General features: G+C 37.2%; 1 protein-coding gene and 1 pseudogene across 1 annotated transcript; one reads left to right on the top strand and one right to left on the bottom strand.

Annotated features, from left to right (window-relative positions):
- The first annotated feature begins 15,509 nt into the window (after nucleotides 1–15,509).
- LOC149171563 (uncharacterized) lies at nucleotides 15,510–17,077 on the top strand. Its single transcript, XM_089424114.1, has one exon. It carries the CDS (start codon nucleotides 15,937–15,939, stop codon nucleotides 16,621–16,623), a length of 687 nt encoding a protein of 228 aa, XP_089280240.1. The 5' UTR covers nucleotides 15,510–15,936; the 3' UTR covers nucleotides 16,624–17,077.
- A 6,554-nt stretch (nucleotides 17,078–23,631) lies between these two features.
- On the bottom strand, nucleotides 23,632–24,911 carry LOC149171562 (photosystem I chlorophyll a/b-binding protein 3-1, chloroplastic pseudogene; annotated as a pseudogene).
- Between the last annotated feature and the right edge of the window lie 47,178 nt (nucleotides 24,912–72,089).

Genomic DNA, 72,089 nt, shown 5'->3' with positions numbered 1-72,089 from the left:
CAATGCGATGTCAAATGCTTGGAACCGATGTTCCTCTGGTATATCCCTTTCAAATTTATCCAGAAATAAATTGACATCTTCTAAACCATCATAATACGGTAAGTTGCGTACCTCAATGGATATACATCGGAGTGACTTTGTAATCCTGTTGCATCACAATGATGACACCTCATGCAACTTGTTTTTCTAGTGCTCGAGCTCCTCATCTGAATCTGAATTGCAGGAGCTGTCCTTCTCCCACATAATTCACCCATCCATTGTAGGGTTGATCCAATCCTCATCTCGCATAGTCATCTTATAGATCTACTCAATATTGTCCTCCTCATCATAATCGCAGACTGGTTCAGTATATCGTGCACCCTTGGTTGGATCCTATGGAACAATAACCCTTAGTTCCTTTTTTTCAAATGTCATATTGTGCTTCTTAAGGTTGATGACTACGTTCATATCAAATTCCCAATCAATTCCAAGCAGCATCGGGTATGGATTAGTGTCATCGATTATTTCAATCACTTCAAAATTAGCTATGGCGCACACCCCTTCAATATCCTCAGTCACCCCGTGTAGGTGCCCCATAGGAATAATATTTTTCTGATTCACCATTCTCAGTTGGATCAGGGACCATTGTAGCATTGGTCTTCCTATTCTTTCCCAGGTAGAACATTTTCATCATACCCCAAATCAAGAATTACTTGGTCCATTTCGAAATCTCCAATCTAGGCAGTCAATCTCATTTCGTGACCAGTCCTTTTCTTACTTCTCTCCACCTTATGTACCATGCGTTGTTTTGGCAGTGGCTCATTCTTGCTAGTGCAGTTATCTATTAAATCTTCCAATCCCTCTACTTATTTTTGGTCCCTCGGGAGCTTCATGCAGATTTGTAATAAACATGCCAACAATGATGGATCTGTTTCTTTCACAATACTGACTCCTTCAGGTTTCTTTGTGCGCGTACTCTGAGTTCTTAATGTAGAAGCTCCTGCATCTACGAAGCTCATTTTAGCCTCCATAAATGTTTCCTTTACCTTATTCACATCAAATCCAGTTTCCTTGTCAGTAGCCTTGCGAACCCATACATTCTCCTCTGATTATTTCCCTTTATCCTCCCCGGTAGCTATCCCGGTTCCCGTGACGATATTAACACTAGGACCCTCTTTGCATGATTCTGATCTCATCATCTGGATGTTCTGAGTAGGTTGCTGAGTCTGGGTCTTCTTTTCTTGCATCTTCACGATGAGCACGAGACAATCTTCTATGACATGATCAAACTATCAACAATATTGACATGAGGGGTGCATTGGATTCTGACAATCTCGCGCAAAGTGACCTGATTCTCCACAATTGTAACAAATGATCTGCCCACGACCTCTTCCAACTCCTCCTCCTCCTCCTCTTCCTCATCCTTGAAACCCTCTGCATGCTGCAGTTGTGCCTTGATCCTGAGGACGGGCCTCCATCTGTACTCTATATGTGGGTGTTCTGTCCATCATTAGTTCACAACTTCGGAAATTGCACTCGTCATGACCCACAGACTTACAGAAATTACAGAACAATTGTTGGGGAGTCTGCACAAACTTCTGCAGCAAATAAAAATTGTCCATCGTATGTTTTCCTATAATTTGAAAAATAACGCACCATGGTACCACTCTTATACTTGGCCCAATGATGTTTTTTGGCTTTAAGGGGACAAGACCTCCCTCATCAAGATAATTCTGATACACCTGGAAACGGTCCTTTTTGTGACCATGGCCCTTACATTTCAAACATCATACTTCCATGTGGACCTCATTCATAACTTCTTTTCCCCTTTTGAGGATCTGCAACTCCATATGCAGGCTATCCAACTACGACTGAATCTGCTGCACTCCCAGATTTGTATCCTTAATATGTGAGGCTTCTAGTTTGATAGCAATCTCTAGTGCCTCCACCTGCATTCCAATATTCTGCTGCGATAGTGGAAATCTCAAATGGGGCAATAGCGAAGCAATGTACTAGTCCTTGTGTTGGTTATTTGTGATCTGCATATTATCCTACTGGAGCAGACATTTCAACCTCTGATCAAAGTCCCACGCGAACTCATTCACCTTCTGTTGATTGGACTTGCGACTTAGGATTCTTGAATTCATTATTTAGTGCTTCCATTGTTTCTTTCAGCGTTGCATTTGGATGAGTCAAACAATACTTAATATACCAGCTTAGTGCTCTATCTTGCAATGTTGTGACCAATTGCACTTTCTTCAGGTCATCATCTATAATTTGCTGTGACTTCCACACAACATCTGCTACAAACAAAAACTGTTAAGGTTCTTCTATCCCTAGACCCTTGAATATGGCATCTTCATAGCATTCACCATGTTGAATAGTGGAGGTGTAAGTGGAGGCAGAGGTGTAGGTGTGTGAGTTGGAGGTGATGGCGGAGGTGGAGTGGATGGATGTGGTATTCCCGCGATGCCATGATTTACTGTTTGCAGTGCATCTTGAGGTGTTTTCAGAATACTATTTTCTTCGTCACTATCAGACGCTCGCAACAGAGGACTATACTCAACACCTAAATCTAGATTTTTTCTTAACGTCTTTCCATCTCGCATAGTTGTGGTCAATTCTCCTCTAAACATTAATTTAATGGCATAACCCTTTTCTTGCACAATAGAATTTTAATCCAAGTTTTCAAGGACTTCAGATACTTACCTCTTGGTCCTTTGAAAAATCCACATTCAACGTCACTATAACCGACAGATGTATCGATCGCAAACTCAGTAATGAAACCACCCAAAATGCTATCGATATAGTAATCAAAAACCCTCACGATCTTGTTTTCCGAAGCTTCCCGGCACCTTACCAACTCTAGATTCCACACACTAGGGTTGTCCAACTTCCACGTACCTTGACTGTCTGCCAATTTAGACAACCACTCGTGTAATTCGCATGAAAAATAGTAGAAGAAAATTTTGTGTTCGTCTATATATAGGTATCTATTCAACCACTCTTCCTTCGATAGGCACAGATTCCTATTTTCCTAGGCTACAAATTCATGCAACTTCTGATCTATCCACTTCTCGATCTCCTTCTTAGTTGGGAACCATTTATTTGACATCACACATTCCTCAGACAGATCTCGATCCCAACAATGGAACCATTTGTTGGCTTGAGGGGGTCTAGACCCAGGTTCAAAGTTAGTTGTGCCAACCAACAAAACCCTACACCGTCAGCCCTTTCGAAAACAACTCGTGTAGCGCAGGTTGTAGTCTCGCCCGAGGCAGTATTGGGGGATGACAGAACCAGGTTAGAGGTCTATATGATGGGTTTCTATTACTTATAGGGCTTTATTCAGACCTCTGCGAACCCTAATCCTTAAAACGCGGGAATTACAATAACTTACAGATAACAGATTCTAACTCTGCTTCGATTGCTTTAAACATTCATAACATTAAGTAAACTAACATATCTACCCCTTTCGTGCATCTATTAAGTGTTTCTTATGATAATTGCAATAAATAGATAGAATTCATAGTAAATGCAGAAGTAAACATAAACACACAAATACACAGATATTGCTCCAAAATAGTCTTTATTATGTTCAAATCTTCTATTACAAACTCTTTCTTCACTGCGCACACAGCTGCAAGGGCCTACGCACTCAGCTGCAGACTTACCAAGGTCTCCACGCACATAGTTGCAGGAGTCTTCCCCTTTGTCTAAGTACAGAAAACAAACTCTTAGATCACTTGCCCATACATAGATCTTTTATGGATAGATCTCCTATGACTATTTATGACTCCATTTTATAACATCTTCATTTTACAATACCATGGTCCGCGAACCAAGTGCGGGTCACAAAACTACTTAACTTCTAACAAACTAAGGGCATTTTAACTTCCTAAATCCCCTTTGACTCCTAATGGCCTTCACACTCGACTCCTCAAAATGTGAAGACTTTACAAAAATACAAAACTATTTGAAAAATTTACCCCAGGGAACCCTGTCCCAATAGGGTAGCTGAACGAGATGAGAACGTCAAATGTGGCAGGGAGGAGAATTGACACCTGCATCAAGCATGACCATGGGATCTCGAGGAAGAGTTCTCTATCTAACGTGAAGGATTATTTGGTTCCAGAACTGGAATACATGGGTTGGGAGCAAACATAATTTTTTCCTAAGTCTGGCTCTATCTTTAGTTCGAGGAAACTTCAATGGAGAGTCATTTTGCTAGGGAGAGTGACTTCAAGTTCCATCTCTAGGGTAGTTCTTGCTTTACGGACCTCGGGACCTGTGGCGTGCCTTCCTACTTCTTTGAAAAACGTGATTACGATGCTAGTGTCCGAGATTTTTGGCTCTTCTGCTCTAGTACAGTAAGTGGAATTTTATTTCAGTATTGTCAATTCAGAATTTCGTGATGTGTTTCTCAGGGTAGACAACACGCTTCCCGTGGTGGTCTAGCTAGTGGTGGTGGTGTTGGCTATATTCTTCGACAGTGAGAGCATGGTTGCAGGTGGGGTGCCAGCCCATGTATGGATGAATTCTAGTAGCATGGAGATCCTAACTCGAACTCTGAGTCGACTAAGAGACGCCACTCGGATGCGAACATGGTCATGTCCCCAGGCTATTCCCTAGGCCACATAGAAGCTCTGGTCACCTTAGAGTCCATCACGGCCTAGCTTAATAACATTCAGCTCAACATTGATACACTAAGGGAGCAGTGGTACGATGACAAGAATGAATTGGTTTCTTATATCAATGACCTCCAGCATACGTAGAATGAGACCATAGACTCTGTGGAAGGTCTCTCGCGTCAACTCTCACCCACAAACGACCATCTTCGTGCCTTGGAGACTCGGGTGGAACACATTGATTATCATATGCAAGAATGTGCTACTTTCTTTGTTGCACCTCCTACGTTTCCTCCCAACCCCCCTCCTTCATGTGTATTTTTGAGATATGTATTTTTTCTCTTTTGCGCTGGAAATAACCAAAGACACTGGCTGTCTTGGCTTCTCTTCAGAATTCTTACTATTTAGAGCAAGGCTTGTGCTAACTCTTAAGCCTGTGACACTGTATTCTGTTGCAGTGGTGATGTATTTTGTTGACACTTATTCTATGATAATATAATGCATGTTTTTTACCGACAAAAAAAAGGTTGACAAATGAGCCCTAGGAAAGGGATGATATGTCCATGCTAGGTGGGGATGGATCTCCATATTATGTCACTACAATTTGTAGAAGCATTAAAGGAACACTGCAATTATACCTAAACTAAACGTATCTATAATATTACTGAAAACGTTTACAAGGAGGGATAATTTTAATTCACCAAACCTAAGTGTGTGGTACACCAAGTGAATAAGTAGTTACCATTGGTGCATCAATGTTAGAAATTGGCATTGGTGTAGCAACTGCAAAAAAATATAATTGGATAACACATGATAAATAACACACACACACACACACACATGGTGAAGAACATAAAGATGGTCAAGATAATAACATCCCCCATAAAACTTTCTTATCTATGAGGCTCACATGAACCTCCATGTGGCCTCTCCTAGTTGAACCCTAATATAGAATTTGACATTCCAACCCCTCCCACAACATCACCTACTAATTTCTCCTAGTGCAATGATGTTACCAAGGTGTGATTCAAGGTTCCTATTTTGGTTTGGGTTTTAATAATGCTCTCTTCTAATAAAGGATGTTGGGAAAGGAATTCAAGCCTTTGTCTAGGTGGATGAGGACATAGTGTTGGGTTGTGCCTGGCTTTCTCTCTATTTTGGGAAAAGCCACAAACCACCCCAAGAATTCTCCCATGTCAAAGTAGTTGGCATGGAGCCTAGCTTGAACTCTACCCATAATTTCCTCAAGAAATATAGAGGAACCTCCCTATTATTACAAGGAGATTTATCAAAAACCATAAACCACCTATCCATCCAATGCTCTCAAAATGGAACAGTGTACTAATCCATACAAATGTGTTTCTTATTAACTAGTATCTTTTGGTTATTTCTTGGGTCAATAGACAATGATAAAAAATCATGATTGGTAATGTCCAAGTCTCTAATTTAGTCTTTATTTGGACCAATTTTTTAGTATTCATACATCCTAGTCCTATAATCAGAAATATTAGTTTTTAGGCCTTGCACATTATAAATAGATGATATGATTGACTTTAGAAAACTTGCTAGAGACAATCGTGAGGGTTCTATGATGTTTTGGACATCATGTATGAGTGCCCTCAAAGTACTAAAGGATGCATTGTTTTCAACATTGTGATTTCTTTTTTTCTGAGTTGGAGTTTGGTTGTTCTAAGTTGGGGTTTGGTGATGGTGGGTTTGGGTTCTCATTATGCTTCATGGTAACCAAGTCTCCTATAATTCAGCAAAGTGCTTGTGTTCAGGGAATCATTTAGGTTTTTTTCCAATTTTAAACCAAATTAGAAAAATTAAAATAAAAATTTGTATTGGAATGCTTACTTGGAACCCAAAGGAGATCAAATTCATTAGCTTGGCACTCAAGAAAATAAAGGAGGGAATATTTGGCCCAATGAGATCCCAAAAAGACATTTCATGGTCCAAAATGAGGAAAAGAATGGGCAATGTGTGTATAAAATTTGGACATGCTAGGAAGACATGCACATTCATAAGAATGTGTGTGTGTGTGTTCCTAAGAACATTTGAGCATTCCTATGTCATTCCTACCTGCCATTCTAATTGGTCTATTGGTTGGAATTTCAATGCTTATTGAGTTTGGATTCCCAAGAACATTTGCACATTCCTAATAATGTGCACGCATTCATGCTAGTGTGGATTATTAGGAAGATGCATGCATTCTTGTAAGTGTGCATTCCTAATTCCTCCATTACCACTTTTGGGGGCATGCACTCTTGCAAGTGTGCATTCCTAATTTCCTCATTACCACTTTTGGGCCATCAATAATATGTGAGCCCACTTTAATGTAATTTTATTTTTAATTTAAAAATAATTTTTTATTAGTTTGTTTGTGAATTGTGGGACTAATTTGTGGTTTAAGAGACTATAATCCAAGGGTATCTAAGCCATCAAAATTATCTAAGGATTGCATCTAGCCTAAGCCACACCAAGTCTTAACATTGATGGATTTTTCTAGCGTCTACTCTTCACAATGACAAATTTCGAACCTTGAACATCATATAGAATGACCCCTTCAAAATCTAATCACGCCAATAGAACTTACCAATTAATTTTTTATTAATAATTAATATAATTTGCTTTTATTTGATTTCACTAAAAATTAAAAAAAAAATGTTTTAATATTTTATTTTTATTATTAATCAATATAATTTAATAATTTGAAATTAAAAATAAATAATTAATATTGTTTAAATGGTTAATATTAAAAAATAAATATTGTATTTAAACATATATATAATTTTTATATTGTGCTACAAAAATCATATCCAATGCAAAAAAAAAATATAGGACAGAACAAAAATATGCTCTATAACATGTGCCACATATTCCTGAGCTTGATTTTGATATTCCCTGAGGCTTCTTCAATGAAGCAACTCAAGAACATTGGCCCTGCTATGGTGTTGGAGTGGTCCTTTATTTCAATCAAACTCATTTTACATTGTCCACCTAGAAAAGGATCAAATAATAAGATAGAATTCACTCGGATATGGTTTCTCCTTAAAATTACCAGGAATAAAACTATCTCTAGTCTCCAAGTACTTAGTGATTCCAAATTGGTCATTGATTGGGCCAAAAGAAGGGATTTGATACAGAACATTGATTTTGATAAGCTTTTATGGGACATTCAGCAGGTGGCTAGCTCCTCGATCTTCCCTCAAGTTCAATTGGTCTATACAAATTCAGCAACAGAGAAGCAATTGAATTCATGGAGACTCACACACTCACTTTCCATTTGTTTATCCTCTCCTTCTCTATTTACTGTTGTAAGATTTTGTAACTTATGTATTTCCCAATTTTGCCAAAGACATCATAGCCAAAGAGAAGAGAAAAAAGTATTTGAAAAAAAGATCATAGGATGTGAAAAAGTAATGATATCCACCAATACACACATTCCTCACAGTGCCAAAAACTAAACAATTTTCTATGACACATTCTCCTTCCCAAATTAGCCACCTCCTTACTCTTTGTGACCACAACACAACTCTCACATTACATAGGTGGGCCCATAGGAAAATTTAAGGAAGAGTTTGTTAGTGGTCTCCTTGTGGGACAATCGATGGTTAGTACATTGTGATTCTCATTCGGAAAATAAATATTTGCCTTCTTTCCTTCCTAATAACGAAGGTTCCTTTCTTTCAGAACTTATCATCAAAGGTGTATTTTAAGAACTTATTCGTCCTATGCCCTACTGTACAATGCACTTTATTTTAATGTGGGATAGCCAACCATTACATTTTAATATCTTTAAATTATTAATATGTATTTAATTATTTTTTTTACATTTAAAATATTGGCAGTGACCATACAACACTTGTTTAGACACCTCACTTGTTTAGGAAAAACTATCGAACTAATTGCGATAATAAGAAAATTTTACCAAACTCATGTGAATTTTATCCCTTTAATTATATTAAATTGTTCTTCTAACTTAAAAATTAAAACTGTTGGTCGTTAGTATTTAAAACGGTTGTTGGTTATGAGTATTTATAGAGTAAACCTTGAAGTAGATAAAAAAATTAAAAAATGTTAAGATTGAATTTGGGAGAGAGAAAGTTAAGTATATTTTTTTAAATATATTTGAAAAATAGATTATGAAATAAAAATAATAGAGAAAAGATTTATATATATATGGATAGATATGATATTTTTCAAAAAAAAAATAATATAAAAATTTTAATTGGATTTGAAAAATATAAAACTTTTGTTACGTAGAAAAGTTAATAATATTTTTTTTCATTTATACAAGAAATAAAAAATAATAATAATTTTCAATATAATGTATAATTATATATTATTTAAATATTATATTATAATTTATTATAAAAATCAAAATAATTTATTATTAAAATGAAATAGTGTGAAATACATTTTTTTAGTATTACTAATTATTAGAAAAAAACACAAATCCATATAATTAATATCATTTAGAACTAAATTTATGATAATGATTTATTATATAAATTATATATATCTTTTCAAAATAGAAAATTTATTTTTTTCCGTTTTCTATTTATTTTACTAAACACTATATTAGAGTACAAATGTATAGATATATAATACAAGTATTAATGATTTGTTTGCACATGCCTCGTTGTATCACTCGATCAAATATTATATGTATAGAAGCAAGTTCAAAACATAGAACTCTTTAGTATTAGAAAAAGGAAAGGAGTGTGTAATGATTGAGTTACAAATTTTAACTAAGTAACAAATAATATAGTCATGTCTCTTCTTCCTTTTTAACAATATATACTCAGTGTTTTTCATTTTACATAACATTCGTAGGAGAATGTTGGTGCAATTCACACTCCTTCTATAGTTCTGGTGTGTGACACTGTCATAAATTTCAAGACATTTAATGCCATCAATGTTAATATTAAATTATGTTAATGTCAATCCTTAGGATTTATGTATACTTAACATCCAGGCCATATTTATGGGGACTTGTTTCTTGTTATTTCATTTAATGGGGGGGGGAGGGTTAGTATATGATTTGGTTTGGTTTGGTCCCATGGAGGTCCAATATATTTACTAAATGCCACAACACCATATGTTGGTAACTTTGGTGGGGTAGATCCAATCACATATGCAATTTGCATGGCCATTCCAAGACTCCATTTCATTAACCCTGCCTAGGACAAATGAATTCTAGGATTCCATAGCCCATTGCCTTATACATACTAATTTATGTTTTTCCATTTGGTGGTCATCCACTTGGTGTGCTTCTACACCATTGAAGATTTCTAAGGCACTTCATGCATTTAACATATTCATTGATTATAACATGTATTTTTTATGATTGTTAGCAAGATTATTTGTTGCAAAGAGGTGTATTGAAGTGTCAAATTTTGCGTATACTTTAGTGGAAATGAATTTGTTAGTCCTTGAATGAAGGAGGTTCCAATCATCTTTTGTTGGTGTGACATTGCAAATATTTACCAACTCTTGATGAAAATGGGCCTAAGTTCCACTAGTGCCCTTTTGCTAGAGAGTTCTTTCCAAATTCATTACCATGGTAAAGGTCATCCATAAATACATTCCTAGAGTTGCCAATGCTTAAAGTGGTGTGTCTATTATTCATGGTAGTTAGATTAAGTCTTTGACAATAATTATGGATTACTGTTGAAGGAGTAGTGGACTTTACTAGTGTTGAAGGAATAGTGGATTTTAATACAAAACTTTGGCACATATGACTCTTAATCTCGAAAATAAGTTTAGGTCCCATAAAGCTGGAAAATTTTACCAAACTCATATAATTTTTATCCCTTTAACTATACTAAATTATTCTTCTAACTTAAAAAATAAAATGGTGGATGGTTATGGGTGTTTAAAGAGTAAACCTTGAAGTAGACAAAAAGAGTTAAAATCAAATTGGTTGAAAGAGAAAGTTAAGTATATGTTTTTAAATATCATATATTTGAAATAAATTAATACTTAAAAGATTATGTATCTTGAAGTGAAATTTGTGATTATAAAATTTTTAATTGGATTCGAAAAATTTATTTCAAAAAATAAAAAATTTAAAACTTTTGTTATATAGAAAAGTTAATAATAAAATAAGTTTTTTTGTCATACACAAAATAAATAAAATATAGTAAATTTTTATTTTTTATTTTAGATATGATGTAGAATTATTTATTATTTAAATATAATATTATAATTTATTATTAAAATGAAATAATGTGAAAGACAACCTTTTTTTTAGCATTAATAATTATTAAAAAACACAAATCCATGTAATTAATATAATTTAGAACTAATTTATGATAATGATTTGTCATATAAATTATACATATCTTCTCAAAATAGAATATTCTAGAAAAAAATCCTAGTTATTCGTTGCTTTGTCTTCCATTTACTTTACTAAACATTATATTAGTATACAAATGTATAGATATATAATACAATTATTAATTATTTATTTGCACATGCCTAGTTGTATCATTTGATCATATATTATATGTATAGAAGCAAGTTGGACCCCTTTGGTATTAGAGAAAGGAAAGGAGTGGGTAATGATTGAGTTGCAAATTTAACTCAGTTATAAATAATATCAGCATGTCTCTTCTTCTTTTCGAGCAATACATACTCATTATTTTACATTTTACATAACATTCATAGGAGAATGTTGGTGCAATTCACATTCCTTCTATAGTTGTGCGTTGTGACATTGTCCTAAAGGTCAATTCTTGACATTTAATGCTATCAATGTTAATAGTAAATTTTTTAATATCAATCCTTAGGATTTATGTATATTTAACATCCAAGTCATATTTATGGGGACTTGTTTCTTGCTATTTCATTTAATGGGAGGAATTATTATATGATTTTGTTTGGTTTGGTCTCATGGAGGTCCAACATATTTACTGAATGCCACAACACCATATGTTGGCAACTTTGGAGGGGCAAGTCCAAGCATATATGCAATTTGTATGACCATTCCAAGACTCCATTTCATTAACCCTGTGTAGACAAACGAATTCTAGGATTCTAGAGCCCATTTCCCCACACATGGTAATTTATATTTTTCCAGTTGGTGGTCTTCCACTTGGTGTGCTTCTACACCATTGAAGATTTCTATGGCACTTCATGCATTTAACATTTTCATGGATTAGAAAATGTATTTGTTGTGATTGTTGACAAGATTATTTGTACAAAAAGTTGTATTGAAGTGTCCAATTTTGTATATACTTTAGTGGAAATGAATTTGTTAGTCCTTGAATGAAGGAGATTCCAATCATTTTTTGTTGGTGTAACATTGCAAATGTTTACCAACTCTCGCTGAAAATAGGCCTAAGTTCCACTAACGCCTTTTTGCTAAAAAAATTCTTTCCAAATTGATTATCATGGTAAAAGTCATCCATAAATACATTCCTCAAATTGCTAATGCATAAAGTGGTATGTCTATTATTCATAGTAGTTAAATTAAGTCTTTGAAAAGAATTGCGGATTATTGTTGAAGGAGTAATGGATTTTACTACACACTTTGACACATATGATTCTTAATCTCGAAAATACTTTAAGTTCTATAAAAATTATCTAACCCATTCAAATGTATTGAATTCTTAAAACATTAATATGCGGCTTAACCCTGTAATAACTTCATATCCTCTATAAAAATTGTAATTTTTCCACGTATAATGGTTACATGTACATGTTAAATACTACAATTCCAATAAAAGCCAGTATTAGGTTATGGTTAGAGTGTGAGAAGGCAATATATGATTTATATATTTCCTAGTTTTGATTATTTTTAATGATTTTTTTTATACCTGTGACATATAAATGTTGTAGTATTATATCAAAAAGACACTATTAAATTTAAAATAAGATATATGGAATAATTTAAATTATTCCTTTATATATGATTTTTAATCTTTTCAATTATAATTAATAAAATTTGATTAAACATTTAGGTTATAATGCTTCTAACTAAATCAACCGAAATATCAATAAAATATCTATCATATAATTATGATTACAACTAAAAGATAACGATGCAGAGTGTGAATATATATAGCCCCTCTACCTATCCATACTATGGTTGAGAGTCGAAGATATGAATTGACATATTAAGATCTTGCTCATCTCGATCACTTACAAATCTTTATTATAATATAAAATTAATGAGAGCTTTTACTTCTAACCATTTTCGAAGAGATATCTACCATATTAGAAAATGATATACCTTTACGTTAAAGGATAGATAAGTGCAGATTAAATTAATATTTCCACGTATTTATCAAATAATAAAATGCTTTACCTTTACGTTTAAGAACTGATCACTTCGTATTAAATTAATATTGGATCAATCCGTTCGTATTATATTAATATTTCCAAATGATTATCTTTACACGATGGATCACATTATTTATTTGCACAAGGTTATTAAGTTTTTCTGTGGGTATTTAATGGTGCTATATATTTGGAATTTTAAGAAAAATTCATGAGTAACACTCAAGTGAGAATAAATTGTAGGTAGTTAAAGGAAATAAGGCGGAAAAAAAATAAAAAAATAAAATAAAAATATTTTTATAAATTAATTGAAATAATAATAGAGAGAATTTTTATATGTAAAATAATGAATATTTTTAAAGATAATTTTGATTTAAAACTTGACTATAATTATAGTAGAAGTTTAGGTTTCATTTTATAGGAAAGGAGTTTTGTTTTAAAAATTTGATTTTTGATATTTTGACTAATATTAAGACATATTTAGATCATAGATGTTATAAATAAGTTAGTTATAATATGTTTTTGGAAATTTGAATTCAATGGAAAAAACAAATTGTTCACCAAATTACTTGACCTAAAATTTGTTGATGAATATGAAAATTTATGGTCTTAACACATTATTATAATAAATTGTTACATAATAGTTGCTTTAGGATGATACATCATTATAAGTTTTATAAATAAGTCAGTTACAATATGTTCCCGAAACTTGAACCCAGTGGAAAAAATAAATTGTTCACCAAACTAAATGACCTAAGATCTTTTCACTCATATAAAAACTTGATAGTCTTTCACATTATTATAATAAATTGTTACATAATAATTGCTTTAGGATGATAGATCATTTTGAGTTCTATAAATCAATTTAAACCTATTTTAAATTGAATCTATCAGTAATTTAAAGAGATTAATTTTATAAAATCATTTAATTCCAAATTATATATTTATTCTTTTATATTTAAAATAATTACACATTAATAAATCAAATATATTCTAATATATTCTAGTTTTTTATTATTTTAATTTCAAATTATATATTTATTCTTTTATATTTTAAAATAATTACACATTAATAAATCAAATATATTCTAATTTTTTATTCATTTTAAATTAAAAATAAATTTTAGTTATTATAATTTTTTTTAAATATTAGTTTGTAATTTTTTTTAATTTAATCTTATTGTTTATTATCTAAAATAGAATTAATTTATATATTTTAATTTTTTTAATACAATTTTACATTAGTTTGTTTATTAGTTTGTTTATTATAATGAATAGGTGCGTTATTATAACACTATTAGTATATCCAATAGCTAGCAAGCCAAATATACCAAGAATTTGACTTAGAAAGAGCTCAAAGGTTCTGACTTTACTAGAGTGAGATCTATCCTAGGAGTTGCCTAGGGGTTGTCATATACCAAGAATTTATGACTTAGCAAGAGTTGAGATGTCATGTTCCCTCATGGACGACCGAGTGATTGGCACAATGGGATGTTATCCCCTCCAGCGAGTTTCAAATCCCATGGGGAGGACAACTTTGGCCCATGGTGATAAGGCTTGAGGAGTAGACTTCCCCACTTGGCTCTCATAAATTCATGTTATATCATCCTTACAGATTGTGATATACTCTTGTTGTTATAGTGGCAACCACTAAGTTTGATCTTAGGCCTCTCCCAAAGTACTCCAACATACTCTTGTTGTTATAGTGGTAACTGCTAGGTTTGATCTTGGGCCTCTCCCAAATTACTCCAACATATACTCTTGTTGTTATAATGACAATTGCTAGGTTTGATCTTGGGCCTCTCCCAAATTACGTCTCATAAATTCATGTTATATCAGGCTTACATATTGTGATATACTCTTGTTGTTATAGTGGCAACCACTAAGTTTGATCTTAGGCCTCTCCCAAATTACTCCAACATACTCTTGTTGTTATAGTGGCAACTGCTAGGTTTGATCTTGGGCCTCTCCCAAATTACTCCAACATATACTCTTGTTGTTATAATGGCAACTGCTAGGTTTGATCTTGGGCCTCTCCCAAATTACGTCAACGACAACCGCTAAAGTTACTCCAACATACTCTTGTTGTTATAGTGGCAAGTGCTAGGTTTGATCTTGGGCCTCTCCCAAATTACTCCAACATATACTCTTCTTGTTATAATGGCAACTACTAAGCTTGATCTTGGGCCTCTCCCAAATTATGTCAACGACAACCGCTAAAGTTAACCTTATCACATCATTGAAACATGTTCCTTGAAATTAAACTCTAATAAAAAAGAATGAATCTTATTCTACTCACTCTGCAACAAATGATGCTCGGAATCACTCTAACCACCGAGCCAAACTAATTTGTTGTTTGTTAGTTAATGAGACTTCTCATCCTCTAAACACCTTTCACAACCAAACAAAATATGCATCCATCCTACCAAAGTAGGGATAGGGTTTAGTGGCGACCTACCAATTTTGCTCTCTTCAGTGATTTGTTACAGAGAGGGAGACCGATAAGTAGCAACCACCTACTTTTGCTTTGGCTTGTCAAGCTCCCGCTTCGGTGGATAAATAGAGTTGGAATGATAACAACCAGAAGCCCGAATGAAGGAATGCCTCACCTTGCAATGAAACCCAACGCAAATTATGCAAAAAGTTATTAATGCCGTTTTTCCATAACCGACTTTAGGTGCCCTTCGTACTCTTTTCAATAAGTTAGCGTGGCGTGTGAAGAAAAGAGAGGGCAGCCCAGGTTTATTGGCAAAGATTTTAACGTTTGCATCTGTCTTCGTTTTCGTTAAATTCAACCATAGCCAGAGAAAACTGCTGCTGTAATTCCGGTCAGATCAGTCTAGGGGTTTGTAAATTAAAATCCCAAATCATCCACCATACTGCCTTTCGTGTCACGCCCCCTGTTTCTTCTAACTGTACTGTGTGGTGCCCCACAGCCACCGCCATCTCCTTTACACTTTCTCTGCCTTCAACCCAATCTGAAACAGATAGATCGCCTGTAGTCGACCTGGAATCAGTCTATAAGATTTGCCCGTCTTTTATGATCTTGCAGTACAGAAATATGGGAGGGGTCAACAAGAAGCGGCTCAGAGAAGAGCAAGAGTTGAATCTGCCTGAGGAATGTTACGGACAGAAACAGGGGCGTTTAATGGATTACGAGGTCGGGCTAGCCTCTGACAAACCTGAGAACGTCTGTAATCAGAATTTTCCAGAGCTTTGCTCGCTTTCAAATGAGTATTCGATGTTATTGAAGGATCCAGTGAGTTGGGAAGATAAAGTTGGCTTCGGAATCCGAAGCATAGCAATTATCAGAGAGCAGTCTTATATATTGGACTATCTCCACGAATCTGCTGTAGATAACAGTAGGGAAGAAGTTGCAGAGCACAAGAAGGTGCAGGTGGAGGAGGAGGATTGTTTGAGAGGGTCTCTCTTTGAAGCCACCGATGATCAGCTCTGGAAGCCTCAGAGTCCTTTGTCAGGTACAGAAGCTCTGTTTTCTCTGGATTTCATGGGCAGGTATGACTGCACAGGCCTGTTGCAGGATGAGAATATTGATCGGGGCACTGCTTCTTGCTTCGGTATTTGGGAACAAGATTATCATCACAAAGATGAGAAAAATCATGCAGATGGCATTGGGCTGGTCTCGGATTCGATCTGGGGGGCTCCCTCTGATCAATCTCAGTTTTCTGAAACGGTTGAATTTGAGACCTCTCTGCCATCACTGTAAATTGTGTATATAAGTTTTTTCGTAGCTATGGTTATATTGTGATCAGCCCGCCCAAAAAGCCCTCGTCCCCTGAATTCCCCAGGTCAGGTCGGCAGCCAAGAGGTGTGCCAGCGTGCCCAGAAGCACGACCGCAACAACCAGGTTGCGCCAGCGGACCCAGAAACGTGACCGCAGCAGCCGGACTTTCAGGGTTTTCCACATAATCGTATCAGTGTTCACATTTCACAGGCCCCGTCTGATAAAAATTGACAATTGCGTGGAGGTTCAAAAGGGTTTGCACAATTTAATAATGTTGTGTTTATTTTTCAGAAGAAATGACAAGCAGTGATTACTGAATAATCCATGAAGAGTATTGTTGTGTTTATTGAATTTCTGCTTTAAGAAATTCTGCCACAAAGCTCGATTGTATGTTTTACATTTCCATGAATAAATAAAGTTTGTGGGTAATGGTTTTCGTTTCGTGTTTAAATTTTTGGAGGCGGTATCTATATTCATCTTAGGAAGATACAAGTAATATAAAAATAAATATTTTTATCAAAGTTAAGCAATATGAAAATTAGTCTCATCACTAACTCTACTTGGTTATATAAACTTTGTTACTCTGGCAAACAAAACATCAATTTAGTCCAACACTATGGTAACAAAAGAAAAAGGTAAATGCAAATTTCATTGGAAGTATAAGAAACAACGATGAAATTCTCAAACAACTAGTGGTTCGAAGAAACTTGCCTCAAGATTGTGGTTTGAACATCATCAAACATCCATTAATTCAAATGAACATTGCAAAGCACAAAAGAGAATTGTGGTCATGGATAGGAATTAAATTAATGATACTAATCATGAGCCTCTAACAAGTCTTGCAATTAACACAAATGAACCAATCATGATGCCATCACAACAATCCTACAGTGTTGTGACTAAGCATGCATTAGCGTCACAACCCTCCATGCCAATAGAAGCCCAATAACTCCCCATCATGGCACCAAAGGAGGATGTCATGTTTTAGATGAAAGAACAACTAAGCATGCACTAGCGTCACAACCCTCCATGCCAATAGAAGCCCAGTAACTCCCTATCATGGCACCAAAGGAGGATGCCATGTTTTAGATGAAAGAACAAATGAACATCGCCTCTTTGTAAGCAATAAGGGTATTTACACAAAAATTTGTTGATTGTCTTTAATGATATCTTGTTCAATGGTTACATAAATGCAAGTAAGCATTACTTAAGAGACAATGCAACATATCACATACAATCCCACCATTGCAAAACAAAGTCTTTTGTGATATTATTCTACTGGAGGTGTCACATGTGTTAGTTTTTGTAGCATCGGATGTGTTCTAGTCATGAAATTTTATGGAGAGGCTAGAATACATGAGATCTTCAAAACCCAGAAATCACTTCTGGAAATTCCACCTAGAAATGACTTAACTAACAATTGCACCAGATGTTGCAAAGGAAACGTCGTAAGGCAAATGTATAGGAAAGAGTAATGCACGTTCAGCTCTGTACCTCATGCTGGAAATTGGTTGCCAAAATAACTCCATCAACTCCAAATGCTTTCAGAGCTTCAATCTAATTAGCTTTTGCTGATTTAATTAGGTTTAAACAAGAAATAGTGCTTAAATGCACATGCACGTGTTCACCCTGGATAGGAGCAAAAGAATGAAATGGATGAAATTTCAACATCTTTACATATTTTGGAAATAGAAATTCTAATTTTCACAAACTATGCAATGGACCAACTACATTTAACATAATGCAATTTGTGTAGACTTGGATGAAATAACAACATCAAAATATGTAGAAGCATTTTCAATTGTATTTCCTGAAACAACAATATTTGAATCTTGTTTGGAGCTAGTAGGCTTTCTTGAGGTTGATCTCTACTCTTTGTAATTTCCTATGTGGGTTTTGAAATGGACTGAACATGTGAGCTCAATGAAAATGGCTTACTCACCTATCATAATGCAGCAGTTGATTAAAAAAACATATCCGAAAGAGAAAAAAGGATCCATGTCGCTGCAACAAAGTAACTTATGATTAATTCACTTCAAAATATTCTACAAATCTAGACTTGCAGGTTGATATACTATATGCGAGTTGTATTTTTAACTAAAATTGTGTTATGTGCGGCACTTCCATAATTTACAAATGAATTAAAATTAATAATTTAATTTTGTGGAAATAGATATTTGAAATTAAATTTAATTATGTGGAAACTATTATTTAATTTTTCAAGTTTATAGTTAATTTTTTTAAGTGATAGATAAAATAGTTAGTTATTTATAATACTTGAATTTTTATATTTAAATTGAGAACACTTTTTCTAGTCAATTTTGTTCAAAATTTTGTAGAAATTTTAAAAATCAAAAAGTTTAAATTTATTACTCTAAATTTGAGTTTTTTAAGCTGCAAAATTCAAATGCTTCATAAGTTTTTAGAGTGATGATTCCTTTCATTTTTCCTTTAAATTGTTACATTCTTAATAAATTTTGTTTTCCCCTCCATTAAAGTTTCACTTTTTAATTTTTTTTTTCAAATAACCAATGAATAGTGTACCAAATCCCTTATAATAATCATCAAGAGTGTAAAATACAAAATAAGCTTAAAAAACCTTTTCGAATTTTTTAAAAACAACCCATGAATTCTGTATTGAATCCCCAAAGACAATTTATAATAATCACTTACCGTAAAGATGTGTAAGATACAAAATATTATAAAGCCAAAGAACGAATTTTCCACAGTTAAGGGGTCCAGGTCATTTATGTGTGGATCCCACAAATGGAAAAAGATGGCAAGCCAAGATAACTATACAAAAAGGTCATGGCTCGTGGGGCCCAGAGAATGGGACATGACTATATTATTTTTATTTTTATCGAATGGTTGCTTGCCACGATGGATGCTGTGCTGGAAGATAACGCGGGCAAATAGGAAGCACCGCTATAAGCTCTCTAGCCATAAGTTCTGTTATTTGGAGCAAACTATGCCCCTGTCTCTATAGCATTCAAATAAAATATAAAATATGAAATGCATTATAATTTCAATTTTGTAATAATTAGTATAAGACAAAACTACATTTTTATTTTAGCCTTCCAACCAAAGCATGGTGGAAGAGGTTAAGAAAGCTTTATAAGTGAAATATGTAACACATTGAATCCATGATAGAAAGAAAATCCCAACTCAAAACACTCATCGTGCCTCCACTAGGCTAGTCTTGCAGTTTATTTTTTTATTACTAAACTAATCTTTCAATATTGATGCAAGTGTACAATTTAAGAATAATAACACACACTTTTGAAGTTTGAAGTGGCATTAGTTGTAATTATAATTCAACATCATTGGATAAAAAAAAATTGCAGACCACAGACATCTCTATTCAGTTGAGCATAGAATGTATTATAAATAAATGATATTAAAACACCTGGATTTGATAATCAATTTATGTTATATGACAAAAAGTTTCAATATCACTCTTCATTTTGACCACCAATTTTTGGTTTAAGATAAAAATGAGGTTGTGTCTCTTGGGGAATCTGGTCTCTTCTTTTCCATATAGAATGTTGTTTAAGGGCTTTGAAATCTTTGCTTTCTTCTCCTATATCTAAGGTTGCATGCACTACAATTTATGCAGACTTGCAAGTTGCAACAAAGTTCTTCTTGTTTATTGCAATTTAGGTTCCTTTGTCATAGTGGCTACAATCAGTTGTTCAATAACCCCATAACCCCCTTGATATCTTTTAGAACAAATACCTTACTCATTGTTTCCTTTTCTTGAAGCTTCCAATCAACATGAGAACCCAACCACTGCTCTGATTTAGATTTAACAGTGGGACAAAAACATTCTGCCACGCTATGGAAGTCTCCATCAACTAAGAAGTCATGAAGAGTATATTATAACACCTATCTCTCCATAAGCTGTAAAGTAACTACTAGAATCTAACAACTAGTTTTAATGAGCTCTTCTATAGTGCCTGCTCCTCCTAGAAATGGAGAGACTCTAGCTTTCTGTCTCAATTGGTCGTGCCTTGATCTTGTCGTAGGTCCGAGTCTGTAAGTTCACAATCTCTCTAGTTCTGATTCTATCTCTATAACTCTTCTCATATTGGCAGACTAGAGCTCCTCTTTAGTGCATCCAATCAGTAATTAGTAGTTCCAAATTCAAAATCTATTCCATGTCCTTAATCTAATAATTCTAGCTCTATCAGTGTTGTAGTTCCACTATATAGATTTTCTATAAGCATAGAACCTATCTATAGTTTTCACTTTTAGTTCAATTCTCTAACCTTTTGAGTTTCAATATCCCTTTCCCTATCTCTTGTCGTAGTGGTAGAACTAGATTCCTCCCATTTATATACGAGCTTGCATGGAGAAGTTTCACTTGTCATTGTAACAAAACAATAAATCTCTATGTTTAGACCAGTCATAGTAGTACCTTTGGTGATTGGTCTTGGATTTTGATTATGTTGTTTAAATATGGGCATATTCTCACTTGAACAATTTTGATGCATCCTGTCGAGAGATCAATAAGGTATTTCACATTATAAAAAGGAATCAGTCACATAATTAGTACAGGAAAGAGTTGCAGAGTGATCAAGCATGTACTAAGCAAAATTATTGAACTGAAGACATCCTTGTAAGATGAGAACCTCTATTTACAGTGTTGTGATTGCAAACATTATGCATAGAACTGTAAAATTCATCTTTTATCACCTAATAGTCTTGATTCTTCACCTACTTATTTCTATCCTCACCAAATGACATTTGAAGAGAATGAAATTAACTTGAATTAAATCCCCTTACATAATAGTTTTCCAAAGAGTTGAAAAGGTTAATTTTGATTGGTTAAGTTCTTTGGAAAACGTTAATTTTGATTAGTTAAGTTCTTCTGGGCTGGACTGTGAAAAAATGGGTAGTTGGTTGGCCTCATTCAAACCCCATATCGCTATTCTTGCAGCTTAGGCATGCATTGCAGGAATGAATATCATTACTATAATTGCTCTGGAAAATGGAATGAACCATTTTGTCTATGTAGCTTACACAGAAGTTGTTGCAACAATGGTGATCAGTCCTTTTGCTTATTTTCTAGAAAGGTATAGTATATGATAGATAGTTTTTAACAGTTGGAAAATTTGGTCTAAACTGGAACAAAACATGCTGATGATTTCTAATCTATTAAACGTTTGAAATAATTTTGTTTCATGTTTTTGTAGAAACAAACATCCTGCAATGACCTGCCCCAAATTTTTCCAAATATTTTTGCTTGCACTTTGTGGGTAAGTGCATAATCAAATGGCATTTTCATTATCATTTTCTTTTCTTTTTTTGGTTGGATTGATCTATAAGAATTGGTAGCACACCCATGAGACAAAGGAAGAAGGTGTGGTTAGTCCCCACTAATTGAAATGGGAGCCCATATGGGACCTATATGCAGCGAAGATTGCCTTTTCCCAACAGCACTACCATGACCCCCCATAACAGGAGTTGTTGTTAGTGCAGGTTCATTCTACCATTCTAGGAAAGACTACTCTATTAGTCCCATTGCCTTAGTTCGACCTATAGCCTTTCTTAGCCCATGCATGAAGAGCTCCATCCATGTCAATAAGCCTTTTGACACTATCTGATCTTATCCATTCAGTTGTTGAGCTTTAGTTCCCCATGGCCTCTAAACAGGGTTGTTTTGTCTTGCCCTTATTTCCTTAGTTGAAGTCTAGTAACTAGCCTACTCACGCTATACGAGCTCACATGGAGAAACTGAACTTATCCATTGACAAACACTGGTGAAATTCCCTGGAATTATTTGCCACTACGACTAGATCCAGACTCGTTGTGGGTAGGGCTTGGTAGGTAGGTTATCCACTTATGGTACCTACTATTCCATGTTCAGTGTCAATGCTAGGTTTCTGTCTCCATCCAAAAAAGAGAAGAATCACTATAGTTAGTCTCCCATTCCGAAAATAAGACAATAAAGAGAGTCGCTCCACTATATAAAATAGGAGGAGAAAAACATAAAGTTAGTTAAAATTAGAGCAACAACTGGTAGTTAAACCTAGTTGTTAATTAGTGCCAATAAATTAGCTTTGGAACTTTCAAATTGCCTTGACCTTGCCGTAGTAACACCTACTCATTCAATATCCTAAGTCTGTTGATAGTAAGGTGCCCAGGAGGTCCATTGTTTCTTTCTGGCAGATTTTGAATAGTCAATAATAAATGGCACATCTAGTGTCTGTGTGTTTTTCTTTGAGTCTCATGAATTTTCCTTGTTACAGCCCTTGTTAGTTGATATTCTGAGCATATGAGACAATATTATGAGGACCTTTTAGGATTCACCTCCATTTACCTATTAGTGGCATCATGGCAGTAATGTGCCCCTGTATCACAAAAGAAGACACATCTACATTGGCTTCTGCAGTTGGCAAGTGGTTCAAAGTCTTAACCTTCACTGTGAAGACACTGAGAATGGGAAGGTTGCAGTGGACTACTTCAAGCAAGGTAGAACATATGATATGGGTATGGGATATGTATGTTTTAAATCTTTAGAACTTATAACAACTCTGAAAATAACAAACCAGACTATTGTTTGGATTTTTTTTTGGGTCAAAAATTGACTCTAGTGATTACCTAAGCTAAATATTAAGGATTTTTGTGCCTATTGACGTACAACCAACTATGTTTACATCCTATATACCACACGAGGTTGTGCCAAAGGTATTGAATGTTGTTGTAACTACCTAGTAGATCAAATCTACATCATATTATTGTAATAGTAATGACTAGAGTCAATGACAAATGAATATCACTTTGCAACAAAATTTGATAGGTTTCACTACACATTTCATAAATAGTAATGCAATTTAACATGAACGTGATCCTTCTATTTTTACATTGCAATTCTATAGATACAGAAGGTTCATTATACAATATATTCAAAGAATCAAGACATGAATTGTCATGAACGAGTTAAAGGCAAAAGAAATTTCAGAGTGTAATTCCTTCTATATTTTTTGCCTAGGAGTCGATGTTCAGGTTGGTGAGAATGTTGTTGTTTTCTAGATCAGCCAAATGATCCAAGAGGTTATGAAATGGCCCAACTATGGTAACAAGGCCCTGAATGAAATAATCCAAGACAATCAACATTGCAAGCCTTCTATTCTTGACCTGTTTCAGCTTCAAATCTTTCATGAACTTCTCGTCGTTACCTAATCCCAGAGGAATCAAGATTGAATAAGGGACATATGGGGTATGCAGGATTACCTAAACCACCCAAGTATTTTTGAAATCCCAAGAAATAAATATTGTTTTCCCATCGATCCAGGGTTTTTGTAATCTAGTAATCTTTTGTGTTTTGCAAATCCCATTAAGGCAATCTCTAGCACAAAAAGAGTGAAAGGGTCAACCCAATAATCATATGTCCCTACTAGAGGAATGACACCAGTTCTAAACCAGGGAAGTGCGGTCTCCTGTGGGATTAGCCCAAGGTTTCCTAATATTTCAGGAGCAATGGCTCCAACTGCACACAACATTGCATATCGCCCGTTCATGATTTCTCCATAAGCGAGCCAACCTAGTTTGATAAAACCTCCAAGTCCTTTAGAATCCATCAAGCCCAACAAGTCAAATCCAAAGTCGCCAGGAAGCCTGTAATTACACAAATATATTCAAATAATTAGAAGAAGAATCACCATTCTTAATATATTAATGTCGCATGAATGACCAACCTAAGGAGATGTTTACAGTAACAAGTGAGCATATTCATCTTTGATATTTTTTCCTCACTAGAATTTTGGAAAAGAAAACATAGGTTAAGGGAGCATTGTCTTTGGAAGTGGCATACCTTTAGATCTTCCGCAGGATAGAGGACCTCTATAAATGCGAAGTCTATCTCTCACATTCAGAGAAACTCTACAGCAAGTTTCCAAACACTTCAGAAAACACTACTTTCATGCCTTGTCCTTATAGAAGTTAAATTTCTCAGTGCTAGTGTTGAAGGTATTTGGTCTTCAAATTTTCTTTCACGGATCCAATAGGTCTATTTTTCCATTCTTCCCTACAAACGAGAGTAGCATCATCCTCTGAGGCTCTCCAAACACTCCCTGCAGAGGCACTCTTTCCAAACGTTTTCAGTCCAGTGCCCCTATCATTATTTGATCTCTTTCCAAGTTCTCTATATAGGTCGTTGAGTGCCATCCATAATTGACTCAATACTCTCTCCTGGAGAGCGCTCTAACATCTACCAAAGGGTTCACTATAAAACTGCCAGGCATGCCTTTATGCCTTTTATTCTCCATGATATTTGTTTCTCATCCAAATTTCCTCAAGCATGAAACATTAGATGTTGCAAGCATGAGAAAGTGGACATAAGAAGAAGATAAACCCTCAGATAATGTGTTTTTTTTTAAACATCCAGTAGGGGAAGAAGATAAAACCTCAGATAATGGGCTCCTAGACAATTTATGCTCGGGAGTTTTGGGTTTGGAACTTATATCCATTGATAATCTACTACCGACATGCGGAGGTGTGGTATTGTCTGACTCTGAAGCCACAACTTAAAGAAAGGAACAGGCGCTTGGACTTGTTGATTTTGTTCTTTGTCACAATGGTGGCAGATTCTACACAGAACAAAGCAGATCTAGAGCTCCCGAAGTCCTTGTTCCACACAAGAAAACTTAAAGAAAGGAACATGCCCTTGATTTTGTTCTTTGTCGCAAAAATTTAAATGCCTGCAAAATAAATGTCCACTAAGCATGGATTTAAAAGGGTGGAGACCATCAACAACATATTGAAAACCCTACTAACAAAAGCAAAAGGATTTAACTCACAGACATCATCAATCACAAATAAAACCCAAAACTCTACCTGATGTTATCCTTGACCAGTCTTCACCTAGAAAGGAACCTCACAATGGGGGGTGTGAGCACTATGGTTATGGGAACCTACATGAGAAACAATGCTCTGTTACAAAACTAGCACCAAGAATCCTCCGCGATTTTAAAAATTCTTCCAGTTACACCTATAATTACCTTAACTACCTTCAGCATAATACCTATGTTGTGATTCGATGGGGGAAAATAGTTTAATCATCTAACACACAGTATCAACGGTGCCTAAAAGTACATAGTGTCACCCAGGAGAGTTGTTTTCAGAGGGGAGTGCCTTATGGCGTAATTAAATTATTAGTCGTTTTTTAAATATTTCCTAAGTCTAAACTTAGGGAATATGACTAATTAATCATAATTAATTAAGTAAGGTGTGAATGTTCTAGAAACTCACACGGATCGATAGGGAAATAATCTGGGCCATCAATTATGTTTTAATCTTGGTCGTTGGTGCTCCAATAGAATATTATAAGAAGAAGTCAATGGGTAGATGGAGAATACACAAGTGCAGTTACTCAGTTGCCCAGACAGATCGATTTTCTTAATGGTTGAAGTTCAGCACAAGAGATAGAACCAGAGCGTGAGTTGTAGGAGAGAGAGACAGGGTATCAGCAGTGGTCCGGGAAGTGCGGAACGAATTTAGCAAGAGATGGTGTGAGGAGAGACACAGTCCATTAGAGCACTACGTAGTTGCTAATCAAAAGGTGACGTAGAGAGACCAACGTGTGGGTAGAGGGCCCATCTGGGGATCAGGGGGTCGTCGTGGAGAGTGAAAATTTTGTTACTGAATTTCTCTTAGTATTTTTCCTCTATTTTGTTGTCTAAATTCTTGTACTTGAATTACTGCTGAAAGATTAATAAAGAAACCCTCATTTGCTGCATCGGTTTACTCGCATTAGGTTTTTCTAGGGACAATTCTCCAAAAATAACTGTGTCAATATTTTTATGTGTGTGCTAGAATTTCTCTAGTTTTCCAGCATTTATTTTTCTTCCACATTATTTGTTTTTTGAAGGTTGTAGTGCATATGTTTCAATATTTTCCATAAGGAATTGCAAATAGTTTGTTTAATTAATTTAACAAATAGAAGAAATATTATCAATTGTTTCTGTAGGATTCAGGGTTTTTCGAATTTTCACATAGTATCAAAGCGCATATAGAAGCCACCGAGATCAGTTGCAGAGAGGATAAGGAGCTTTGTAGCACTACATAAGCAGCTGCTCGAAACCCCAGAGGCTACGTGGTCCCCTTGGCCAGGAGAGTCATTTTTTGAGGGAAAATATATTTCTCTAAGAGAGTCGACAGAGAAATTATATTTTCCAGATCGAGGATTGCCAGAGATAGAGGGAGCAATAGTATTTCCTTGCAGAGTCAATTTCCAATTGGGACGTAGTATTTTGCAGCAACAAAATCAGTGTTAGGAAGGAAAGGAGAAATAACACAGAAAAATCATGGATAGAATCAACAATCAGGAAGCCTCAAAATTATCTTCCAGGTTGGAGGATGAGTTTGCATGCTTATCAGGTTCATCATCATATGGTGTCTGGTATATTGATAGTAGAGCTTCAGCTCATATGACAAGAGTTAGATAATATTTCTCTAGTTATCAAGAGGAGCAGCTGGACTTCCAGATCATTATGGGAAACATAACTAAATGTACTCTGGTAGGGAGAGGCACCATAGAATTTTAGACAGAAACAGGAACCAACACCAGCACTACTAATGTACTGCATGTGCCAGGATTGGGTATGAACCTAATTTTAGTGTCCCAATTACATGACAAGGGGTACGATATACACTTCGTGGGGAAGAAAGTGTATGTAAAACACTCTAGCTGGAAGAAGTTGAGACAGGTTATACAACAGCTTAGAGCAACAGGTTATACAAAGAAATAGGTTATACAGGTTGCAGTTTGATTCTCTAATGGCACTGATAGGAAATTATAATAGCAATGGGAAGGAGCTGAATGAACTATGGCATAGGAGGATGGGGCATTTACACCATGGAACACTTAGGATGCTTAGAGAAACTATAACGAGAGTTCTAGTTCTCAGTACATAGCACGATGTTGTGTGTAGAGGATGCGTACTTGGGAAGTACACAAAGGCATCATTTCCTAAAAGTGACAGCAGAGAAAATGACGTACTAGGATTAATATATTCAGATATTTGCAACCATATGACCACTGGAGCTCTTAGTGGTGGTGAATATTTCATCACCTTTATTGATGATCATTCCAGAAAGACCTGGATATATTTCTAAAAGACCAAAGATGAGGTCTTTGATCAGTTCAAAGAGTTCAAGGCTCTCGTAGAGAATGTGACAGGGAAAAATATCAAGGTGCTATGTTCAGATAATGGTGGAGAATACACATATAAAGACTTCACAGAATTTTGCGTGAAGGAAGGCTTCAAAAGAGAATGGATACCTCCATATAATTCTTAGCAAAATGGAGTAGCGGAGCGAAAAAACAGAACCATAGTTGGGGTTGCAAAGGCTATGTTGTATGACCAGGATTTTCCTAGTTTTTTATGGGCATAGGCATGCAACACAACAATGTACATTCAAAACAGAACACCTCATAGAGAATTGGAGAAGAAAACGCCAGAGGGGGTCTTCACAGGAAAGAAGCCTGAAGTAACTTATTTGAGAATATTTGGGAGTGTGGCTTACTACTACATACAAGATGAAAAATGTAGTAAATTGGATCAGACTACAGAGAAAGGGTTCCTTGTAGGGTATAGCGAGCCCTCAAGGGCATGCAAGATCTACATTCCTAGTAGCAGGAAGATTGTAGTGAGGCGAGAAGTAAATTTCATGGAAGACAGAGCTTTTAGAAGATCTCGAGAAATGCCTGTAGGTGATCAGTCAGCAGAAGTTTTGTTAGTATAGTAGCGAGGAAAGCAAGTGGGACAAATAGGAGGAGAGTCACAGGGATCGAGTACAGTGACCAACACCATTATCTCCTCATAGGTAGGAGATCTAAGGAGTTCTCAATAGACGGAGTAGCAAGAACAGGAGGAGGAACTGATTGAACCTCCCACCACCAGTGGTAGAGCTAGTAGGGAAGTGCGTCAAATCTTGAGGGATGTAGAGGAGTTTTTCAGAGCTCCTAGGATAGACAAGAGACAGCGCAGGCAACCTGACAGATATCAAGCCTTGGTAGCTCAAGTTACAGAACCCTCCAACTTTCAGGAAGACACACTGCATCAGGTGTGGGTGGATGCCATGGTAGAAGAATACAATTTTATCATGCCAAATGATGTTTGGGAGGTACTGCTTAGACCAGAAGACATTTTAGTTGTAGGTTCCAGATGGATCTACAAGACCAAGTACATTGCAGATGGCAGTGTAGAGAAGTACAAGGCTAGATTGTGGTGAAGGGGTATGCACAAAAGGAAGGGATATAATATGAAGAGACCTTCACCCTAGTTTCTAGATATACCTCTATCAGATCAGTTATATCCCTAGCAACGGAGTTGGGATGGTAGATTCACCACATGGACGTCAAGACATCATTCTTGAACGAGGTGATAGAAGAAGAGGTGTATATAGAGAAACCTGAAGGCTTTGAAATTCATGAGAAGCACATTCATGTATGTAGGTTGAAGAAATCCCTATACGGGCTCAAGTAGGCACCTAGGGGGTGGTATGGTCAGATTGACAATTATTTGTAGTAGTTGGGATTCATCAAGAGTGATGCAGATCCCAATCTATACTATTTGATGGTGGATAATGAACCTCTCATTCTAGTTTTGTATGTAGATGGCCTATTTTTGATAGGATTGTTGGGCATTGGATAATCCAAATCTTCCTATGTGTTCCATGACATGTTATTAACTGCCTCTCGAGGATCCGTTAACTCTGGTGATGCGTCCGTTGACTATTACCTGGGGGTTTTCATGTAACGACAATTGTGATTCCAACAAGTGGTATCAGAGCCAAAGGTCTCGAGTTCAAATCACACTCGGCTCGCGCTGGGGGGAGCTTCTTGGGCATTGGATAATCCAACTCTCCCCATGTGTTTCATGACATGTGCTTAACCACCTCTCGAGGATCCGTTAACTCTGGCGATGCGTCCGTTTACTAACACCTACAGGTTTTGGTGTAACGATAATTGTGATTCCAACAAGGATCATCAGAGATCATAAAGGACTGTGTTAGTGTCAGTATCTTCATCCCTCCGTCAGAGATCAAATCCTCTTGTTGCATTTCATATTAGGTGTCCCGCCCAGTCATTTGCATTCCATTAGGCGCATGGATCATCTGACGGTAGTGGCATTCCTACAGTTTCCCTCATGTTATCTACCTGCTGGCTCATGTTTGTTCATTTCAAAGCATATACAGTTTTCTTTTTGTCTTAAAGATTGCAAAGGTCTTTTAGGGTTTCATTGTCAATTAGGTCTAGGGTTTCATTAGGGTTTTGTCAAAAAATGTTTCAAAGTGTCTAATAACAACCAGCAGGCCATGAGGAGGTTCCAGCATCAATAAATTTCATCACCAAGTGCTCAGAATGTGTTTTTCCTCAAAACTTTGTTTTGAGGAAAAAACAGAGTATTTTTGCTTTTATTGTACAAAAATCATGAAATTTTGTTTTCTTCATTGTATATCACTCCATCTGCAACCCTGGTTTCTTTCCTTAGCCCCAGTAGTTCCAACACCTGCAAAACAAGCAAAGCTCAGGTCATTTAATTCATCACAAAGCTCAAATGAAGTGAAAAAGTCCAAAAAACAGAGTTTGAAAATAAAGTCATTTCCAGAACATTATGAAAGTGGGTTTTGCAAAATTAAAATTTAAAAGCTCCATGTATAAATCATGTCTCCAAATGTTTAAAGCTCATTTGCACTCCAAGATCAAAGAGAAAGCAAAGCAAGGTTGTTGTGGTGAGAAAGTGAGAAATTTGGGTGAAAGTCGCTCCAAGTTACTGGGCGCGGTGCATACGCTGGGCGTGGTGCATTGGGTTGGATGCGCGGCGCACACAGCCAGAAGCCAAAAATTGCCAAAGCTTGCTCCAAATCGCCCAAAACGCACAGATTTGTCTTGGTACAAAGGTCAAACACATCATCAAAGACAGTTCAAGACAGTTTAACACATCAGCACCTACAACTCCAAGACAGTTTATCCACCAGCAGACATGGCATTTGATCCTTCATATGATTATGAAGAGGAGACCCACAGTGACTCACCTACAGAGGGACATGCACCCAAGAGGCGTCATAGAGGTGGCAAACATATTAGAGAAGAACCAACCACTCTTGATGAATTAGAGGCCTGCCCTCTTGCCATCTCTTGTTTCCAACATCAGTCATGTTATGAATTTTGTGAGAAGGTTGCTAACATTCAATTTCATCATGAGTTGGCTCGTTTGTTTGTACTGCATTTACATGGTGATCAAGCCACTCTAGTTGGTGTCACTTTCACATTAACACCAGAATCCATTTCACTAGCAATCGATATTCCCAACATTGGAGAGCAATGGAACAAGAGGCAGAAAATTGACCGGCAACATTATGAACCGTACATCAAGCCCCGACTTTTTGAGACAGCTCAAGAAAGTGTTTCCTTTTGGTACCTCAAAGATGAATATGTTCCTTTAATGAAACTGATCATGAAGTATTTCAGCTGTGAGGGTCGGTTCTCCCGTTTATATGCTTATCATATCAGGCTGCTGATGCATTTTACTCGGGTACGGATGATGAACATCCCTTACTTCATGTGCCGAAACATAGAGAAGATGACCACCCTAGTGCAACACAAAACTCCTCAGTAGCAGTTCAACAATATTTACCATTTTTCTCTCATCAAAATTGTGGCCATTCATCAACTTGGCTTACAGGGCATCACTTGGGAGGACTTCATCTCTCGTGAGTTTTTCAGAGCTCAACAGGGACCTTCAGAGGCTTTGCATGAGATAGGTGGACCTTCTTATCAGCATGAGGGCCATGAGACACAAACCGCTAGTGTGCCGGTGTTCATCACCTATCAGAAGGGCACTAGACGATTGTTTGCAGTAGCCAAGCGAGTGTTATCTCCACCCGGGGTGGAAGGGGCCTCGCTTCCGTCATCAGCACAACAGGTTCAGGACCGAGGCAAGAGGCCACTGTAGGAGGAAGGACCATTAGGTGAGCGGGAGACTGATTTCATTCTCATTGAGGGTGATGATGTTGATATGGGCCCGCAAAGCACCAATCTTAGAGAAATCATTCAGGAGCAGCAGGCAGACATTGATGCCTTGTCTACCAACTTGGATAGAGCCCAATGGACAATACAGTACCTAGAACAAAGGAATAAGTAGTTGGAGGACCAACAGGTGATTATGGAGTTGCAAAACATTCGGGAGAATCGCCAAACTGCCTAAAGGAGGAGGGTAGAGTTCACTTAATTAGAGCAAGAGATTAATGTCGATCAGGAGTCATGGCTTTAAAGAGCCAATATCCACTTGGAGAGGAAGCTAGAAAAGGCAAACAAGAAGAAAAACTTGTTGAGACACATGGTTGTTCATCACATGGCGAGGAACAAAGTTTGCAAGGCGAGAATCAAGAATTTGAAAGCAAAATTGAAGAAGGCATCAAAGAGGCAAAAGGAGCATGATCGACTTCAGATATTGGCCGAGGCTTCCTTGGCCCAGCATAGCTCTTGATAGAGAAGACTCAACCCAAATTTCAAAAAAATTGGAGCAATTTTTGCATTTTGGAAATTTTTTGGCACAAAAACAAGATTTTCTGCCCTATGCGCCGCACCACGTGGCGCTCGCTTTTGCTAGGAGCCTCCAAATCACAAAAACTCAGCATTTTTGGATTTGGCATGAAAAATTATTCTTTCCTACCTATGGCCAAGAAATTTGGGCAGGTTTTGAGCCCTCAAAAAGATCAAAAACACTCAAAAAATGACCTCACTGCCCCTATTTTGACACACAGGAAGCAGTGTTGGGAGAATGGCGTTTTGGAGGGGCAAATGGAGGCAAAATTGAAAAATTCCACTTGGGTTAGAAAGTAGACAGACAGACCTTTCCATCAAGCACACTTGAAGCTCATTTGGACACCAGGAAGGCCTCCAAAAGTGGGTCCAAACAGGCGCGATGCATAGAGAATCAGGCACGATGCATAGAGGAAAAATTGCCAGTTTGACCAAGTTTTGCTTTGTTTTTCGCCCAGCTTTGCCTAGTTTGAATTTTTTACTTTACTAATGGAAAATTTGTGATGTAATTTGATGAACATTGATGGATCATGATGTAAACATGTTAAATTTTAACTTGTAGAGGTAGATTCATTAGTTTAAAAGTTGTTTGAAACTGAATGAATCAGTTCCCTTGTTTCTAGAGGCATGTTGTTCTATTACCTAATTTCTAGTTCTCAGTTTAGAGTTAGTTGAAACAGCTCCTAAACATGTGAGCTCGACCCCTAGAGGCAAGGATGAGCTATGGTTCTCTATATTATGTTGTTTTTCAGTCATTAGCATGGTTGGACTTTTGAGAAAGCCTTGAGCTTCATTGTACATTGATTTTCAGCATTTTGGCTAAGGAATTGAGATCAGGATTTGCAACACTCTTTGGGATTCATGTGGAAATTTGTCTTGGTACAATGCTTTTCTCTGTAATTGTGAATTTGCTTTATGTGTTATGTATTCCATTCTCTATCATATTTCTTCTGAACTAAAAAAACAAGAGTGTAAGTAGAATCCATTGAAATTGCAGTGCTCTACTTGAAGTTTTCTTTAGTTATTTGATGTTTTCAGCTATTTGGGGAGGATCCATGGTTGCTCTTGCCCTCTTCAACACCTCACCTATCTATTCCTTCCATCTCATTCAAAATTAAGTGCCAAAACGATTGCCTACCTTGCCCCATTGAGACCTCTGCAGGACTGAGCCTCAATCCCCGCACCCAAAATTTGCCTTTCCATTTGAGCCAATAAAATCGTCATTTTATCAAATCAAATTCTCTTGCACTTATACCTAGCCTAAGATCAGTATTTCTATAAGTCATCTCAAGCCCTCATTGATCATAATTTGCTGAGATTGACCCGGAGAGAGCCCTCTCCTGACCTGTTAGGGCTAGCTACTAGGCTGAGCGTGGTTTGATGCTGGCCCTGGATCCTACCTTTTCAGCCTGATGTAGATTTAGGCACTAACATAGTGGCGACCATACTGGGGAATAAATTGTTTGTTTGTTAGTGTTCTTCATTTTATAAACTACAGACGGAGCTTGAAGATTAGCCAGGTAGCCTTCGAAACGCTTTTGCTTTGCATTAGCGCAAGTAGATAAACGCTACTTCAGTCAATCTCTGGTCTAGTCTTATAAACGGAGCATCTAACTTGCAAATCACCCCAGTACAACTGATAATTCTAAGCTTTTGGATGATAAGTTTAGGATTTGATAGGCTGAACAAGTTGTTAATGTCCATTTGATTTCTTGGAAATAATAGTACACTGGCTTCCAGAAGACATACCAGAGCAAATCCGGATCCTGATCTCCCTCCTGTCTACGAAAATCCCAATCTTATTCCAAGAATCCTTTGCCAAGGAAGTGCTATCATTCCCGTGTTCAAAGCTCAATCGTGTCCTGTTGGTTTTGAGTATCTCGAGGACAATTCTTAGACCGCTGGGAAGTGAAGAAAAATCCCCTTTAGATCCTTTCCGAATATGAGCACATCAAGCGGAATGTTGGTGAGTCTGTTCAAGATTACTGTATTAGATTCAATTCAGTTTACAATGCAATCCCTGATCATATAAAGCCACCCATGGGGCTAGCCTTGATCAAGTTTCCAGACGGTTTTGATACTGATATGGCTTATCAATTAAGAGAGAGAGATCTGACTACTTTGGAAGACATGCAGAAGATTGCGGTCAGCGTTGAAGCAAATCTGCTGGCCAAGAGAGCTAGAGCAAGAGCTGAAAAGAAAGTCACAATAAAAGAAGAGTCTTCCTCATTAGATCAAGTGATTCGAAAGGTGGAATAGATGATTGATAGAATGAAACTTGAGAAGTCTGAACCACAAGTTAGAAATCCTAACTTCCGTGGCTAGCAGCAGCCCCAATATATGATCAAACAAAGAAAGCAGCGAGCCCAAGACCAAGCAGCGCAACAGCAAGTGTAGACACCTCTACAACAGAATTTTGTACATGGTCCGGAATTAGAAGAGGAGGAGAATGTGATTGGAGAAGAAAATCATTTCTTTACGCCCGATGACATGCCAATTTTCATCACTGAAGATGAGGAATACTCCAAGAATTCAGCTGAACGAAGGGATGAAAATTTCATTTTGGCAAATGAGACAGTTCTTGAGGAAGAGTTTGATGAATACCAAAGAGGATACATGAATGCTTTTTCAGCTCAACAATGGTAATATTCACTTAGAAATAGAGATGTGCCTATGAATCCAATTCAGAAAATGAAGGAGGCAACAACGTCAAAGAATGATCATCCTAATGTGCAGAAAAAGGGAAAAGAGACAGCTGATCCTAACACTAGCAAAACAAAAACAACAAGTGAAAGACCAAATCAGCCAAATGTGTCAAAGGAGAAAACGGAAAAGAAGGATGTTCCAATGAAAGAGGTAGAAAAAGTTTCAGTTTTTAACTTAGAAAATGAAATTGCTAAGTTGAAAATATCTATTCCTTTGACTGAGTTGATGAAGAAAAGCAATTATAAAAGTCAGGTGTCTAAAATTTTTAGTTTAGATCCATCATCCAACATGGTAAACGTGGAGGATGACAGTCCCGAGCTGATTTTTTGGCCAACATTGGAAAGTTAGTCCCAAGATAGTGATGTCGCTCCTTTCTATATCAGTCTCAGGGTGCATGACTTTGTTTTACATAATGCTATGTTTCATTCCAAAGCCTCTCATAATCTCATGCCGAAAGCCATCATGGAGAAATTGGGATTGGAAATCACCAGAAAATATCACGACCTTTACTCTTTCGATTCCGGTAGAGTAAGGTGCATTGGGCTTATCAAGGATTTGGTGGTCAGTTTGGACCAGATTCCGGCTAAAAATGTTTTGATGGATGTGGTGGTAGCGGATATACCTCCTAGATTTGGCATGCTTCTTTTCAGATCTTGGGGAGCAAAGATTAAAGGGACAATGCAACTTGATTTCTCCTATGCTACAATTCCCATGTTTGATCAGATGAGGAAACTATACCGAGAACAGAAAATGAAGTACATGATCACTAGCAAGGAGAAACCGGTAAATCATCCGATCAACTATGTACATACTGATCTAGAATCATTTGTTTTGTATTCAGATAGTTTTAATGATGTAAATAGTCAAATAGTGGAAGTAGAAGACATTCCCAAGATCACTAAAAAATTCAGAGAAGTCTTAAGACAAGAACGACAAAGACTTGATGGTACCATTGAGCAATTAGCAGTCCGACAGCAACAACATATTGATGGACAACAAGGAAAAGGAAAAGAATTTCAGCATTTGGAAGAAGATGAAACAGGCCTATGGAGCATGGACTTTGATGGCACAGTAGGAAGAGAAGGTGTTGGAATTGGTATTTGGATACGCAGCCCTGTTTTTGCCCCAAACAAAGTGCCAAGCAATGTAAGGGTCTGCTCTTATAAACTAGCTTTTGACTATTCAAACAATGAGGCTGAATATGAAGCTTTGATTGCTGGTTTGAAAGTTCTTATAAAATTGAATGCTAAAAGGATTTCAGTGTATGGCAACTCCGAGTTAGTTATCAAGTAGGTGAAAGGCGAATACCAAGCTAAGCATCCTTGAATGTGGGCCTACCACAATGCAGTGTTGGATATCTTGAAAGTATTTTCAGATTATACTATAACTTGTGTGCCCCGTGCTTAGAATGTCATTGCAGATTCACTTGCAACAACAACAAGTAATTTGAAAATTCCGATGAATTCAAACATCAAGTTCGAGATTCACGTGAAGCATCACCCAGCTATCCCCGACAATCAAAGGTATTGGCAAGTGTTCCAAGATGATGATGAGATTGATGAATTTCTACAAAATAAAGGTAAATTCAAGGACACTTCTATTGATGTGGAGTATGATGATGGTGATGAGGATATGGAAGTCAATCAAATGGAAGTTTTGCAGCTCAAAGACAACATCATTCCTAAAGGTCTAATACCTTTGGAGGAGCTCTTCGATCAAGACGATGTGGCTAGAAAACCCAACTTGCTGCCAACCGAAAAAGGAGTTGAGGATGTGAACATTGGATCAACTGAAAATCCCAAGATGGTGAAATTATCAAAGGCATTGTCCCCATAGGTAAAAGAAAAGTATATCAGTTTGTTGTCCTCTTTTACTAATGTATTCGCTTGGGATTATTCAGATTTGAAGGCATATGACAAAAGCATAATTCAGCATGTGATCTCGATCAAGCCAAATCAAAAGCCTTTTCGTCAAAAGCTAAGAAGAATAAATCCAAAGCTTTTGGTGCCCGTCTGCAAGAAAATAGGTGAGATCCAGTTATGTATTGATTTTAGAAATCTGAACAAAATTTCCTTGAAAGACAATTATCCATTGCCCAAGATGGATCACATACTTTAGAGAGTAGTTGGAGCATCACGGATGTCACTACTCGATGGTTATTCAGGTTATAATCAAATCTTGGTCCATGAGGATGATCGTGACAAAACAGCATTCACCACTCCGTGGGGAACCTTTCATTATGCAAAGATTCCTTTTGGATTGAAAAATGTTGGTGCAACCTTTTAGTGGGCGATGGATATAGCATTAATGAAAAAGATGTTTTTCTAGTTGTTTATCTTGATGACTTAACAATTTTCTCTAATACAGATGAAGAGCACCTCTATCATTTGAAGATTGTTTTTCAGCGGTGTAGGAAATATGGCATCTTGCTCAATCCAAAGAAAAGCTTGTTTGCCATGGATGAAGGCAAGCTTCTCGGGCATATTATCTCAAAGGAGGGCATCCGCATCGATCCAACTCGGGTGGAGGCCATTCAAAAGATTGATTTCCCACGAAGCAAGAAATAAATCCAATCCTTCAATGGTAAGATAAATTTCTTACATCGCTTTGTGCCCAATCTTGCAGAGCACCTAAGAGAAATCACAAACATGCTGAAAAAGGATAGTGCAGTAAGGTGGACCGAGGAAGCAGTTAAGTCTTTTAATTTGGTGAAATTAGCTCTTTCTTCAGCTCCGGTTTTGATCAGCCTGGACTATACTCAGGATTTTATTTTGTTTTCATTTGCCTCGGATCATACTATGGCAGCGGTCTTGATGCAGAAAAGAGACCAGCTCGAGAAACCAATTGCATTCTTCAGCAGAACCATAAGGGATGCGGCATTGAAGTATAATATTATTGAAAAACAGGCCCTTGCGTTGGTAAAAGCATTGAAAGATTTTCGGGTTTATATTTTGCATTCTCATATCCTTGCTTATGTTCCTAATGCTGCTGTTAAAGATGTCCTAGTGCAAACAAATCCGGAGGGAAGGAGAGGCAAATGGATTGCTGCCTTGCTGGAATATGACGTGGAAATCAAACTGACAAAGCTCATTAAAGGACAGGGGCTAGCTAAACTAATGGCTGAGTCAAATCTACACGCCTTGGACATTAATCTAATTGCTTCTATGTCCGAGGAAGATGAAGAAAATATGCCCACTCAGGTATCAGAAATCATCCTCCTTTCTCCTTGGTATTCGGACATTGTTTATGTACTCCAAAATCTGTCATCACCTCCCGGAATGGTTAGGAACAAAAGTAGGACACTGAAATTGAAGGCTGCAAAATTTTGTGTCATGAATGGTGCACTTTATTGGAAAGATCTCGGTGGTGTCCTGCTGAATTGTTTAGTAGAAGAAGAGGCAAAACAAGTTATGGAAGATTTTCACAAGGGAGATTGCGGAGGCCATCTTTTCTGGAAAACAACAGCCAATAAAATCTTGAGAGCGGGGTATTATTGGCCAAGTCTATTTGCTGATGTGTACAAAATAGTGGCCAGCTGTCACGAATGTCAAATTTTTCAAGGTAAGAGGAAGTTGTAGCCTTTACCACTCAAGCCCATTGAAGTAAGCGCTCCATTTCAGCAGTGGGGTTTGGATTTTATTGGTGAGATTCATCCTTCTTCTTCAGCACAACATAAGTGGATCCTCACAGCGACGAATTATTTCACCAAATGGATTGAGGCAATTCCTACAAGGCAGGCCACCGATTTGGTAATTATCTCATTTCTTGAAAACAACATTTTGTCTCGTTTTGGATGTCCAAATAAGTTGATCACTGACAATGCAGCAACCTTTAAATCGAAAAGAATGATTGACTTTTGTCATAAGTATCAAATCAATTTGGGGCATTCGACTGCCTATTACCCACAAGGCAATGGTTTGGCGGAATCCTCAAACAAATCTCTTGTCAACATTATTAAAAAGCTGCTGGAAACTAACAAGAAGAGTTGGCATAAAAAGTTGGTTAATGCACTTTGGGCAGACAGGGTAAGTCAAAAGAAATCTATCAGCATGTCTCCTTTCGAGCTTGTGTATGGTGTGGACAAAGTCTTCCTAACCTCTTTGGCAGTCCTGGTGGTAAAACTGTTGCAAGAAGCTGCCAACGAAGATGACAGTTTGTAGCGGAGGATCAATCAAATGATACATTTGCAGCAAACTAGAGAGGAGGTATTTTAGAACACTTCTAAGCTACAGGAAAGAATTAAGAGGATATATGACCGAAAAGTGAAGGCGGAAAGGTTTGAAATCGGAGACATAGTGCTGAAATGGGATGCAAGGAATGAAGAGAAAAGTAAGCACGGCAAATTTGAAAATCTTTGGAAAGGACCGTACAAGATTGCTGCACATCGGGGTCAGAATGCTTTCCTTTTGCAAGAGCTAAATGGCGAAGACTATCCTGGCGGGTCGGTCAATGGTCGGCTCCTCAAACGGTATTATGTGTGAATTGTTTTCTGTTGTCCTATTCATCATTGTATATACCGGTTTGTTTAAACTCCATTGCAAGAGTGTATTGTTTTCATTCTTCAGTTTGGGGCCCGAGGTGAAGGCTATAAAGCTGAGGTTTGATTTCAGTTTTGGTTTGGTTTGTTAGAGTTAGGTCTTTCAGTCAATTTCAGTCTTGAAAATGAGTCAATTTGAGTCACGTTCAGTCCTGAAATTGAGTCTTTAAGTCAAGAGTTCAATTTTGTTTGGTTGAAGCTATTGACTCCATAGCCCAATGGACGAAGGCACTGCCTGCTTTCCCAGAGATCTGTAGTTCTTGGCACCTCCAAGGAGCTACCATCCCCATTGGAGCCAAATGTTAGTGCCTAAATCTACCTCAGGCTGAAAAGGTAGGATCCAGGGCCAACATCAAACCACGCTCAGCCTGGTAGCTAGCCCTACCTGGTCAGGAGAGGGCTCTCTTCAAGTCAATCTCAGCAAATTATGATCAATGACGGCTTGAGATGACTGATAGAAATACTGATCTTAGGCTAGGTATAAGTGAAAGAGAATTTGATTTGATAAAATGATGATTTTGTTGGCTCAGATGGAAAGGCAAATTTTGGGTGCGGGGATTGAGGCTCAGTCCTGCAGAGATCTCAATGGGGCAAGGTAGGTAATCGTTTTGGCACTTAAATTTGAATGAGATGGAAGGAATAGACAGGTGAGGTGTTGAAGAGGGAAAGAGCAATCATGGATCCTCCCCAAACAGCTGAAAACATCAAATAACTAAAGCAAACTTCAAGTAGAGCACTGTAATTTCAGTGGATTCTACTTACACTCTTGTTTGTTTAGTTCAGAAGAAATAAGATAGAGAATGGCATACATAACACATAAAGAAAATTCACAATTACAGAGAAAATCACTGTACCAAGACAAATTTCCACCTGAATCCCAAAGAGTGCTGCAAATCTTGATCTCAATTCCTTAGCCAAAATGCTGAAAATCAATGTACAATGAAGTTCAATGCTTTCTCAAAATTCCAACCATGCTAATGACTGAAAAACAACATAATATAGAGAACCATAGCTCATCTTTGCCTATAGCGGTCGAGCTCACATGTTTAGGAGCTTTTTCAACTAATTCTAAACTGAGAACTAGAAATTAGGCAACAAAACAGCATGCCTCTAGAAACAAGGGAACTGATTCATTCAATTTCAAACAACTTTTAAACTGACGAATCTACCTCTACAAGTGAAAATTTAACATTTTTACATCATGATCCATCAATGTTCATCAAATTACATCACAAATTTTCCATTAGGAAAGTAAAAAAGTCAAACTAGGCAAAGCTGGGCAAAAAATAGAGCAAAACTTGGTCAAACTGGCAATTTTTCCTCTATGCCCCGCCCCTGATTCTCTATGCGTCATGCTTGTTTGGACCCACTTTTGGAGGGCTTCTCGATGTCCAAATGAGCTCCAAGTGTGCTTGTTGGAAATTTCTGCCTGTCTACTTTGCAACCCAAGTGAAATTTTTCAATTTGGCCGTCATTTTCCCCTCCAAAACTCCATTATCCCAACACTGCTTCCTGTGTGTCAAAATAGGGGCAATGAGGTCATTTTTTGAGTGTTTTTTACCTTTTTGAGGGCTCAAAACCTGCCCAAATTTCTTGGCCATAGGTAGGAAAGCATAATTTTTCATGCCAAATCCAAAAATGTTGAGTTTTGTGATTTGGAGGCTCCTAGCAAAAGCGAGCGCCACGTGGCGCGGTGCATAGGGCAGAAAATCCTGTTTTTGTGCCAAAAAATTTCCAAAATGCAAAAATTGCTCCAAATTTTTTGAAATTTGGGCTGAGTCTTCTCTATCAAGAGCTATGTTGGGCCAAGGAAGCCTCAGCCAATATCTAAAGTCGATCATGCTCCTTTTGCCTCTTTGATGCCTTCTTCAATTTTGCTTTCAAATTCTTGATTCTCGCCTTGCAAACTTTGTTCCTCGCCATGTAATGAACAACCATGTGTCTCAACAAGTTTTTCTCCTTGTTGGCCTTTTCTAGCTTCCTCTCCAAGTGGATATTGGCTCTTTCAAGCCATGACTCTCGATCGACATTGATCTCTTGCTCTAATGAAGTGAACTCCACCCTCCTCCTTTGGGCAGCTTGGTGATTCTCCTGAATGTTTTGCAACTCCATAATCACCTGTTGGTCCTCCAGCTGCTTATTCCTTTGTTCCAGGTACTGTATTGTCCATTGGGCTCTATCCAAGTTGGTAGACAAGGCATCAATGTCCGCCTGCTGCTCTTGAATGATTTCTCTAAGATTGGTGCTTTGCGGGCCCATATCAGCATCATCACCCTCAATGAGAATGAAATCAGTCTCCCGCTCACCTGATGGTCCTTCCTCCTACAGTGGCCTCTTGCCTCAGTCCTGAACCTATTGTGCTGATGATAGAAGCGAGGCCCCTTCCACCCTGGGTGGAGATAACACTCGCTTGGCTGCTGCAAACAACCGTCTAGTGCCCTTCTGATAGGTGATGAACACCGGCACACTAGCGGTCTGTGTCTCATGGCCCTCATGCTGATAAGAAGGTCCACCTATCTCATGCAACGCCTCTGAAGGTCCCTGTTGAGCTTTGAAAAACTCACGAGAGATGAAGTCCTCCCAAGTGATGCCCTGTAAGCCAAGCTGATGAATGACCACAATTTTGATGAGAGAAAAATGGTAAATACTATTGAACTGCTGCTGAGGAGTCTTGTGCTGCACTAGGGTGGTCATCTTCTCTATGTTTCGGCACATGAAGTAAGGGATGTTCATCATCCGTACCTGGGTAAAATGCATCAGCAGCCTGATATGATAAGCATATAAACGGGAGAACCGGCCCTCACAGCTGAAATACTTCATGATCAGTTTCATTAAAGGAGCATATTCATCTTTGAGGTACTGAAAAGGAAACACTCTCTTGAGTTGTCTCAAAAAGTCGGGCTTGATGTACAGTTCATAATGTTGCCGGTCAATTTTCTGCCTCTTGTTCCATTGCTCTCCAATGTTGGGAATACCGGTTGCTAGTGAAATGGATTCTGGTGTTAATGTGAAAGTGACACCAGCTAGAGTGGCTTGATCACCATGTAAATGTAGTACAAACAAACGAGCCAACTCATGATGAAACTGAATGTTAGCAACCTTCTCACAAAATTCATAACATGACTGATGTTGGAAACAAGAGATGGCAAGAGGGCAGGCCTGTAATTCAGCAAGAGTGGTTGGTTCTTCTCTAATATGTTTGCCACCTCTATGAGGCCTCCTGGGTGCATGTCCCTCTGTAGGTGAGTCACTGTGGGTCTCCTCTTCATAATCATATGAAGGATCAGATGCCATGTCTGTTGGTGGATAAACTGTCTTGGAGTTGTAGGTGTTGATGTGTTAAACTGTCTTGAATTGTCTTTGATGATGTGTTTGACCTTTGTACCAAGACAAATCCGTACGTTTTAGGCAATTTGGAGCAAGCTTTGGCAGTTTTTGGGCTTGCTGGCTGTGTGCGCCGTGCATCCAACCCAATGCGCCACACCTAGCGTATGTGTCGCGCCAGTGTCTTTTTGCAATGCGAAATGCGACCCAATGCGCCACGCCTTGTAAGTGCGCCACGCCTCTTGCCCAGTGCACCGTGCCCAATAACTTGGAGCGACTTTCACCCAAATTTCTCACTTGCTCACCACAACAACCTTGCTTTGCTTTCTCTTTGATCTTGGAGTGCAAATGAGCTTTAAACATTTGGAGACATGATTTATACATGGAGCTTTTAAATTTTAATTTTGCAAAACCCACTTTCATAATGTTCTGGAAATGACTTTATTTTCAAACTCTGTTTTTTGGACTTTTTCACTTCATTTGAGCTTTGTGATGAATTAAATGACCTAAGATTTGCTTGTTTTGCAGGTGTTGGAACTACTGGGGCTAAGGAAAGAAACCATGGTTGCAGATGGAGTGATATACAATGAAGAAAACAAATTTCATGATTTTTGTACAATAAATGCAAAAATACTCTGTTTTTTCCTCAAAACAGAGTTTTGAGGAAAAACACATTCTGAGCACTTGGTGATGAAATTTATTGATGCTGGAACCTCCTCATGGCCTGCTGGTTGTTATTAGACACTTTGAAACATTTTTTGAGATAACCCTAATGAAACCCTAGACCTAATTGACAATGAAACCCTAAAAGACCTTTGCAATCTTTAAGAAAAAAAGAAAACTGTATATGCTTTGAAATGAACAAACATGAGCCAGCTGGTAGATAACATGAGGGAAACTGTAGGAATGCCACTACCGTCAGATGATCCATGCACCTAATGGAATGAAAATGATTGGGCGGGACACCTAATATGAAATGAAACAAGAGGATTTGATCTCTGATGGAGGGATGAAGATACCGACACTAATAGACTGCAAAAGGAACCTTGAAGTAGAATTTGACATAAAGGATATGGGATTGATGCACTATTTTCTAGGATTGTAAGTATGGAAGAAGAATGGGGAGATCTTCCTTGGGCAAGGGAGACATGCTAGAGATATTCTGAAGAGATTCAAAATGCAGGATTGTTGACTCATGACAATGCCCATGATCACCAATTGGAAGAAGATAGATGCATCATGGGACAAGAAGTCGAACCCACCTTATATAGACAGCTCATTAGGTCACTCATGTATCTGGTTAACATTAGGCCAAACACTTGTTTCATTGTCAATACCCTTAGTCAGTTCAAGGTAGAACCGAAAAGGGTACATTGGGCAACAACTAAGCACATTATTAGATATGTTCGTGGAATAGTCAGATATGGGTTGAAATATACTCGAGGAGATGATATCAGATTATGTGGATTCATAGATGCAGATTGGGTAGGTAGTTCAGTGGACAGGAAGAGTACCTCCGGGTGTTGCTTAAGTGTTGGATCAGGGATGGTTTCTTGGTAAAACAGGAAGCAGAAGTGAGTAGCACTAAGCTTAGCAGAAGTTGAATACATGGTAGCCAGCACAACTACGTGCGAAGATATATGGCTTAGGAAGTTAAGGAAGAAGATGGGAATGACCAATGTTTACTGTGATAATCAGAGTTGCATAAAACTCTTTGAGAATCCAGTATTTCATGATAGGTCGAAGCACATTGATATCAGATGTCATTTCATCAGAGACTGCATTCAGCGTGGGGCATCCAGCTGCAGTATGTTCCCACAAGAGATCAGGTAGCAGACATACTCACAAAAGCTCTAGGGAGAGCTAATTTCATCTAGTTTAGGGAACAGATGGGTAAGGTGGATAACCCATTTCAGTAGCAAAAATAGATGGATTCTCATTCGCTGCAACAACAGATGAGAGGGAGTTGTAGTGCAAATGCAGTAGTTGGCAACAGTACAACAGGGTCAGCAGTAGCACAGATGTAGTGCATATTAGAGATGCGCAGTAGTTGGTGGGAAGCATTAGCCAGCCATCAACAACGTGACAAGAGATGGTGCAAAGACGATGTGTTGTGACAATAGTTACAGCGTTAGAACACTTTCCTCTCTAAGAGGGAGTGTTATTTTTTGTAGCATCAGATGTGTTCTAGCCATGAAATATTGTGGAGAGGCTAGATACATGAGATCTTCAAAACCCATAAATCGTTTATGGAGTTTCCACCTATAAATGGCTTAATTAGATTATTAGTCATTTTTAAAATATTTCCTAAGTCTAAACTTAGGGAATATGACTATTTAATCATAATTAATTAAGTTAAGGTGTGAATGTTCTAGAAACTCACAAAGATCGACAGGGAAATAATATGGGCCATTGATTATGCTTTAATCTTGACCATTGGTGATCCAACATAATAATATATGAAGAAGTCGATGGGTAGATGAAGAATACACAAGTGCAGTTACTTAGTTGCCCAGGCAGATCGATTTTCTTAGTGGCTAAAGTTCAACAAAGGAGATAGAATCAGAGGGTGAGTTGCAGGAGAGAGAGAGAGGGAGACGGTATCAATAGTGGTCTGGGAAGTGCAAGATGAATTCAGGAAGAGACAACGTGAGGAGAGATGCATTCCACTAGAGCGTTGCACAGTCATTGCGCAAAATTTGACACAAAGACACCAACGTATGGGCAGAGGGTCCATCTCAAGGTCAAGGAGTCGCTGTGGAGAGTGAGAAATTTGTTACTAAATTTCTCTCAGTACTTTTCCTCTTTTTTCTATCCGGATTCTTGTACTTTAATTACTACTAAAAGATTAATAAAGAAACCCTCAGCTGTTGTGCCAGTTTTCCCGCATTGGGTTTTTCTGGGGACAATTGTCCAAAAATAACTGTGTCAATATTTTTATGTGTGTGCTAGAATTTCTCTAATTTTCTAGCATTTATTTTTCTTCCGCAGTATTTGTTTTGTGAAGGCTGCAATGTATATGTTTCAATATTTTCTGTAAGAAATTGCAAATAGTTTGTTTAATTAATTTAACAAATAGAAGAAATATTATGAGTTGTTGTAGTAGGATTCATGGTTTTCCAAATTTTCGCAACGTGTCTAAACTAAGCCTATTATTTTTCTATTTTTCTTTTCACCTTTGAGCATCCATACAATCAAGTAGCCTAGTCAATATGTGGCACCAACATTCCCTTTCTAGTTGGGCTTAACCAACAATCAATGTGCTTTAGCTAAACAATATGTAAAACAACCATCATCGATAGTGATAGAAACTAAGAAATTAGCATTATGGAACTCAATTTTCTGTTAATACATGTACATACACATGTATGCTCAAATCACCAAATACATAAACCATTATACTCATCCATTTCACCAATGTTAGCATAAGAATGCAACATCCATAATGGTCGGTTGCTAATTAGCGAACGAAGCCATCAGAGAACTGTTCACATGGGAAGAGTTTTGTCAAAGGAAGTGTTGCTACCCCTACATGTGGATTACCAATGACACACAAAAGGATCAATAATTATAACACTTGCGAGGAACTTAAAGAAAGGTCCACAAACTAGGAATGACCACTAGGTTGATAGGTGAATGGATATCACAACAACAAAGTTAAAGGTTGAATGAATTGAAAACCAATGTTTTTTCCACTTCAGAGTGCTTGGACCTAGGAAACAACAAAAATAAGTTGTACAAATTCAAAAATGGGTCTCAATAACACAATACAAACAACACATTAAGTCCATATTAGCCAATTAAAAAATCAACAAAGTCACAAACAAAAGTGGTACATTGGATTCACATGGTTTGCTTGGGTTTGTTGAAGCTTCAATAATTGGAAACTTACTTGATGGATCTCCTAAATATTTGTGCATTATATTTATTGCAACCATATTTCTTCTACTCTTACTTGCAATTATGAACTGTTGTGTTTTTTTTTTGGGAAGAAGAGGGCCTTGAAATAATTGAAGTATTTTTTATTCTTCTCCTTGATCCAATCTAATCATTAGAAATCTAGAATTATGTGTTGTTGGCATCATATCTTATGAATACAACATCATTTCCTATGATTGATGTCCCTGCACACAATTTAAATCTTGCATACCTTAAAGGTGAGATTTATTTCTTTCCCTCGCTAGATCTTTCCAATCTGTTAATCATTCTCCACTACCCACAAGCTTTTATAGCCTCAATGGAGTCACCTTAAAATCAAAAACCTTGTTTTTCCATCAATGAGTGTACACAACCCCCATAAAGATATTTTTATTCCCTTAAACCCAAAGAGACTACATCCTTTCCCTCCTACCTTTACCCTTTTATTCCTTTTGAAGGACTTTGGTGCGAGATCTTAGTTGCTATGCACCTATTTTGGGAGGGGGGCGGTAGCATCTTAAAGACAGAAGAATGATGTCTATTAAGTGAGAATTGGATGAACTAGTCGAGGTATACCAAGGCATCCTCTAAGAAATGGAGAGATAACTAATGTGCACAATAACAAATTTATAAGATATTAAATATTTGTTTCTCGACACTTGAATACCACTTCCAAGACCCCAATGAATTAAGGGGAGGGAGTTGTTCACTCATTCTACAAGAGTATATTGTAATGAGACCCTTCTTTCTTTCCTATTCTAGAATACATCTTATCTTCACATTGCTAGAACTAAGAACATCAAAGTGAAATTTAGGGATTGTAGCTAGTCAATAATCCTATGATTTCCTTTCCAAACCCACATAAAAAACAATCAAATTGTGGCATGTTAGGCTCAAATTGTTTGAGAAGATGGGAACATTTTAGATATGTGTAAATCAAAATGAAAAGAATGGAAATGCAAATTCATAGGAAGAAAAGGGAATAATTAAAAGAGAAATAAAAATGTAATTGGAAAATAATGCAAAGGAAATTATGGTACAATATATATAAGGTTCTTGCCAAAGTGAAGTACTTTTTCATAAATATTCCATTGATGGGAAGAGGATGTAGGTCCCCTTGTAGGCTTTGAAACCTATAAGCATCATCTCCTATCCTTTTAGAAATTTGAAAGGGACCAACCATGTGTTAGAAATTGGAGTGATTTTCCTTTTGTTTATTACATTTTTCCCATCTAAGGACCAATTCCCCTACATGGAATTCTTTTGGCAGTGGCCTTGTGTTTGTCAAATCATATTTTTATCCCTTGTTTATAGGTAGCAAACTTTCTTTTGGATTTCTCTTTTTCTTCTTTGAGTTTCAACAAAGTAGCAATTCGATTTTGCATTAGGAGGAAGAGGAATCTTAGATGGATTGGAGGGGAGAAGGGCTTCTTGGACATAGACTAGATAAAAAGAGGAGGTTCCCAATGCCAACTTGGGAATTATTCTATCAACTTACAATGCTTACAATAAAGCATTATGTCAATTCCTCTTATTATTGGCTATATTCTTCTTTAAAATTTTGATTAGGTTCTTGTTTGAAGACTTAGCCACCCCATTCCCTTGTGTATATCAGTTAGCTGATTATTTGAAGATGATTTATTTTTTGAGTTTGAAGTTGGAAAAGCGAGTGGATGAGAAATAGGATTTGTTTTCAAATACTATCACTAATGGTAACCCACAACTGGTAATTATGTGTTACTTTAGGAACTAAGCACTACCTATTTGTTTATCTTAGTGAGAAGGATTGCCTCAACCCACTTAGTGAAGTAATCCATGGTAGTGAAGATGTAGTTATGTTTCTTAAACAAACAGGGATTAACTTCCCCATTCAAATCCAAACCCCAATGTTGGAAAGGTATATCAATTTGGACTAAATGCAATGGTATAATGGGCTTCTTTTCTCTCCTAGATCTAAACTAGCCCACTTTTCATTTCCTAGCATACAAATGAGCACCCTTGAATAAGGCAGTCCAATAGAAGCCATCTCAAAGGATCTTATGTGCTATTTCTTCCCCATCAAAATGTCCTCCCATGGTGCTTTGGTGCATGTCTTTCAGAACCATGGTTGCATAATTTTTCTCTCAATAGTGCAACAACACTCCATCCATGCTTCTTCTAATTGGAATTACATTTATTAGGTGGAATTAAGGGGATTTTAGTTGCAAGGCTGTCTTCTCTTGGGTGTTAAGGTGATTTGTACATGACTCATCGTAAAAAATGGATTTAATATCTTGATACCATGAATTGTCTTAAGAGTGGAAGCATGGTATTTCATTGGTAGAAATCACAATTTCACTTTCCCATCCATGCTCACCCAATGGATACTTATCTTTAAAATGGATGGTAATTGGCACAACCATTGCCCCTAAACAATTTTGGATGATTTGAACTTAATGTCATACTCTTGCATAGTAAATGTCCAATTTCCATCTCACTCTCGTAACCCTTGCTATGCAAATACAGTTCTAAGAACAATGTGAGGGACTACAATTTTCCCTCACAATCTGCCTTTCTACCTTCACTTTTGGTTAGTTTTGAATCTTTGGCAAATATTCATCCATACTCTTATGATCCTATAGATATTGGTTTGGAGACAACTTTCCAAGAGAGATGGTTTTCAAATAAGTTATTTGTAAATAAGTTGTTCTTTGTACATACTTTAGTTTTAGATGTATATAATCAATTCAGATTTACTTTTTTTTTTTTTTTTCAATTGTGATTTTGTTACTGATATTTTACTAGTGTGTACATGCAATAAACAAAGCACTTGAATGGTTACATTGGAAGTTTCATTTTACCTAGTCATAATCTAATTTTTAGATTAAGATTAGGAATATAATAGATTTATTTTTGTTAATTTTTTGTTGATTAAATAAAAGGATGATTTTAAATATTTTTAAGAAATACTTGGAGGGATGTGAAGACCCATGAGGTAAACTTATTATCAAATTCTTCTAGGTATGCATTTTTATGTTCATTATAATCTGTTTATGCGTTTTTTTTCAATTTATTCTTAGTTTTTCTTTCTTATATTTTGTTGTTCTTTTTGCAGATTTTGGTTTGATCCAACTTTTGTGAATAAGACAGTTGTGATAAACATAAATGATAAATGGATCATCTTTCAAACCTTACTCAGGGAGATTTTCTTAACTTGAAATTTTTCTTATCATTTTTGTGATATGTTTTAAAGCAATATTTGAGTAAGGAAATAAATCTATGTTAAGCTCTCAAATGCAATTGTTAATCACAACTCTTCATTGGTTAGTTTTTAATAAACTCATGAATAAGAAAACTCATTTTAACAAGACAACATTTTACTTGACAAATACATAACAAGATCTTAATGCCTTATGTCAAGATATTACTTTTATCTTGTTTGAGTAGTTTCTATTTCATGATTTTGCTTGTAGTAGTTTGCTTTCTTTTTCATTTGATTGCATTTCTCTTTTCTCTTGTTTTCGGATCTTATTTCACGAAATTTCATTTTGTTTCCCTTTGAAAACCCCCTTGTGTTATTTTGGTGATATTACCAAACCTTTTAGTTGGAGGACTTTTTCACACCCATCTTTGGTTTGATACATGGGAGATCTTTACTCTTATTTAATGAAATTCATTAGTAAAAGGAAGAACATCAAAATAATGATCAAATTGCTATTTTTCAGATTTAGATTTGAAGCTCTTATTATATTGTTTTTCTTTATCATTTTGATAATCTCACTTTATAACATAAGAGATAATTTTGTTTTTTGCAACAACTTATATTATAAACAACTCTTTCTAAAGCAACAAAAAGCAACAAACAAGTTTAGTATTTTTATAATTCTTCTAAGTCATCCCAATCACTTAAGGAGAAGATTTGTCTCCCCGTTTATGATAAAAGTATTAGAGTGTAAATTAAAAGTTGTGTAAAATACTTGAAAAATAGGGGGTCTCAATAATGAGCCAGCCTACCATGATCATGGGTCTTGATGGTTATGACATTATCATGTCTAGTCACCAAGCCAAGATAATGGCTTATAGAAATTCGTTGTAAGACAAGAGGTCTCATCACGAGCTGGCTTGTTCATGACTATCAATGCTTGTGAATGGCATTGTCATTATTTGGTCCCCAAGCCAGGACAACGGTTTTCAGAGTTTTAATAAAATAGGTTTCCTCTAAAATATTAAAACTTAGATGGGATACTAACATTTCCTTTGGGATAAGAGGTAACCCTGTCGAGGATATGGATGCTTGATGGCATTAGTGGCTCTACCTATGACAATGAGAGGTCAAATTTTCTTACTAAACATAATTATATGATTTTGTTCTTTAAGTTTAAGCTGTTATCAATTAAATAATTGTTGTCAAACATGACTCTTATAATCAATACTCGAGATATAAAAAATGATAAAACTTTGTTATTCATTATTGATAGTTCATTGAATATCTGAATCCTAGCACTTTGATTGGTTTAACCATATTCCTTTTTCTTAGAATTTCATCATTTTTCCAGAGATAATTGTTTCTTCCCAGTGTGTTGTCAATGTTGTGGTAAAAACACAATGCCCCCATTATTCACTTAATTCTCATTATGGGGACCCTTTGATTGAATGATTATCTGATTTTGATAATTTAGATTGCTTCAATGAGCTCAATTTGTTCATATCTTCCTATCATAATTTTTTTATCTCATTTGGTTGTTTGGTTTGTAAATGGCGCCTAATTGTCGATTGGATATTTTTTTACTGCCTTGGCCTAATGATATGTATATAATGTATTTTACCTTTTTGTTTTATAGGTTTTATTTCTTTATTTTTACTTTTATTTATAAAATATTTATTTATATTTGAAAATATTATTTTTATTTTTATCCATTACATAGCCCCCGAGACCAAGAATCATACCTAGGCTTTAAGCCTAAATCATAAAACAAGTGGCACATATATTAATACCATATACTGGACCTATGGGTGATCAGGATTTTGATATCGAAAGAATCCCTTTGAGAATCATCGATATCAAAGTTCAAGCCATTTTATAGAGGGGTTTAATAAAGCAAATGACCAAAGTCTGAACCATATCAAAATTGAAATTATTGAGTGGTTTTAACTTTGCATAACCCAAAGTTCAACCATAGAATAATATAGTTGATGGGAGGACCCACATGCCACATCATTACTCCTGCTCCCATCAGGGTCAACACATATCAAAGATTTTCAACTAAGAAAGCTTTTAAAAACTCTGATACAACAATCCATCCTATCATCGATATTCCAACATCTCCGACCTCCGATATATCACTTCGTCGATAATCATATCCCTATGATATCTGATCACCAATAGAAATATAACCTTCTGCTCTGATCTTCAATAATCTCTCCATCATCGATATCCCAATGCGCCTCCTCCTCTGACTTCTGATATCTACCAGGCTTCGATATCTGGACCCGATATGGATATTAACGATGGTCTAATCAGAATATCGCGTCTGCCTGTATACCAAAACTTTTAAATGGTAACAATTGTAAAGCCTCTGATATCAAATCTCTGATACAAGGCTCCGATATAATGGACCTGATAGATTTATTAAAGGGAGTTAAATATGATATTGCGTCCGCTCCATATCGGAGCCCCCCAATATTGACATATCGACGTTTTTTGCTTGTGTGCATTATAAAAAGTTATGATGGGCTTACCTCCGATACCACTCAGTTATTTCCACGTGTATCATCCTCCGACTGCGGTTATATTAATTGAAAAGCCATTGATTTTTTATTGGTTTTGGGCATAAATAGTAGTTGTTTGCATATTATTGTTTCTGCCATTTTTATGGTTAACTTTGATTTTGTTATTCTATTTTAACAGAGGATTTCCGATTAAGGCCAATATTAAAACAATCTAGTCTATTTCCAATGAAAATTTCCAGGTAGGCAAAGGGATATTATAATAAAAGAAAGTTGTTGTTTCAGTTGTTCCATGATTACGAATTCTTCGAAACAGACTTGAGACAAGTGGGATTATTCTTATTGTTGCGCAAGCTAAATTGAGAAAATTTTCTTAACTGTACCATCGACATTTTTCTAGACCCCATTCAAAGCAATCCTTTTGTTTCATTGTACTTTTAATAACTCTGATGTTGAGAGATTCAAGGAAATGGTTATTATTTATAAATCATGTATAAAAACCCATCACTGGGCTGAGTACATGGAGCATTCGAATCCAGGAGAAGAGGAAGAATAATATAGGAGCTTATAGCCTATTTGTAGAGGGAGTTCAACACTCATGTGCACTACTGTAGTGGGATCCGAGCCTTTCTTTGTAGACAGGGAATCGAGTTTACTAGTAGCAGGGGATTTGCACTACTGTAATCTTCTGAGGTTTATGTAACTTGATTCATATTCATAATAAGATTTATTTCTGTAATTGTTTGCATAGCACTACTATTTGCATCGGTTATTGTAAATAAATTCTTCAGCTTTCAAATACATTTCTGGTGTATGAGTATATTAGTTGGCTTTAGCACTATTGTTAAATGTTACCTGTTAGCTCATTTAAAATTTGATCAAGCTATCTTGCAGGATTAATCAGAAATGCATCTTGAAAACTAGAAATTGTATAAGAATAGACTTTTATTTCTTTAGGTTGGCTAGCTATCTAACAGTTTAAAGTTATAGATGTCCTACTTTTCTACATGTCATTTTATTAGAACTATTTCAGTATTATGGCATGAATCTTTTGTTTCTTATGCATATGTTTATTAGGAGTTGGATTTATTTACAGTTAAGTGTCTGGTAACTATTTATTAGGAATTTAGTTGTTTATATATGCTTTAACAAGGATTAGATCTTGTGAACTATTTCCCTGGTCTATTTCCTTTATCTCATTTCAATTCCAACTTGCTTCTTTTCACATCCTTTTAGCTTGCTCTTGATTGAGAGAAAGACTACTCTTTATTTTAATTGAGATAGGTCTAGGATAACTGCATCTTAGGTTAAGTTTTTCATTTTAATTCTTGTTTCTGCATCTTAGAAGTCCTCTTCCCAAAGAGGCAAGGTTTAGAGTGGTTTGGTTGAGCCACAAAGTCATCTTAAGTATCATTCTCTTTCCAGATCAGCAGGGAGAACTGATTTGATGTCTCTCCCCTATTGGTAATTAAAAGACATACCTTAAGCCAATAGAAATAGAGAAAAGGTAATTGGACCTAGTCTAATTAGTCATAACCACCATTTCAATAGAAAAGGAATTGCTTTAAGTTCTTGATCGAGCAATCTCCCTTAGAATGTTGAAAGGGTCATTTTTCCTGCTCAACACAATGGTGCAAGAATCACATCAATCAAAAATTTTATGCATAAGTTTTGCCTCTCGGAAGTTGACCTACCATGTTTGACCACCGTGGTTCAAGAGGATTCCATGTTGGCCTCAATTACTCATACAAAAGGGGCTAGCCACATGGGGACTTGTAAGAAGGCTATAGAAGGGTCACATGTGTAACTCTAGTTGAGAGTTGAAGGAGTCAAAATTAACCCCTAGTTGGCTATCAAGCGATGTTATATTTGGGCCACTAAGAGTAAAAGGGCCTTCCATTCAATTGAATTATATTTTGTTCTAGAATAGAGTAGAACAACTATGAGTGGAAGTGATATAACACACAAAGGAAGTTAGTTTTCTATAGTAGTCTATTAGGCCACAAGTCTAAGGTGACTCCATAGAGAGCTCCTTCTCCTTTGTACTTGCATTATTTTGATTCTAGATAAAAGAGAGAAGAGTGGTGTCACCTTCTAATTGGGGTTTTTTTCCCATAAGGGTTTCCCATAGTATATCTTGTGTTCATTGTGGTTGGTCTATTATTATATTTTATGTTAGAAAGTATAGCAAGAAAGGCTCAATTTGACTTTAGCCTTGGTTAAATTGAGTAAATCGAATTTCCAAATCAATAAGAAAAATTGGAGGCAGTTAACTAGTGTGACGTGACTCTTGTCAATCAATTAGATCAGCAAATTCAAGTTAGTGGGCTTGGAGTTCAATCATGCATGAGTTGATTGCTAAATTTAGCAATCTAGTTCAGTTATTTTTTAGTTGTACTCTGTTAACTGACCTTTAACAATTAATAGAGTCATTTGAAGGTCATTTGAGAAGTGAGATAGCAGTATAACTCAGAGATCTGTTAGTTAACTGATCAATCAACCCAAAATAGCCTAAACAAGCATGGAATTCGAATTGCTCAGCTAGAGTTGATGAGACAAAGGCCAATGTAACATTAATTGTATACTAGTTGAGTGTATAGTTGTTGCATGTAGTCAAGAGATCAATTCCTTGGGAATCGCGCAAGGAAATAGGGACTTCCCTATTATTTAGGAGCTTGAGTTAGATCATAACTATGCAAGGAAATATGATGTTGGAGGAGGTATAAATTGTCTAAGTGTTGGAAAGAGGTTCTCATTCAGCAAAGAGAACCGTTTCTCTTTTGTATGTGGTGCTCAGAGCTGGAGCATGGAATTGTATTAGTTTCTTTATTCAACTTATTAATGCAAAGAGGCTTGATGGGTTTTTCCTAGTTGGGTTCACCTAGAAATCATTGTGCATTTTTTGTTTTTCTTGTTTCATGTTTAAGCATGTTGTTCTAAATTGTGGTTTTCATTCCGCATATTAGTAGAGTAGAATTTGTGTCTCCTGATTTCAATTCGATTTCTTGGTCAGTTGCAATTTATATCATATTTCTAAATGGTATCAAAGCCTTGAAATCAAATTAGAACCAATATTCGAATTTGTCCTTAAGGAATTTCAAATTTGTAGCTTCAGTGTAGCAACTTTTCTTTAGATTCGGGGGAATGTCTTTCAACGGACTGAGATTGGAGTATGCCTTGGAGGGTAGATCAAATTTCATAGTCTAGAAGTACTTACTGGAAGCAATGCTTGATGATAATGATGTGTTAGAACATGTTAAAATTGATATTTTGAAACCCCAACAGTCTAACACACAACAGTTAGCCCAATGGAATAAGGATGTTGCGAATACCAGGAGAATTCTTCTAGAAGGTGTGAGAGACCATGTGGTATGAAATATCCATGGAAAAGAAACACCATATGCTATGTGGAATACATTGACTAAGCTATTCAAAAATAGAAGTGACCATAGAAAATTGGCCCTGAAAGACAAACTTAAAAACATTAGGATGTAGAAAAATGATACCATTCCATAATATCTTTCTAGATTCACTAAAGTTCGAGATGAGCTTGGGGGGGTTGGGGAGAATGTTGCAAAAGGTGATCTAGTTAACCTGACTCTTCTAGGACTTACAAAATCCTGGCACAACTACCAGGACTCTGTGAATGGAAGGGGCAAATACAAAATTGGGAAAGGTTGTGGTCTAATTTGGTCCAAGAAGGGATTAGGAGAAATACCAAATATGGAGTATCATCCATAGCAGAGGATGAAGAGAATTTTTCCTTAGTTGGGAAGGGTAAGAAGCACAAAGGAAAGAGGAACCAAAGAAAACCTAAATCTAGCCAAAATAATGGAAAGAAGAAAGACTTGAGCAAGATAAAATGTTTCCACTTCCACGAATACAGGCACTATGCAACAAAATGTATGCACAAGAAGTCTAATAAGAAGCCTTCAGGAGGAGAAAAAGGTGAAGCACTAGATTCAAAATCCAAATTAGACTTCACCCTAATAGCATGCATGGCTAACACTATTATGGGGAGTGTGTGGTACCTTGATTTTGGTGCCTCATTCCATATGACAGGGTGCAAGGAATTTTTCAGTAGCCTAGAGGAGAAGGATCTCCAGATGCATATTGAATTGGGGGATGACGAGAGGTACAATGCTATAGGAATTGGTACTGTCACCTTTGAGAGGGAGAAAGCCTCCCCTCTTCACCTCAAAGATGTTATGTTTGTACCTGGGCTGAAGAAGAACCTAATCTTTGTAGCAGTATTGGAGGATAGAGGTTATGATGTTATTTTCAGTAAAGGGAAAGCCTTTCTGAGACACATAGCTATCGGGAAAGTGAAGCAAATTGGAGTTCGAGTGAATAACATATACAAACTTGAGGTAGGAGATTGTTTTGCACTGAGTAGCAAGGCAGAAAAAATTATAGAGTCTAGATGTTAGAGAACTCTGGCATAGGAGATTGGGTCATCTACACCATGGTTCCTTAAAAACCATGCAATGAATTACCACCGGTCTCCCTAAAGGTTCCCTTAACTAGTAGGTTGTCTAGAGGGGTAGAAAATTGGAGAAATATGTCAAATCCACATTCCATGGACGAGATAGAAGAGTAAATGCAATCTTGGATTTTGTCCACTTTGATGTTTGTGGACCCTTCTCTACAGCCTCCACAACACAACATAAGTATTATGTAATTTTTATTGATGATTTCTCTAGAAAATGTTGGATTTTCTTCATAAGGAAAAAGGATGAAGTGTCTTCCAAATTTGTATAGTTTAAGGCATTATTTGAGAAGGAGATTGGGAAAAAGGTGAAGCCTCTCAGGAGTGACAATGGAGGTGAATTTGTTTCAAATTCCTTCAAGTATTTTTGTGTCAAAGAAGGTATTTGAAGAGAACTGATAACACCCCATAACCCACAACAAAATGTGGTAGCTGAGAGGAAGAACAGGAGCATAGTTGAAGTTGTAATAGCTATGATACATGACCAAGGGTTGCCATTGCATTTATGGGAATAAGCATGTAACACAAAAATTTACTTGTATAACCGGAGTCCTCATAGAATACTTGGTATGATCACACTGGAGGAAGATTTCTTTGGAGGAAGCTCATTTCTAAATTTTTGGAGCTTCAGTTTATTGCATGTCTCCAAGGATCCGAGGAAGAAACTTTAGACTACATCAGAGTTGGGAGTTTTTGTAGGATACATCAAAACTCCACACAATTACCGATGTATTTCCCTTCACTAAGGATGACAGTGATGAGGAGAGATGTCAAGTTTGATGAGGAGAAGGCTATGAGATTCTCTCTGGAACAAGAGTTGAGTACCCCACCATAGCATGAGCTTCTATATCCAAAGGAGGAGCCTAAGGATGAGATTCAAGGAGTTGTGGTTTAGCCACAAATGGAGGGGCAGAGAGGATTCCGAGTGGAGACTCCCACTCAATTAGAAACATCCAGAGAAGGGAGAAAGAGAACCAAAGAAGCTAATAGATTGTTGTAGGGTGCTAGGGAGAATGTGGGAGCTCCTACATCACAATGCAACCAAAGGATGAGACCAGAGAGGTACACTGGTTACATGGCTCTCATGACAAAGTTCATTGAGTTAGAGCCTTCTTCATTTGAGGAAGAAATTTATCAACCTGTTTGGGTTAATGCCATGGTGGAAGAATATGAATCCATCATGAAGAACAATGTATGGGAAGTGGTGCCGAAACTAGAAGGAAAATCGTTGGTTGGTTCCAAATGGATCTACAAAGTGAAGCATGCAGCTGATGGGAGCATTGAGAAGTACAAGGCCATATTTGTGGCCAAAGGATTTTCTTAGGTAGAGGGAGTTGACTATGAGGAAACATTTTCCCCTATGGCAAGGTATTCCTCCATCAAATCAATTCTTGCATTAGTTGTGTAGATGGGGTGGAAGATCCACCAGATGGATGTGAATACCGCCTTTCTCAATGGTGTCGTTGAGGAGGAAATTCATGTAGAGAAACCAAAAGGATTTGAGACATATGATTGGGATTCACATGTGTGCAGACTCAGGAGAGCATTGTATGGTCTCAAACAGGTGCCCCGAGCATGGTACACTCGGATCGACAATTATCTCAATGGATTGGGCTTCACTAAAAGTGAAGCAGATGTAACATCCTTGGTAAAAATTCCATGTAAATAAAGTTAATAAAGGAAAAATAATAACCAAGGTCATGGGACACGTATTCCAAGCTGAATGTTGGGTAAAACATCCTAGTGTGGGTGTTCATTTGGTTTATTATGGCTAAAGTAAATTGGCAAAGGCATGAGGATATAATTGGAATTTTATTTATGAAAATAATGGAAATTAGGAGAAAAGGAAGGTGAAAGGTCACAAGTTGTATGTGTGGACTTGGAAAATGAAGGAAAATAATGGAAATGAAGAAAATAGAGACCTCATTAATAAAAATACTTTTGAGGATCAGTTGGTACCTTTTGTCAATTCATTTTTGGAGGTATCTCTATTCTCTCTCACTCTCTCACTCTTGGACACTTAGAGCATTCTTGGAGCCCTATAACATTAGAAAAAGGAAAGCAAAGCAAGGACCAAGAAGGAAAAGGAAAGAAAAGATTAAGCAAGGAAGAACAACATCTAGTAGCTACGATGGGATTATTTGCAGGTATCGATTTGCATGCATGATTTCCTTGCTATATTTTGCATGCATGGTACATGAATGTGTGTATTTGGTTCTCTTGTTGTCGTTGGCATGGGTTTTTCTAGGTGTGACAATGTTCTTCAGCATTTCCTTTCCATTTCCACATAGCCATGGTGTGATGGGTTCTCTTGTATTTGGTTGACCTAGATTATAGGATGGTTACGAAACTAAGTGAGGTGGTCTCTGAAAGAAAGAACACAAGGTCTAGGAATCCCTAGACCAAAGAAGATGGGATTGCGGTAAAGCTGGATTTTGTGTGCCTCGGTGGGCCTAGGAATCCTCGACCGTGAATGGAAGGATATACAGTAAATCCTAGAGGTGTGTGCCCTCGATCATGCCTAGGAATCCTTGACCGGTGAATGGCGGGATATACAGTAGCGGCTTGGAGGGTGGAGTCTTGATTAGGCCTAGGAATCCTTGACCAATGTATGGTGAGATATACGGTAAATCCTAGAGACTAGGAGATAGGAAAATTCCTCACAGTGTAGATGGAGAAATCCAGTGTCATCCATGCTTGTTTAGGGCCTAGTGATATAGTGGGGATTGCGGTAAAGCCTAAGGAAACCTAGTTTGATTGGTTTAGTTTTGAGTCCCACATTCATGATTTGAATATGGCATGGGGTTGACTAACTAAGGAAAGATTTGGTTTAGCCAATCTATGGTCGGGTGGCTCATGGAAGTCCCAAACCTAGTTGGATTTTGCATTAATTAATAATAGCTTCTTCTCCTTGGTATTTCATGTGTAAATGTATTGGCTTATATGTGGATTATATGGCTATTATATCCATGCTATTTATATGTTGGTTGTGAGTATGTTTTATGACCTGTAGGTTGCATATTTGTGACATGTTTGACAAAATGCCTGTCATGGCTTGTGGGGGTTTGGTCAATTCCTTACTCAATTTTTTTCATTAATACCTTTATCTCAATGTCATTTATCATTTCTGGAAGTTTCATGAAATTCTAGGCAGTGGCCTGAGTCCTGGCCCTGAAAAAGTGGCACATAATTCGGGGTCACTGGCTTAGAACTACTTGGAAAAGTCCATAGTCGTTGGAATTTCTTGTTGTGGGAGCGATTGGAAGGCTTTGGTCACATGAATGCATTTTCATGGGAGCGGTTGAGGCTCTAGGACAGTAAAAAGATAATTTGTCTCAGGGGTTAAACACCTGAAAGGGTTGGTTACCTCCTGAAGGGTTTGTAGCTCCTAGGAAATGTCAGTTGAGTTGTATTTTGTCAGTTCCACTTCCTTAAATGTACTTGGGTAGTTGAATCACATCATAGTAGCCTCTCGTCACATGTTTACCCCAATGGACCAATTAACTTGGGTAAATGTGGGAGGAGGGTGTTACAGAGTGGTATCAGAGCATGGTTCACCCCTTGGACTGGATGGGCGGTGTGTTGGTCATGCATTCATGTTGGTTGCATATATGTTCTCTCTATGCTTGTGGTCTATGTACTTATTGTGTATGCATGGTGGTGGTCATGGTTGCAGTGGTGTCGCCATGTGAAAGTGGATGGTGTGTTGTTGGATGTGGTCATCATGAGTGTATGTCGGTTATGCATTGGTTATGCATGTCAATGCTTATATATTGTTATGCATACATTGATATGGTTGTAGTTGTCATGCATGAGGTCATGGTATGTGGTTGGTATGATCAGGAATTGATAACTGGATAGTGGTTAAACTGATGTTATATGTTGATGTGATTATGATTATACATGTATCGTGCTAATCTAGTTGATCTTGCAAATGAGATATCCTCCCCTGAACTATACTAAGGTATGTTGTTTATGTTATGTTTTTTTTAGCTAACATGGTGTACTTGCAGGAAAAATATCAAAGATGACTAGTAATATGGTAGACTATAGTTCACGAGACTCTCCCTATGGGTTAGATGAGCAACGTGGTGTTGGTCATTCTTCTGACTTAGAAGACACATTGAGAAGCTTTAAGGAAGAAATAAGGAGTTATAAGGCAGATAATGACAGGATCATTTAGGCATAGGAGAAACAAGCAAAAGTGAATGCAGTTATCCTTCAAAGTTTGTTAGAAATGCAGAGACAGTGACCACTTCAGATCAGCCATGGATAGGATGACAGGACAAATCAGGCATTTGGCAGTAGATCTCCTGGTAGGCTCTTGGATCTTCCAGATAGGAGAGGTGATGGACACAAGTTCTATTCTAGTTTTGGTTCTGACAAGCACTATGATCGTCATCATTATCATCATTACAGGAGGAGTTACAAGGGATATTTTCCAGATGAGTTCAAGAAAGCAAAGCCACCTACCTTTGATGGAGATTTGAAGAAGATGGAGGATGGAGAAGCATGGCTACTTGGGATGAAGAAGTTCTTTGAGTTGTATGATTACATAGAGAATATGAAGGCCAAAATATCTATCTTCATCATCAAAGGGAAAACATACATCTAGTGGGAAGATGTGAAACAGGTTAGAGACATCAGGATATAAGACTTGAGTTGGCATGAATTCAAGAGACTTTTCAGAAAGAGATACTTGTCAGAGAGGTACTACGACAACAAAGCCATGGAATTATATGAGCTAAAGATGGGTTCAATGAAAGATGAGGTGTACATGACTAAGTTCTTGGAGTTATTAAGGTATGCACCATATATTAAGGATGAGAAGGACAAAATCCATAGATTTGTCAGCGGATTTCCATTAGCGTTTAGAGATCGGATTGAGTATGATCAACCTCGGTTGCTTGAGGAAGTTATTGCAAAATTGAAGAATTGTTATGAGCAGTCAAGGTGTGAGACAAAATCTTAGTAAGGTTGGAAAGGGAAAGACAAAGGTAAAGGTAAATGGTAGCTGAAAAGAAGAAGGCCTCAGGATGTAGGTGAGAAAGAAAATGTTGCACCTTACAAGAAGTTTAATGGGTCACAACATAGAGTGCAACAGAATAAAGGTGATGGTACAGGACAGTTGTAATTTTGGACATGTGGTAAGGAGCATCTTAAGAGGGATTGTCTGAACTAGGGTGGTAGGCCTTAGATTTACAGTGCACAGGAACCGCATGTTGGGCAGAGCATTCCACGGATTTATGCAGCGTTGAATAACAAGCAGGGGGATCACCAGGTAACTGTTATCAAGATGGACGATAAGTTTTGTGATCAAGTTTTTTCCATTTTCATTGACCCCGGATCTAATTATAGATATGTTAGTCCTTACCTAGTGGATAAGTGTAGTTTGAATAAAGAAGTGCATGTAGAATTTTGGTTAGTGCAGTTGGCAACAGGTACAAAGAAGAGAGTGTATCATTGGGTAAGAGCTTGTGCATTCCAGTTGAACGGTATGCCTACCTCAACACATTTGAATATATTGTCGTTGGGATCATATAGTATGCTTTTGGGTATGAACTAGTTGTATCTTCATAGGACCAAAGTGGATTGTTATTGTTGGGTTGTTTTATATTCTTTCCACGATTACCCCATGCGTGGGGGGGTCACAGGGGGGTGGCTACCCCCCTCGTTGGGGGGCATGTAGGGGGGTGGTAGCCCCCTTGCATGAGGTTCAAGGCAATGCCCCAATAAAAAAAATTTTGGACCCTGTATTAGGTGGGCGGACCTACCTATGGTTTTGTGCATGGATTTCACATATGGATTTGGGCATGATGGTTTTCTATCCATGGTATTTTGTAGATCCAGTCAAGGGAACTATAGTTATATTCTAATCCAGGGTTAATGGATTGGGGTTTTTGGATGCTTCAGCATGTATATATATGTATTGTAACATTGAAAGGAACATAATGAAAAATCAATCTGGAAGTCCTGCTTTTGGGATCTAGGGGAAAATATCTGTGTATATATGTCTTATATTTTATGTTCTCACCATTGTTTATTTTCTATGTTTTAGAATTCGTATGCAGGTAATTTCTATACAAGGTTAAAACCTACAGTTATGACAAGGCCATTGAGTGCTTGGATGATAATGGAGAACAAAGAATCTTGTAGGGTAAGAAGAAGGAAACATCAATTAGAATGGTGACAACTATGAATGAAAAATGCAGTCATAGAAAAGGGTGTGTGTTATTTACAATGCATATTTCTAGTGATAAATATAAGGATGTTGAGCATGCGAAGGTATTGAGCAGGTACCCGATCTTGTAACAGTTTCAGGATGTGCTTCTAGCAGAGATTTTATAGTTTCTGCCTCACAGAGAAGTGGAATTTTCCATTGAGTTGTTACCAGGGGAATCACTAGCATCGAAGGCACCATACAGGATGAGCACACCAGAATTAGTAGAGCTGAAGTTACAGTTGAAGGAAATGATTAACAACGGATACATTAGGCCAAGTGTATCACCTTGGGGTGCACTAGTATTGTTTGTGAAGAAGAAGGATGGTAATCTTAGGCTATGCATTGATTACACGCAGTTGAACAAGGTGACCATCAAGAATAGGTGTTTGTTGCCAAGGATTTATGACTTGTTCAATCAATTTAAAGGAGCATCAGTGTTCTCGAAGATTGATTTGAGATCTGGATATGATCAGGTACGCATCAAAGAAGAGGAAATTTATAAGACAACTTTCAGGACTAGGTATGGGCATTATGAGTTTTTTGTAGTTCCATTTGGTTTGAATAATCCTCCATCTACTTTTATGTGCTTGATGAATAGTGTATTGTGTCCTTATAGGCAAGTTTGTTATTGTATTCATTGATAGCATCTTTATATATGCTAAAAATGAGGAAGTGTATGTCAAGCATTTAGCAGCAGTGTTGCGATTACTAAGAGAACATCAGTTGTATTCCAAGCTTAGAAAACGTATTTTCTTTCGGACAAAGATAAATTACTTGGGATATGTTGTTTCCAAGGAGGGTATAATAGTGGATCCAAAGTAGATAAGAGCTATCATGGAGTGGGCATCTCCTAAAAATGTGGATGAAGTGAGATCATTTATGGGGCTAGGAGGTTATTATAGGAGGTTCATTATGAATTTCTCTCGCATTTCATATCCTATTATGTCATTGCAGAGGAAAGGTAAGAAATTTGAATGGATAGAGGACTGTGCAGCCAGTTTTGAGCAATTCAAGCAGTTGTTGACAAATTCTCCAATTTTAAAGATTACAGATCAAGAAAAATAGTTTGTGGTGTATACAGACACTTGCAAGAGAGGACTTGGTGGAGTCCTAATACAGGAAAGACAAGTAGTATGCTATGAGTCATGGAAACTGAATGACCATGAGCAAAATTATCCAAAACATGATCTTGAGTTGGTAGTGATCCTCCATGCATTGAAGATGTGGAGATACTATCTTCTTGGTAGGATGTTTGTATTGATGAGTGATCACATTGGATTGAGGTATATATTTGACCAACCGAATATGAATTCCAGACATGGGAGCTTCATTGGGGGAGAAATACTATACCACGAGGGTTCATATTGGGGGATATATATTGAGTAAGAAATGACATAATATATTAGGGGATATATTGGGGGTAAAGGGGGTTTTTATATTTCCAAGTATAAAAAATGGAGCTCAAAGTTAATGAAAAAATATAAAGGGGTATAAAAAATGTTAATGAAAAAATGGATACCTACAATATCTAATGAAAGTGGGGTTTTTAAATTGGGAAGGTGTATTGGGTTTGTATTGCTAGGGGGTTAAATAATGTGATTTCTAGCGGTATTTTCCAATATGTAGTCAAATTAGGGGTATTCTTTAGTATTCCAAGAACAAACGTGATATGTCATAAGTACATTGAGTGAAGCCCCCGTGATGCCAAACAAGCTAGATGGTTGGCCACGATTAGTGAGTTTGACTTTGAGATCAAGTGCATCAAGGGTAATGAGAACAAGGTTGCAGATGCTCTTAGCAGGAGAGTATAGGTGAATCACATATCAGATATGAGTTCTTATGGGGCAGACTTATAGGATTAGATCTTACAGGCAGGACATCAGGATGATAGGTACATGGAGTTTATGCACAGGTTACAACAGGGTACAGGTGGTCAGGATCTGCAATATCGTCTTACAATAGATGGTTTGGTCAGATTTAGGGACAGGATATATGTACCAAACAAAAGTGAGATCAAGAAGACTATCTTGCATATTTTCATGCAAAACTGTATTCAGGTCACCCTGGATACCAGACGACATTGACAACAGTGAAGAACTTTTACCATTGGCTAAATTTGAAGAAGGACGTGGCAGAGTTTGTGGTTAGATGTTTGGACTGTCAGTAGGTGAACACAGAATGTAAGCATTCAGGTGGACTACTATAGCTGATTTCAATTCCAGAGTGGAAGTGGGAGGTCATTTCCATGGATTTCATAACAGGTTTGTTGAGGACATCTAGGCAACATGAATCCATCATGTTTGTGGTAGAAAGGTTGACAAAGGTAGCGCACTTGATTCCAGTGAAGTCTAATTATTCATCTAGTGATGTGGAATAGGTATTCATCAGGTTGTATAGTGTTCCAAGGAATATTGTGTCAGACAGGGATGCTAAGTTCACTTCCAAGTTTTGGAAGGAGTTATTTGTAGGTTTAGAGACAGAGTTGTCCTTCAACATAGCTTATCGTCCGCAAACAGATGGACAGACAGAGAGGGTCAACAGGATATTGGAGGACATGTTGAGGATGTATGTGATGCATCAGAAGAGGAGATGGGAGGACTACCTTTTGTTGGTCAAGTTTTCTTATAACAATGGGTATCAAGAATCACTAAGAATGAGTCTGTTTGAGGCACTATATGGGTGGAGTTGTAATACTCCCATCAATTGGAGTGATCCAGTGAACAAGGTATTGATAGGACTAGACATGTTGGTAGAAATGGAACAGGAAATGTAGGTTATTAAGAATAATCTAAAGGCAGCCCAGGGTAGACAAAAATGTTATGCAGATCAGAACATGTTGTTTAAGGAGTTTCAGGTTAGGGAACATGTGTACTTGTGCATCAAGCCAAGGAAGAGTTCCTTGATAATTGGATTGTGTGCCAAGCTAGCACCTTGGTTTAGTGGACCTTTCAAGATTCTTGAAAGGATTTTTAGTTATATTTTCCAAAATGTACTCGAATTAGGGGTATTTTTTAGTATGCCACAAAGTCACGTGATATGTCAAAGATACATTGAGTGAAGCCCCCATGATGCCAGACAAGCTAGATGGTTGGCAACGATTATTGAGTTTGACTTTCAGATCATGTGCATCAAGGGTAATGAGAACAAGGTTGCAGGTGCTCTTAGTTGGAGAGTACAGGTGAATCACATAGCAACTATGAGTTCTTATGGGACAGACTTACATGATAAAATCTTACAGGCAGGACATCGTGATGATGGGTACATGGAGCTTATTCACAGGTTACAATAGGGTATAGGTGGTCAAGATGTAGACTATCATCTTATAGTAGATGATTTGGTCAGATTTAGGGATAGGATATATGTACTGGACAACAATGAGCTCAAGAAGACTATCTTGCAATAGTTTCATGCAAAAACATATTCAGGTCACCCTGGATACTAGAAGACATTGACAGTGGTCAAATCTGAATAAAGAATGTAAGCATCCGGGTGGACTACTACAGCCAATTTTGATTCCAGAGTGGAAGTGAGAGGTCATTTCCATGGATTTCATCACAGTTTTTCCAAGGACATCTAGATAACATGATTCCATCATTTTTGTGGTATACAAGTTGAAAAAGATAGCGCACTTGATTCCAGTGAAGTCTAATTATTTAGCTAGTGATGTGGCACAAGTATTAATCAAAGATGTAGTGAGTTTGCATGGTGTTCCAAGGATGATTGTGTCAGATAGGGATGCTAAGTTCACTTCCAAGTTTTGGAAGGAGTTGTTTGCAGGCTTGGAGAGAGAATTGAACTTCAGCACAACTTATCATCCACAGACAGATGGACAGACAGAGAGGGTCAACATGATATTGGAGGACATGTTGAGGATGTATGTGGTGCATCAACAGAGGATATGGGAGGATTACCTTTTGTTGGTTGAGTTTTCTTATAACAATGGGTATCAGGAGTCATTGAGGATTAGTCCATTTGAGGCACTATATGGGCAGAGTTGTAATACTCCCATCAATTGGAGTGATGCAATGAGCAGGGTATTGATAGGACTGGACATGTTGGCAAAGATGGAACATGAAATGCAAGTTATCAAGAAGAATCTAAATGCAACCCAAAATAGACAAAAATGTTGTGCATATCGGAACTAGTTATTTAAGGAGTTTTAGGTTAGGCAACAAGTGTACTTGTGCATCAAGCCGAGGAAGAGCTCCTTGAGGATTGGATTATGTGCCAAGCTAACACCTCAGTTTACCAGAGCTTTCAAGATTCTTGAAAGGATTGGACCAATAGCCTATCGACTTGCATTGCCTCCAAAAATGAAAGTCGATTATGTTTTCCATGTGTCATTGCTTAAGAAGTGTGTTAAAGATGTTGATCATGTGATTGATTGGTTTGTATTGCAAGTGGAGCCAAATGGAGAATTCTAGCCGGAACCTAAGTGTATATTGCAGAAAAATATGCTCATGCTCTAGAACCGAGAAATCAAATAGGTTACAGTGCATTGGAATAACTTTGGACTTGATAAAGCTACGTGGGAGATGGTAGATCATATGCAAGATATGTATCCTTCTCTATTCTCTGGTTTAGCAAATTTTGTTGGTATATGTTTTTCTGTGATGTTTTTGGTATATGTACATATGTATATGGGTGAAAATACTGCCATGAGTTGTGTTATAAAGCTCCAGTAAGTGGTATGGGTTTCATGTCATCATGATTGTCATGTTGTCATGATGGTTTTCCTCTGAGCAGGTTGATCATTGTAGATACTGCATCAAGCAAAGTTATAAATCTCCATGGGCAATATTTTTTTCTTTTAGCGGTCTTGTTGGTTGTAGGTGTCATTGAACACCGAGGACGGTGTTACCCCAAGGGGGAGGGTTCTGTAACATCCCTGGTAAAATTTCCATGTAAATAAAGTTAATAAAGGAAAAATAATAACCAAGGTCATGGGACACTTATTCCAAGCTGAATGTTGGGAAAAACATCCTAGTGTGGGTGTTCATTTGGTTCATGTTGGCTAAAGGAAATTAGAAAAGGCAATGACAAAGGCTTTGAAAAGACATGAGGCATTAATTGGCATTTTGTTTATGAAAATAATAGAAATTAGGAGAAAAGGAATGTGAAAGGCCACAGGTTGCATGTGAGGAGGAAAATGAAGGAAAATAATGGAAAATGAAGAAAATAAAGGCCTCATTGATAAAAAGGCTTTTGACGATCAGTTGGTACCTTTTGTCAGTTTAGTTTTGGAGCTCTCTCTCTCTTTCACTCTTGGACACAGAGCATTCTTGGAGCACTCTAGCATTGGAACAAGGAAAGAAAAGGAAGGACCAAGAAGGCAACGGAAAGGAAAGATCAAGCAAGGAAGAGAAGCATCTAGCAGCTACAGTGGTATTATTTGCAAGTATCAATTTCATGTGTGATTTCCTTACTAGATTTGGCATGCATGGTACATGAATATGTGTATTTGGTTCTATTTTTATTATTGGCATGGGTTTTTCTAGGTGTGAAAGTGTTCTTAAGCCTTGCCTTTCCATTTCTGGATAACCATGGTGTGATGGATTATCTTGTATTTGGTTGAGCTGGATTTTCAGATGGTTTCGAAACTGAGTGAGGTGGTCTCTAAAAGAAAGAACACAATAGTTAGGAATCCCTAGACTAGAGAAGGTGGGATTGCAGTAAAGCCATATTTTATGTGCCTCGGTGGGCATAGGAATCCTTGATTGGTGAATGCAGGGATATATGGTAAATCCTAGAGGTGTGTGCCCTCGATCAGGCCTATGAATCCTTGACCAGTGAATGGCGAGATATAGAGTAAATACTGGAGGGTGGAGTCTTAATTAGTCCTAGTAATCCTTGACTGTTGTATTGCGATATATACGGTAAAGCCTAGAGACCAGGAGACAGGAAAATTCCTCACGGTATAGGTGAAGAAATCTGGTGTCATCCATGCTTGTTTGGGGCCTAGTGATCTGGTGGGGATTGCAGTAAATCCTACGGAAACCTGGTTTGGTTGGTTTGGTTTTGAGTCCCACATTCATGCTTGGAATATGGGACGAGGGTGATTGGCTGAAAGAAAGATTTGGTTCAACTAATATATGTTTGGGTGGTTCGTGGAAATCCCAAACTTGGTTGGCTTTTGCATTAATTAATAATAACTTCTTCTCATTGGTATTTCATGTATAAATGTACTGGCTTATATGTGGATTTTATAGTTGTTATATCCTTGTTATTTCTGTTGATTATATGTTGGTTATGAGTATGTTTTTGATGTATGGCTTCCATCATGTTTTGATTAGTAACTGAAAGTACAATGAATACATGACCTAATAGATGATAATGCAACTATTGCGATATGGAAACAATGCTTCTTTACAAATCTTAGATAAGTATGAGAACCCTATGATCAGAGCTGTTGCTATGACCTGTAGATTGCATATTTGTGACATGTTTGAAAAAATGCCTATCATGGCTAGTAGGGTTCCGGTCAAATCCTTACTCAAGTGTGTGCATTAGTACCTTTTTTTCAATGTCATTTATCATTTCTAAAAGTTTCATGAAGTTTTGGGCAGTGGCCTGAGTCCTAGTGTTATCAGCCTATTTTACCCCTTTGGGTTAGTGACCCTTAGTACTTGAGTATGATTGATTTTTTTTCTAGACCCAAGGCTCCTTTTTCTCCAGTTTGACCCCCAGACGTTGGCACAATAGCCTATGGGAGTGTCCAGAGCCTCCCAAGCACCCGTAGGCCTTCTCTGTGAGAGCGTCAATGGACCTTTTTCCCTCTTTCAGTGCCAGCATCCAGGGATGACTTCTAGAGTTCCTTAGTACCTAGGTTATTAGTTCGAGTTGTCATATATTCGAGTTGGTCAAGGCTTATCAATTAGAAGTTTCTATGAATTCTCTTTGCCCTAAGTGTCCAGATACATCCTCCCAGGACCTCTCTTCTGCCTACTTATATTGGATCATTCGAGAGGGTCAACTAGTTTTGGAAAGTTAGTATTGAGAGCTTGATCGTGAGCATATACTGCTATTTTTATGCCAAAGTGAGTTTGTGAGGTCTTTTACCATTGGTTTACAACTCTTCATACTCATCTCTTTGACATAGTGGGGAAAATCTGCCAAATTGTGGACAGGAAGCTTGGAGGTGAAGGTATAGCATTGTATTGATCTTTCATAATTAATGGAAACATATGTTCCCTTCCTTACATGAATGTTTTTTCAGCATGTTATATGGTTGTATCTATTTCTTTTGATCTAACGATATTCTAAGGAAGATTACCTATCATCTTTGTTTGGTTGTGGTTGTGTGCAGGGATAGAGATCTAGTGTGGACATGTTGGATCGCTCGAGTGGAGTGCAAGATTTGCATCAAATTCAAAACCCTTCCCTGACATGTGAGGATTTTAGGTGTGATCTATTTTGTTTATAGCATAAATCTGACTTCTTGTTGCACGATTGAACATTTGGGATTGGGACCGCTCTATTGTTTCATTAGGTCTTGTATTTCTCTGTTTGGTGATCAAATTTGGACATAAGATCATGAAGCAATAGCTCCTTGCAGATTTAGCTTCAACACCTAGCCTTGAAAAAGTGGCATAGAATCTAGGGTCATTGGCTCAAAAAACTACCTAGAAAAGTCCACAGTGATTTGCATGCCCTGTTGTGGCAGAGTCTGGAAGGATTTGGTCGCATGCATACCTTGTCATGGGAGCGCCTAAGGCTCTAGGGCATCAAAAAGATAATTTGTCTCAGGGGTTAAGCACTTGGAAGGATTGGTTACCTCCTGAAGGGTTTGTAGCTCCTAGGAAAGGTCAATTTTTTTGCCTTTTGTTAGTTCTAATTCCTTAGTTGTACTTGGGGAGATGAATCACATCACAGCAGCCTCTCGTCACATATTTACCCCAGTGAACCAGTTAGCTTGGGTAAATGTGGGAGGAGGGTGTTACAGTGGATGTGAACCTTTATCACATTATGGTAGATGGTAAGTTGTTTATTCTTGTTTTGTATGTTGATGATTTAATATTCACAGGTGATGAGAAGTTGATTTTCTCTTGCAAAGACGATCTTGCAAGGGAATTTGAGATGAAATACATGGGCTTAATACATTACTTCTTCGAGCTGGAAGTATGGCAAGGTGATGGTGAATTGTTTGTGTCTCAGGGGAAGTATTCCTCTGAAATACTTCAGAGATTTCACATGGAGAATTGTAAGCCTATGGACACACCTATAGCTACAAACTGGAGGAAGGAGAATGCCACTTCAGGTGAAGAGGTTGATGCTACCATTTACAAGTAGTTTGTGGGGTCTTTGATGTATCTTGTGAACACAAGACCCGACATGTGCTATGCAGTAAACCATCTTATTCAAGTTAGGGTGAGGCTTAACAAGTTGTATTGGAAGGCAACAAAGCATGTGTTGTGGTACCTTAGAGGCACTACCGAGTATGTATTATGGTACAAGAGGATAGAGGGAGTAAATCTCCAAGGATTCACCGATGTAGATTGGGTAGGGAGTCCATTAGACAAGAAAAGTACTTCATGTGTTATCTTCTGGGTTGGGTCTGCAACTATTTCCTAGTATAGCAGGAAGTAGAGGTATGTGGTGCACAACTCAGCAAAGGTTGAATACATGGTTGCAAGTCAAGAAACATGTGAGGCCATATGGATGAGGAAAATACTTGTGGGTATTTTCAATCACGAGATGGATCTGATATTGATATATTGTAATAATCATAGTTGTTTTAAGCTCTTTGAGAATCAGGTATTTCATGCCAGGTCCAAACACATTGATATCTAGTATCATCATTTACTTAACTATGTGTAGAGGAGAATTATGTTTCTACAGTACATTCCAACTAAGGAGAAAGACACTGACATCCTAATGAAGGCATTGTCAAGAGGTAAATTCAAATTCCACAAGTGTAGGATAGGGGTGGTTAAAAATCCTTTTCTTGCTAAGAGGGAGTGTTAGAAAGTGTAGCAAGAAATGTTCAAATTGA

This window comes from Pinus tabuliformis, chromosome 4_2, assembly GCF_031772625.1.
Source record: "Pinus tabuliformis cultivar Carrire ecotype Pingquan chromosome 4_2, CPIR1, whole genome shotgun sequence".
In the NCBI taxonomy this organism is placed as follows: Eukaryota; Viridiplantae; Streptophyta; class Pinopsida; order Pinales; family Pinaceae; genus Pinus; species Pinus tabuliformis.
This window is presented reverse-complemented; position numbering and strand designations above follow the sequence as displayed.

Bases quoted from the DNA above. Each gene is read 5' to 3' on its own strand.
- LOC149171563 (XM_089424114.1), top strand. From the start codon at position 15,937: ATGATCTTGCAGTACAGAAATATGGGAGGGGTCAACAAGAAGCGGCTC.